Source organism: Peromyscus maniculatus, chromosome 9, assembly GCF_049852395.1.
Source record: "Peromyscus maniculatus bairdii isolate BWxNUB_F1_BW_parent chromosome 9, HU_Pman_BW_mat_3.1, whole genome shotgun sequence".
In the NCBI taxonomy this organism is placed as follows: domain Eukaryota; kingdom Metazoa; phylum Chordata; class Mammalia; order Rodentia; family Cricetidae; genus Peromyscus; species Peromyscus maniculatus.
The window spans coordinates 85,946,293-86,018,381 of NC_134860.1; the positions used below are offsets into that span (position 1 = coordinate 85,946,293).

Consider the following 72,089-nt stretch of genomic DNA (forward strand, 5'->3'; position numbering starts at 1 on the left):
AGAATGTATGGACTCCATAGTTATATAAGGTGTTATATTAATGTCATAGCTAGTCTCAAAAGCAAACTATTAAAATGACTTGTTTTCAAATACTAAAAAAGGTTTTTCTCAGCAGCCATATTTATAGTAATTCCAATATTTATTTATTTATTATTTACTTTTATTAGTGAAAAATGTCATATTCCCAAGGGAGTGTTAAGGAGACTTCTAGGGAAAGGGGCAGTAGCAGAAGGTTCTGGATTTTTCTTGGCTTGACCTATTTTAAGTCTTTCATCTTCGGATTTGGGGGAATAACCCAGTGAGGAAAGTGCTTGTTGTGGATGTATGGGAATCTGAGATCAGATCCCTAGTGTCCAGGTAAAGCCTGGAGTGGTGACTAAGGCCTGTAATACCAGTACTAAGGACAGGAAGGACATTAAGATTGCCAGGAACTGAACAACCAGTGCATCTAGCTGAATCAGTGAGCTTCATGTTCAAACAGTGAGAGGCTCTGTATTAAAAAATATGGTAGAGAGTGATAAAAGAGACTGTCTGCCACCAACCTCTGGTTTTTATATTCAAAGGAATTCCCATACCACACAGACTATAATCAATCCATCAATCATCATTTCCTCTCTAAAATACTACTAGAGTAAATAATACCTGTTCTCATTGCATCCTGTTACTCTGATAGAAGACTGACCAAGTTAGGCAATAGGAGTGCACGTCTTTAATCCCAGTACCCAGGAGGCAGAGACAGGTGGATCTCTATGAGTTCAAGGCCAGCCTGGTCTACAGAGCGAGTTCTAAGACAGCCAGGGAAGTTACACAGAGAAACCCTGTCACAAAGAAGAAAAGAAAACAAACAAACAAACAAAACTGGCCAAAAGCACCTTGGAGAGGAAACTGTTTACTTGACTTGCACTTGTAGGTCACAATACATCCTTAAGGGAAGAAATGGTAGGAACTGATGAGGAAGCCACTACCAGGGAATGAGGTTTACTATTTCACTGTTCTCTGACCTGTTTCCTGGCTCATGCTCAGCTTGCATTCTTACATTGCACAGGTCCACCTGCCTAGGGTTAGTGTCATACACAGTGATCTGGACCTTCCATATCAATCATCACTCAAGGAAACCTTTCTCAGACATTGCCAGGATTCAGTCTAATGGAATTAAGTTTCAGTTGAGGTTCCCTCTTCCCAGATAACTTTATGTCATGTCTAGTTGACAATAAAATTAAGGAGGTTAGTAGATATCTTAGATTACTATCTGAGAATTTTACTAGAATAGTTTTTGAAGTTTGTATGTGTGTGGTTTCAGTGACCACTTTGTACTGAAGAGCCAGTTTGAGGGCTCTTCCTTGAGAGAGGCTGATTTCCCTTTCTCATTAATCACTTTTGCCTATAGATCTTTCTTTGTCTAGAGGACACTATGAGATTTTTCCCTCTCATGTTAACATGTCTCTTGCTATTACCATGGTTCCTACCTTGTTTATGAACATAAATAACAAAAACACATTCAGAGGGTTTTATTTGTATATTTATGGATATATATGTAACAATAACAAAGAAAAAGAGTCAATAAACTTGAGAGTGAAATTATACATGAGTTGAAGGGAGGGGATTTGGGAGGAGCTGTTAGAAGGGAAGGAAAGGGGGGAAGGGGAAAGGATATAGTTATATTTTAATTAAAATGTTTAAAAATTTAAAAAATGAATAAAGTTTCTTTTTTACAAACAAAGAACAGTGATGACACTACAAAGTGTTAAACATTGAATTTTTAATAACTCAAAGTAGTTACTATGCTTGAAGTATCTCATTCTATTTATACAACTATTGGGGAATTGGTTGAGAAGTTGGAAATTGGGTATCATGGTTGAGATTTGTTTGTTTGTTTGTGTCAACTTGACACAAATTAGAGCTATCTGGGCAGATTAATCTCATGTCAGAAAATGTCTCCATTAGTTTGGCCTGTAAGCCAGTCTGTGGGGGCATTTTCTTCCTTAGCGCTTGATACGGGACGGCTAGCTCACTATGGGAAATTCTATCCCTGGGTAGGTGGTACAGCAATGAGCAACAATGTACTGTCCAGTAAGCAGCCAGTCACTCCATTGTTTATGCTTCAGTTCTTGCCTCCAGATTCATTTCTTGAGTTCTGTGCTTGCCTTCACTTGATGGACTGTAGCCCATAAGCCAAATATATGCTTTTCTCCCCCAATCTGCTTTTGGTCATGGTGTGTGGTGATACTTTATTTGTGCTCTAACAAATAAAGCTTGTTTGGGGATCTGAGGAAAAAGCTAGCCACTATATTAAACATAGAAGTCAGGCAGTCATAGCACATGCCTTTAATCCTAGCAATCTGGAGGCAGAAATTCATCTAGATCTCTTCAAGTTCAAGGCCACACTGGGAACAGAGCCAGATGTGGTGGCATGTACCTTTAATTCGCAGAACTAGTTAACAATAGAGTTCTGGAGTTCTGTACAGACAGATAGGAAGTGATAGAGCTGGGCAGAAAGAGGAAGTGATGTAGCTGGGCAGAGAAACGAAGTGAGATGGCAGGGAACAGAAAGGTATATAGGTATGAGTATAGATAGAGGAAGTAGCTCTCTCTTGGGCTGAGGATTTCCTAGCAGTAAGAACTTGTGGATGGCTTGTTTTATCCCTCTGATCTTTCAGCTTTCACCCCAATATCTGGTTCTAAGTTGTTTTTTTTGTTTTTTGTTTTTTTAAAGTGAGACTGTTTAGCAATTCATGTTACAATGTTATTTATCACTGGATAGAAGATAAACTAGGACAAAGAATGAGTTTATCATGTTAAAATAATCTCACTATTCTGTGCTTGTCTTCAAACATGCCTTAGACTTTGAGTAACATGCAAATATGTGGAACTCCATTTTTGCAGTCCCTTCTCTGTTTTTATGACTAGATTAGCTAAGCTTGTTTCCATAGCCAGATGAGCACAGTTGTCCTGCTTTTGTTATTTTCCTGTCAGCATTAACATTATCTTTATAGATGAGCTTCTTGTATATATTTGTTCTCTCAAAATCTGTGCATTCAGGTGAGAACGTAACAATGTATTATGACTCTCTTAGCATTTCCCTGAGTTACTATTGTTTGAGTAATCTTCAGTTTTCATTATATTTATTTATGTACTCTGTGCATGTGTATGAATTACTCCCATGGCTTTCAATAGAACACCAGAGGTCAGTTTTCCTGAGTGACTCTTGACTTCTGCCTTGCTGAGATTGGATCCTCCTTGTTTCTGGTGGGCCATGTACTTTACTCCAGTCTAGCTGGCCTGCCAGCTCCCAGGTTTTTCTCTTATTTTGCCAGTCTTCTCACTATAGAAGTTCTAGGATTATATATATAATTTAACTTCTTTATTGACTCTTTGGGAGTTTCACATCATGTCCCCTAAGGGTCTGTTTTTTCATGTGGGTTAAAAAGGTGAGGATATGAATTGTGTCCTCAGGCTTGCACAACTTGTACTTTTACTGAATAATCCACTTCCCTTGATTTGGATGATCTTTATGTCAATAGGTTCACTGAGAAATAACATTTTATTGTTTAGTAAACATTCAGAAAGAAAGGAAAGGTAGAGGATGTAAAGGAAGAAAAATAATGTAGAAGATGAATAAATATAAAGAAAAATCCTACTCTGTGACTTGCAATGAGGAATGGCATTTTTGAAAGCTATTATGTGATGATCTGGAATTGCCTAACTTTCTATAGGGTCCACATTTTGGGACCCGTGTAGGCTCTGAGGCTGCTCTCTGAACAATGCTTAGTTCACAGTAAGGAAAGCATGTGTCTATGTCCAATGGGTTAACTATTTACTCAAAAGTGACTCATTGCATTGGCCAAAGAAATCTGCAGAGTGAAAAGTTTACACTGTGTCACCCTCAGTCAAATGATCGGTGAGGCTATCAAACAAAACATTTCCTTTTGATCACCCCGCCTCCATTGTCAGTGCTTTGATTGGCTTTGTCAACACACTTCTACTTAACTTTTTTGTTTTCATAATTAGCCTTTTGATCTGTGTGCTATAATTTTATAGTTATTGATTCATTTTCCTCATTTTAACTTCTTAAGATATATTCTTACCCCATTGAGTATCAACATTCTCATTTTTAACATTTCATGTAATGATAGATTTCCACTTATATATGTTTATTTTTAATATAATCTACATATATTAACATATTATTTTCATGAACATTTACAAAACCCTTTTTAAGCTTTTGTGATGATTTTTAATCAGTGATTTATTAATTTTGAAGTACATAAAGATTTTTTCTAAAAAATATGAAGTCTTGCTTAATTTTTATCAAAACATCTTGCATCATTTCCATCCAATAAAATCTTTTGCCAAACATAGGTAAGTGGTAAATGTTTGTGGTTATAATAAGGTGTATTTTACTTAATAGTGGGGACTATGAATTCTTATTGCTTACTATTCAATTTGCTAATCTTTTTGATATTTTTTGCCATATTTAGCAACTCAAACTGTTTTTTCCAGACTTCTTATGTTGACTTTCCCATCTCTGGGCTAATGATATTATGATGGTAACTCAAAGTCAGCCATGTTGGCCAAATTTACATCATAAGTCAGCATATACTAGAACTTGGGATTTTTATCTTCAGGAGCCATCTATATGACATTCTATGGCACAGCCTTGGCTATAAGTTTATGCATATGTCTATATATGGCATCAGACTGAGAGCAGAGTTTATTACTCTTTCATTCACTGTGCAGTCTTTCTAGTTTTCTTTCAGATTCCCCTAATATATGTTTTGAAACTGCATAACTCTGAACTTTAAAGTATACATGCAGAATTGATTGCTTTATGCTTTGCAACCCTTATTCTTCCATTTCTAGTGATATGTTTTGCCTTAATGTCTCCTTTGATAGGGCAACTTTGGAAGGATTTATTTGTTTATGTTAGATCATTTATGGATTAAATGTTTCCATCTGTGCTTTCACCTACTTACACATGCCTCTTGTAAATAAAGTATAATTAAAGATTTATCCAGTCAAACAACTCTGTTTTTATCATTGGGACAATTAGTTTGTTTACATCTGAAATATTACGCACATGTTGGAACTTGGATTTTTATTATCAGTCAATATCTTTGGCTTCATCTTCATTGACATTCCTTATTGGTGTATGATCTTTTGTATCATATTGTTCTGTTTATCTTTTTCTTTTATTCTAAATGTATTCTTTAATATTCATTTTCAAAATTATTAATATAAACACAGTTGTTTACTGACATGAAAAGAATAGAGTGTCTACAAATAAAATCTGGATGATGATGTTTGCATCAGTTCTTGCAGTTTATAGTTTAAAATTATAACTAAGAACTTCAATAGAGTCCTGAGGTCCATTTAAATTTTCTTTTGCTTATCTTGTTTCTAAATTTGACTTTTAATAATATATCGATTGCAAGTTGTATTTCTTTTCTTTTGTTTTTCTGTAACATGGTAAAATTCTGCTAAGGAGAATTTGTATTCTTCTCTGCCTTTCTGACATGGGCAATACTGCCCTGAGTCCCAGTTATTAATGGTAGATTTAAGCTGATTTGAAGCTGAACTAATGTGTTGGTAGCAATCTATCATCTCTTATTCATATTTATTCCTAATATGCATGATTCATAATTCCACTAAAAACAAGAAGTCTATCCAGAGTGTCCTGAGAGGTTAGCCATTCACTGTTGAGATTGGTGCCCTGTGAAGATATCCCTCACTGTTAGAGCATTGCATCTTTTTTTTCTTTTTCTAGTCATTATTTTATTTTTAAAATCCATCAATAGCCATTGACATTACACCAGTAGTTGTAGCAGGAATCTTAGAAAGTTCTTATTAATAAAAATCAAACCTGAGGCCAGTTACTGGGGTGAATGCCAGAAGATCAGAGAAGCAGAACAAGCCACAGCTACCTCACCTCGCCAGTTCCTCAGCTGATCCTGTTTCCTCAGACTGGAATCATCTGTGTCCTCCTCCGAATGGGTCTCAGCTGAACTGTGCTGCTCAAAGCCTAAAAGCTTAGCCAGCTAATTGTTTCTAGTTTCTGGTCTTCACTCCTTATATATCTTTTTGTTTTTGCCATTACTCTCTGGGATTAAAGGCTCACTTCTTGGGATTAAAGGAATATGTTACCATGCCTGGCTGTTTCCAATGTGGCCTTGAACTCACAGAGATCCAGAGGGATTTCTGCCTCTGGAATGCTAGGATTAAAGGTGTGAGTGCCACCATTTTCTAGCCTTTGTATCTAGTGGCTGTTCTGTCTCTGACCCCAGATAAGTTTATTAGTGTGCACAATATTTTGGGGAACACAAAACCACCACAAGTAGTGTGTATGGTATTAATAGAAATGGCAGTAGTGGTATGGTATTTGGTAGGTCCTTAAATCAAGAATCAGTTCTGCCCACTGGCAGTTGTTAATGAGCCCCATGACTTCAAACCATGGTCTATCTGGATATTATTCATAGGCAGAACAATGTTATTTGTGTTCACTTGTAGTAACTTTCTTTTTTTATTTAATTTTTTTTCATTTTACATACCAACCACAGTTCCCCCTTCACCTGCTTTCCCCAACCTCTCCCAAAACCCCATCCATTCATCCGAGGGGATTTGTTCCCAAAACCCCATCCATTCCTCAGAGGGGATTTGATCTCCCTTGTATAGTCAACACAGACGAGCATACCAAGTCGAGGCGAGACCAAGTCCCTTCCTCCTGCATTAAGGCTGAGCAAGGTATCCTGCCATAGGGTAATGGGCTCCAAAAAGCCAGTTCATACACCTGGATAAGTCCTGGTCCCACTGCCAGGGGCTCTACACACAGATCAACTCACACAATTGTCACCCACATTCAGAGGGCCTAGTTCAGTCTCATGCAGGTTCCCCAGCTGTCAGTCCAGAGTCCATAAGTTCCTAATAGCTCAGGTCAGCTGTCTCTGTGGTTTTCCCATCATGATTTTGAACGCCCCTCCCCTCTTGCTCAGATAATCTCTCCTTACTCTCTTCAACTGAACTCCAGGAGCTGGGTTTAGTGCTTGGCTATAGATCTCTGCATTTGCTTCCATCAGTTACTGGATATAGGTTCTATGATGAAAATTAGGGTATTCACCAATCTGATTACAGGAGAAGGCCAGTTCAGGCACCCTCTCCACTATTGCTAGGAGTCTTAGCTTGTTAGAGAGCAAATGTTTCTTTTCTTTGAAAAATCTTTTTGACTATATCCTTTTGAAATAAGTCTTGAGTAGATGATATGAAAGAATCAGTTATTTCCATTTCAGTATGAAATAGTTAAGACATGGGATCTAAAGGATAAAAAGATTTGTTTTTCACATATTCTATTAAGATGGACAACTGCAGAGAAACTTAGCAATTTATCTTCTTTCTGAATTCCATTCATACCGAAGACATGTAAATATTGCAACCTTAAATTACACTGATTTTGTTGTTGTTTTACTTTGATCTTTTAATAATATTTTTAGTATTTATTTTTATATGACCAAGTGTACTGTTATCTCTTGATTAGATATTGAATATGTGTCAATTTATCATATAAATAGTTTCTATCTTCCCAGGACCTGTATTAAGTCATAAAAAGATCCAAATCTTTAACAGCCTTCATTTATTAATGCATTTACAATCTAAATAAAAACACAGCTATGCAACATAAATTGATGTTAATGGACTGCAGGGAGAGTGATGAAGGTGGGCAGAGCCAAATCACGCTTGTGTGTGTTGTAGGGTAAACAGACCACCCTTGTAGCAAAGGTAAGAACACCTCTCAATGCGTGACTTCCCTGTACTCCTTTCTAATAGCATGGATCACAATCCTGGGTGCAAATCAAGTGAGTGAAAAGACCTTTCCTTCTATCCACCAGATGGTGGACTTTCACAATATTAAGTGGGCTGTCAGATTGCTTAGTTGGTAAGGTTCTAGCTGCTCATGCACAAGGACCTGAGTCAGGATCACCAGGACCCACGTGTGACTCTGCAAGCGGGAAATCACTGCACTGAGAGACTAAGACAGGAGGGGGATCTTGGAGTTCCATGTCCACAGAGTTATCTTGTCTCAACTCATAAAGTGGGAGCAATAAAAAAAAATAATTGGTGACAATGTCTGACCTCCAAATATTAGTGCCCAATCTGCATACTTGCACACACAAATGTCCACAAAAATAAAAATTTCAATAGGAAAGCAGTATGTAGTCTCAAGAGGCCTGTCTCATTTAAGGGAAAAGTGCTTACTATATAACATATACTTGACAAATTTTTACCAAAATAAATGTGACTGAGTTGCAGTGAACTTTGTTAATAAACAATGCCCAGTCCTCTTCATACCTTTTCTATGATAACTGAAATTCTTTAATATATGATTGAATATTAATAATGTTTTATCCAAAATTCTATGTATAAAAATAACTTACATTATTCTTATACAAAGTGCCTAGATATCTGCTTATATACAATACAATGTTAATATATATTTATATTTATTAATGAAAACATATTTCCTTAGAAAGTATGAGACAAAGATTGACATTTTAATGTAACTGAGATTAAAATGCACTTTCCATCAGTAAGAGAAAGGTATTTTACAATTGTATCAACTTTTGGATTCAATTTGGCGCAAGTTGCCTGCGATAGATCCTTTCTTAGTCCTCACAGTATGTTTTCTCATAAGTCTGGAGTAGGTCCCTGCTTATCTTTATACATGATGTTTATCTGTATTAAATCAAGAAATAAATGTGTTCTTTTTCTGAAAATCAACCAAAACAAACAAACAAACAAAAGTGAAACATAAAAAAAAAAAAAAAAAAAAAACCTATGTGGTGACTAAACTTAATCTGGGTGAACTCAAAAGTCTGTGCATACAACCAACTTACAAGGTCTGGAAAAGGAGATTGAAGCCTGTAATGATGGAGTCAATATAGTATGATTACACACACCTCAAACTAGTCATTGAAAGTAAACTATAAAGGAAAATCATGCATGGTCTAACTCTCTGGGGAGGTCATTCATCTTCTCGAACATGACACATTCCTGCTGATAATATGAATGGTTATACCACTTCATATGAACTTAACCTGTCATACTTTATTTGAGAAAATTCTCTAATAAAACAGTTTAGAAAAGACATCTCCGATAGGAGAAATAAGAAGTCATCTTGACATTCGTTTCTCTCACTCTGTGATCTGTCCTCCTCTTTCTAACAGGGAACCTGACAAGGTTGTCAAACTGATATTACAAAGATTACAAGGAGTGGTCTCTTGGGGTGGGGAAATATAACCACATACTAGTTACGTAATGTGAGGGAAGCAAGGGGAACTGCTACCTCTGATCCAATTCCAGAAAGGAAGGTAATTGCCAGTTGCCTGTTTTGTACCGTTATAGAAATGTCAGTACAGTGTTAAGGTTTTATACATCCCATGGGTTTTATACTTAAATTGGATCCTGCAAGAATGGAAAAGATTTAAAGTCAACCCAGGAAACAGTCATTTAGTGTGGTAATCAAGCAGAATTTTTCTAAAACCAGCAGTATGAAAAACACTTCTGTCATTTCCACTTTAGTGACTAACCAATAACTCACAAAAGGAATCTACTAAAATTAGATATTTTACACACTTTATGGAATTTTTTTTCCTGAATAACCTGATGGATGGAGGTTTTTCCTCTTCTTGCTGAATTTTACATTCTCAACATAGTGTATCTGAGATTTTTATGGAATCAAGGTAGGAATTACAAGTGGTAAGATTGCTCTGTGGTTGACCTAAACATATATTAACCTATTTTTCCTTTCTAATGAGAAAACTCATACATAACTCAGACTACATATATAAGAACTGTGTCAAGAAGAAGCAATAATTATGAATTATTTGGCAATTAAACCTCAGTACTTGGGCTGAAAAAGTAGCTCAGTGGAATCCTGACATAACACAAGGCTCTGGGTTTTATCCCCAGAATCACAAAATAAAATCAAAGAGTAAATCAAAATGTTGTTTAATTACCGCACCTAAGCTCTGTGTGTATGCAGCATGTTAGAATCTGAGGAGAGAAGTTCATTCAATACAGTTTATTATTTATTTTATTATACCTTTTCTTAATCAAGGTGCATGGATTTGAGGTGATTTATAAATATATGGACCTGAGAAATCCTAAGCACAATTTCCTTAAGTCATAGCTTGTTGGCTGCTTCAGGAGATACTATCCCCTATGTGGCCAGCTAATAATCTTGAGGGTGATGTTATCCTTGAATCGTTACACAGCAGTTTCCAAAGAAAAGTGTGTGAAAAGGTATCTTTGTCTAGGGTCACTTGTGGTAATATTTTACTTGTGCTGAAATGTGGTCATGTTTTATTTGTATGTTAATAAATAAAGTTTGCCTGGAGATTAGAGGAAATAGCAAGCCATTTTAAGTAAACACGAAAGTCAGGCAGTGGTAGCACACCTCCTTAATCTGATCATGTGGCAGGCAGGGTCTCTGTGTGTTCAAGGAACAGAGCCAGCATGGTGACACAGGCCTTTAATCCCAGTACCAACCATAGAGACCTGGAGGTCTGTACAGACAGGCAGTGACAAGGAAGTAAGGTAGCTGGGCTAAGAGCCAATGAGAGGGCAGAACAGCAAGGCAACAAAAGTCTAGGTGGACAGGAAGTTGTGGCATTTTGGAAGCTGCAGAGCTGGTATAGCAAAAGCATAATGACTATCACAATAAAAATAATTTCTAATTTTAACATTATGTATACTTCAGTGAAGACCCTGAGAGTAAAGATCAGTGCACATTTTACAACAAACTATAATTATGAAACTTTGAAAATTCTACGGAACTCAAGTCCCCAAATGACAAGCCCCAGAGGAGGCCTGAACACTGATCTTTCTCATATTCTCAGCTGACTTTTTTACAGACCGTTGGGAATCACTCTGTAACTATTTAAATGAACAATACTTAATTACATCATTCAAGTAGTGACTGCATTCAAGTGCAATTTTACTTAATTTATTCTGACAGACTCACAATTCATTCACTCATTATTCATTAAATATGCATTTATAGAGGGCCTGCTGACAGGTGAGTGCTATGTATAATGTTGACAATTTGTAATAAATGTTTGGGTTTTATACTCCAAGACCTTAGAGATACAAAAGTAAAATGATTGTTCTATTTGGTCTTCAATTATTCACAGATTGATGCATAAGTAGTTATGAGAGAAAAGCAATCCCCTTTTAATTCTTTGTGGTTTGATATATTTGATTTTTTTCTCTTTCAACAAATCTGAACTTTTTTTCTTATAATTTTCTTTGTTTATTTCATCCAGCTGTCAAACATTTAGCACACTTTTGTAATGCTCTCCAATCAACTAAATTCAAGTGAAGTGGAATCTTTGCTTTGGTAATTCTATTCTCTTCAATTACCTAACCCTAAAATCTATTTAAGTACTTGGTAGACTTCAGAAACCCTACTGTAACTATCTGAACTACTGTAAGCAGCCTTTGAATTGTATCGCAGATTCAAAATTATAAAAGAGCTTAACTGTATTCAGAAGATCAATATACAAAATTCAAATTGGTTTCTCTTTGTGGGCAATGAAAAATATAACAGAGAAATTAATAAAGCAATCCACATTAAATAATATAAAAGGAATGAAATATACCAGTCTTAATTTAAAAATAAAGTTTGAAAATTATATACATCCTAAAATAAATATTTTGGAATAAAGGAAAATAAAAGTAAATGAAAGGACACATATATACAAAAATCCAAATGTGATTTAAAGACTGCATTTTATTTAGAGCCAACTGAATTCTTTGCAGAAATTAACTTTTTTTCTATAAACAGTATGAAAAATTTAAAGGATCTCAAATAGCCAATCTTTAAAAAGAACATGGTTCTACAAATCATACTTCTGTATTTGAAATCATACTCTAAATCATAGTTGTTCAATCAATAATTCATGAGACTCAGGCATCCCAGGTTAACTGTGTATGCATGCAACCAGATATGGAAATTTTTATTTGTGAAGCTTTTATTTTTATCAATTAAATTGCCTAGTTCTAGCTGTAGATCATAATGGTATATCATAATGTATCATAAAATAAATGTATGTGCTCTCTCTATTTGTACCACATCAGTTTTGTGGTGGTCTGTGGCCAGTCACAGATAGTCAAATTGATACCATCAGATGTTAAAAAATACCTTGACCAAAGAAATACAGCAATTATCAGTAGTTTTTTAACCCACCACTGCAAACATAGGCCTTTAAAGTTCTTTAGAAGACAACTAAGTGTACAATATATGTACCCTCTTTTGCTTACACATTCACACATATATAGATTAATATACTCTAGATTTGTAGCTGAATTTCTAAGCAATCTTACTAAATAAAAAACATGGAGTCAAATATAGGGGTTAAAGCAATAGAGATCAGGGAAAGCGTGAGAACCACCAAACAACCTTACCTCACTAGCTCACTAGCTCTGCAGCTTCCAAAATGCCACAACTTCCTGTCTACCTAGGTTTTTATTGCCTTGCTGCTCTGACCTCTCATTGGCTCTTAGCCCAGCTACCTCACTTCTTTGTCACTGCCTGTCTGTACAGACCTCCAGGTCTCTATGGTTGGTACTGGGATTAAAGGCCTGTGTCACCACATTTGGTTCTGTTCCCTAGTGTGGCATTGAACACAAAAAGACCTTGCCTGTCATGTGATCGGTTTAAGGGTGTGTGCTACCACTGCCTGACTTTTGTGTTTACTTAAAATGGCTTGCTATTTCCTCTGATCTCAAGGCAAACTTTATTTATTAACATACAAATAAAATATGACCACATTTCAGCACAAATAAAATATCACCACATTTCCCCTTTTTTGTCTAATAAAAATAAAAATAAATATAAAAGTTATAACTAATATAAGAAAAACTATATACAATAAGTACAATAACTATATACATTATATATAAGCAATAAATACATCAACAATGTCTAGTCCATTTGCATTGACATATTCAGAAAAATTGTAGTGTATAGTTGAGAAATACAGATTAATAGTTAATCATCTATGATGATTAAACTTGTAGTCATGTTAAGTTTTTTAGGTATACTTAGATATAATTCCATTAGGTAGGTAATCTTCAAATACTTCAAAGACCTACAGAATATGGTATTTAAAATGTTTTAAGAACTTTAACTTTTATGGACAATGAGACACATCTGCTCTTGACAGCACCAATTGCTTCAAAGAGAAGGATGGGCATCAAAGACACTCCATGTGGAGTTTATGTTCTTCTTGGCAAAAAATAGCCTTTGGGCAAGAAACTGGTCTTGCCTGGAGTGTTTGAGAAAATTTTGTACTGACTGGACATGCAGGGGCCATGGAAAAATGACCACTGAACTTTACATGGTGAGATGGTCATTCAAGTTCCTGCTTTGCAGAAGAAACTGCTAGACATTCCACATGACACAGAAAAATGTGACTAAAAAATCTAGGCCTTTAGGCTGAAGATGGATGCCCAAACAATGCAGAGGAACTTGGGGTGACTGTCCAGGCAGTCAGATGTCTCTGTCATTCTAGATTTTTGGAAGTTGCTTACAATGAACTTCCTGTTTACTTAGGTAATATTATATCCTTCTGGGGTCTTTGATGTATTTGAAGACTAGGTAGTTTTAATTTTCCTTGGTTATGATAAAAGAGAAATTAGATATGAAACTTTAGACTCACAAATATAAGATAGATAAAATATTTTCTTTAATTTAGCCAAATACAAATAGACTAGATATTATAACTGTAATTCTTGCTTGATAACTATTTTGTTATATGTAATTTTATTATGTTAAAGTTAAAACCTTCCTTTCTAATTAAACAGAAAAGGAGAAATGGTGTGAGATAATGCCCTTGTATACTGGTTTAATAAAATGCTGATTGGCCAGTAGCCAGGAAGGAAGTACATTGGGGCCCCTAGAAGACGAGAATTCTGGGAAAAGGAAGGCTGAGTCAGGAGATGCCAGCCTGCTATCCAGGGAGCAGCATGTAATGGCACACCGTTAAAGCCACAGAACATGTGGTGACATATAGATGAACAGAAATGGGCTGAGTTTAAGAGTAAGAGCTAATCAGCAGTAAGCTTGAGCTAATGGCTGAGCAGTTTTAATTAACATAAGCATCTGTGTGTTTACTTGGGGGAAGTGATTGGGAAAGATTTGTCCCAACCACAGGCCAGGTGGGACACAGCAAAACTTCAGTTACATAGATTAGGTGTGAAAGGATAATAGTATTTAATGATAAATAAAAATATACCTAATAACATTATTTTATTATAAAATTTGCAACTTGGGCTCTGTCTTAATTTTGTTTCTTGTTGCTGTGATAAAACATACTGACCAAAACAGCTTAAAGGGGAAAACAGATTGATTAGCTTACAATTCCATTCCAAGTTACAGTCTATTATTATAGGAATGAAAAGGCAGTGGGGACTTAAAACTGCCAATCATACCCACAGTCCATATTAGTACTAATACATGTGTGTTCATGCTTATGTTACTTTCTCCACTTTTATGAAGTTCAGATTCATTCTTCTAGGAAACGATGCTACTCACAGTGGTGGCTCTTCCCTCTTCAATTAGCGTAATCAGGATATTCTGCTATCGATGTGTCTACAGGTGAACCTGATATAGACAATCTCTCTTTTTAAGACTCTTTCCCTGGGTGAGCCACTTTGTCAGAGGTGGGAAAAGTGCTTAATCCACGGAGCCAACGTGGCTGGACCTCCAGTGCTTCATGCAATTAAAAAAAAAAAAATAAAACAACAACAACAACAAAAAACCCAAACACCATGATGGTGTTTGTGAGAATAATTCCATTCCTGGGGAGAAATGGGGCCACACGAATGTAAAGACACGCAATAAAACAAAATCCATGCCTGGGGCTGAAGAGATGGCTGGGTGGTAAAGCATTCTTGCTATTCTTTCAGAGCACCCAAGAGCAATTCCCTGCACTCATGGTGGGCAGCTCCCATTGCCTGCAACTACAGTTCCAGATCAGAGGCCCACACCTTCTGCATATACATACACATAATAAAATAAAATAAAATCAATAAAAGTTGCCTCATAGTGACAGTCTCTCTGGAAAGGGAGAAGGGAGAGGAGTGAGCTGGGAAGGAGGGAGCTCTCTGCCACATCAGGTAAGGCAGGAGCAGAATATCAGGTTTAAAATTAAAACTCAAGAGCACAAGGCCATTATTAAATAAAATAATGGTCATTTGTAATGAGCACCGTAATACAGGGACCTGTTAACAAACTAAGCAACTTATTAGACTGATGCCTATAAAATGTGGATACACAAAACAAATGAAATTTTTTTTCACTCCAATAGAATATCATGCAGTTTGGACTTACTGCTTATTTCTGGAGTTTCCCACTTCATGTCCTCAGATTGCGTTTTGACTGTATATGACACAGTACAGATAGCAAAACTGCAAGGAGGAGCTGCTGTAAAGCCATACATCTTCATTCTTCAAATGTTCTTCATGCTCCCATTTCCTTGTGAGTGTAATGGCAGCTCATGCTAATAATTTTCATATTAATTCCTATCAATATTGCTTCAAACCATGCTTATCATAAAGACTAAAATCTTACCATGGCTTGTATTGCTCTGGTTCCACTGTGAGTCTCAAAAGTTATAATTTTCTTTTGTCCTCACAGCCATCATTACTTCAGGACACTGGGTTTAGATGCAGTAAGTTTCTAAGGCCTTAGAGCCTTCCTAGCTTTTTAACGTGTTTATTATATTTTTTATTCTTAGACAATTTGATTAGTGTATTCACTAAAACATGGTAATATTCACCTCCTTTTCCCATCCAACTCCTACTGAAAGTCTTCAACACCTCTCACTCCCAACTTCACGTCTTCATCTTCTCTACCTTTTCATTGACTTTGTAAAATTCAACCTGGTAAATTCAATTAATGTTCCCAATTTGTGCATGGGTATGGGGTCATTCTTGGAACACGAACATCGAAGAAAATCTGCCAGTGGCCGCACCCTCAAATTAGAATGATTATCTCTTTCCCAGCAGTTCTCAACTGCCTGTGGCAAGGAGTAAGTCTAGTAAGGAGTGATATAGTAAGTGGTGGTGCCTGGAGAGCACTTCTCCATCTATGGTGGAAAGCTGTTAGCTCAAATGACTTGGTCTTATGAAAGTAATGGGAGATAGTGTGAGCTTATGAGGTCAATGACCACAACATGTTCAAAAGACAACTCTTCACAGCTCTCCTCCCCATCCTCCATTGTGTCCATAATCTCCTCCCATAATGATCCCTGAACCCTGGTGGTTGGGGTGGAAAAGTAGGTAGTAAAAATGTCTCATTTATGGATAAGCACTCACAGTCTCTTATTCCCAGTACTTAAAACTGTTACATGGATCTACATTGACAATTAGCTGCTGGGCAAAGAAGCTTCTCTGACAACGTTTGAGAGCAGGCTAAGTCTGTGGGTATAAAGGCACATATTTAGAAAGCAATTTGACAATGTAATCATTTAAGCAAACAGTAATAATAGGTTTTATCCAAAAGCCTAAAGCAATGGACTTTTGACAAAATTAGGCTATCAGGCATGGTTTTTCCTTTTGTAGAGCAGGCTGTAAACAAAAATAATGTAGTTAATTACCCCATAACAATTATGCCACTATTATACCAGTGGACATAGCTTACAAGGTGGGTTGGTATTGCAGTGTATAAGATCAAGTACTCACAATTACCTGTAAATTCAGTTTTAGGAGATCCATTGCCTTCTTATGACCTCACAAGCATGCAGCATGCATGTGGTACACATATATACATGTATGCAATATATTCAAAGACATTTAAAAAAGGTAAATCTTTTTCAAAGCCAAGTATATCAAAGGTAGCTCTCACAAAACTCTAATTCTTATTCATGTTAAGTAAACTCACTTCCTTTCAGGACACAGATATGCATGCCAGATTCTTAAGTGTTTATCAACTTAAATATTTTTTGTCATATTTCTTTAAGAAATACATTCAGTATCCACAAACATTCTCAGTTTAATAATCCATAATGAATTCATTTTACTGCCTATTTTAGTTTTCTCTTGAGATATTTTCACAACTATTTAGGTGAGATGAAACTGTTAATGCCATAATTTGGGACCTAACAAACACAAAATGGAATACATTCCACCTTACAGTATAAGGTCATTACAGATGCCTTACTTTTAAAGCAATAGCCAATATTGGCTTGACAGTCGATTCACATAAACCATTTGCATAAATTCCTGAATATGATTTAATTTTATTGTCAACAGAGCTGTGCTTCCTCTTATGAGACTTTTTTTTAATATGGCATATGTTGCTTTTTATGTTCATTCTCAGAATACATGGATAAGCCTCTAACTTAATTGTATTTACCAAATACCAGATGCCCAGTAAATGCAATTTCTTTGTTATTTAACTATTTTAATTAATTTCTATTTCAATCATTATGATTCATATTTACTTTCTATGTTACTTAGTAGTCCAGAAAAATTAGCTAGGCATAAATCTTTAATGTATAGACTTATTGCTCAGAAAATAATAATAAAATTTATCCTTTAAGGAGAGAACAGAATTTAAAATTCATTTTATTTTGGATGTCAGTCTCGGTGAGTAGGAGCAGCTAACCTCAAAATTCATAGGTTAAATACCATGTGTTCCTGGCCTCACCTGCACATTTTTTTTAGGAAGTTATAAAAATAAGGAAAAAGGCTTCAAATCTGTTAAGTCATAGTATTAGGAAGACAGGAAAAAACTGAAATCTAAATATCAGAAATTATCAAAAAATAGAGTGGTTCAAACAATGATAGGAAGCAGATTTTTAAAGGTAATTATAAAAATGTAGGTTATTAAAGGATCCTTATTTTATTACATGCAGTTATCTAACTCAAGTAATACTAGGAGGCACTGTTTGAAATGTGTTTTATACCACTTACTGAACCTCAGTACTGATACCAAGAATTACAAAGTGCTTCCAAAAACAAACACTCCAGATCATGAAGATATTCTCTGCCATCGAGATACTCTATTGCTTTTCCTCTTGTGGACACAATGTACTAAAGAGGCTCAGAGGAAATGAATGATTTTTACCTTCAACAAAAGCTGCTAGTTCTTTGAAAATGTTGTTTGTGTCTTTTCCAGGAAAATACCTCCACAATTTAAACTAAAATGAAAGTTCCTGAGATATTTATTTATTATCTAAATCTTTTATAATGTGCCTCCTTTCCTAACACGAGTAACAAGTCCTTTTATTAAAGATTAAAGTAAATGAGTAGTTACTTGAAGATTAATGAAATACATGGTGCTAGAGTAATTAAAATATACATTTCTGAAGTGATCAAGTTAAAATTAAACTTTAAGTATGATTATAATAATAGTTTATTATTATACAAAGCCAGGATTCTAATTGTATAAACTCGAAACAATTTCTTTTGTTATAATCTAGGCTTCCTGTCATTTCATTTAGACAAATTATACAATCATTAGAAAATATTTCCAGCAATATATTGTAGAGAAAATATAATCCTAATGTAAAAACAAATTCGAATGATCTCACTGAATGCACAATCTATGATGTTTGGGAGACAGGTAAGGAAATGCACATTGACCTCAGTGTGGTCTAAATTGAGTTTCAGTGTGTGGAAAGGTCTGTCTAGACGTTGTTAGCAGTGCAAAGAAATGTCGAGTCTGCCTGTGGACCTAGGTCTGGGGCACCTTTATTTTAGAAAGTCATTAGGCCCCTAAATATGCAGAAGCAAAATCTTTCTGTGTTCACAGCCCAGATTGATGATAGAAATCCTACTTGGTCATCTGCCTGCATAGCATGCACATCTGTGTGAAGAGTGTAAAGGAGAATGTTTATATAAAACCTTTGATAATCCAGACGGGGAGCCTACTGAGAAATTTGTTATAGAGAATCAAATTGGTCCTTCCCAATCCAACCACAACGCTGTGATACTGAACAAGCATAGATTTCCTTCAGAGACCATGAATAGCAGCAAGTATGTCTCTCTAAAAAACACGTGGTTGTTAGAACATGTGTGGCAACCGATTCTCTGGAGATTCAACAGCATTCTTCATCTCAAAATAAAAATCACAGCGTCAAATGGGAAACACTGTGAGTTCTCACAGCCGTGTAAACAGAGAAAGCAAGTAATTCATGCTAGGAGTTTCCCTGGGACAATCTGCACAGTTTTATTTCATTTCATTTTAAACTTTTTATGTGGCTTACTTGATGCCAGGTACTTTGGGTAAGCAAGGGATGCTCAGTGAGCTCTGAGAATAAGCGTTGGAAGTAATGACTGTCTTTACTCCATCTTCCAGGTAAGGAAATTGAGACACGGAGCAATTTCAAAATTGTGGCGATTGGGATGATTCAGATTGCTTGTGAAGTCGTCAGGACCTAGAGTTACCAAGAGAAATCTCTGGGCATAGCTGTGAAGGATTGTTTAGATTGGTTTCCTTAGGGCAAGAAGGTGTACCAAACCTACTAATACACCATGTCATCGGCTAGGGTCGTGGGCTGAATGAAAAGCAGAAGTGAGCTGAGCACTAGCATTCATTTCCTGCTCTCACCGACTACAGATGCAGTGTGACCAGCAGCTTCCAGCTCTTCATCTGTCACTCCCCTGCAATGATGGCTGAGTCCTGGGACTGTGAGCCGTAATATGTCCTTCCTTGAGTCGCTTTTGGCAGAGTATTTAGTGGAAGCAACAATACAAATAACAAATACAGGGATTTGGCACCAGAAAGTGGGCTGCTATTATGACAAATCTGACCGTGTAGTTAGTCTTTGGAAGACATTTTCTGAAGGGATGTATAAAAATTTAGAACTTGGGGTTAGAAAAAATTCTTGAATACTGTAAACAGAACTTAGTGAGTCACTGTCTGGTGCTGCCAGTAAGCCACGAGCCATGTGGCAAGGTATATATTTATGGAAATGGGTTAATTTAAGATATAGAACAGTTAGCAAGAAGCCTACCATGGCCATACAGTTTATAAGCAGTATAAATCTCTGTGTTTACTTGGTTGGGTCTGAGAGGCTGTGGGACTGGCGGGTGAGAGAGATTTGTCCTGACTATGGGCCAGGCAGGAAAACTCTAGCTACAGTCTGGCAACTTTGAAGACAAAGTGGAAACTTGGAAGACAAAAGCACTAAAAAGATAAAATAAAAAATACAGAAAATGGATTCTCAGTTCATAAAGGTTAAGAGGATTCAAAAACTTCACTGGGAATTGGACTGGAAGCCATTCACATGAAATTCTGGCAAAAAAAAAATCTTATTGCTTTCTGCTTCTCTCCTGAGAACTGAGTGAACTCAAGTCTAAGGGTAATGGACTAATTTGTTCTAGAAATTTCAAGACAGGATACCTTTTAGGCTGTGTTATATCTACTGCTCATGCTTTCATCCAGACCTAAAGTAAGACAGATAAACAGATGGCATAGACATGTACAGAAAATGTGTATGTTTGTGGAGAATAAAGAGGTTGATGAACCTCAAAGACACAGTAAAATGCTGAAAAATGGATGCAATTGTTAGAGCAAAACCTCCTGCTTTTCGTTGAGGCAATATGAAAAGGGCTCTGAGAGCAAGGCCCTGCCTATCAAAGGCTCCAACTTGTGAGATGCCAACTTACCTGTAGTAATGAGAGAGCCTGAAGGTAGGTAGAGTGCTACTGAAGAGGGTTCCCTGGCCCTCAAATGTTATAGCCAAGGGCTCAGCATAGAGAGGTTGCTGCAAGTATTGCCCAAGGGGGACAAGGTCCATGCCAAACTCTGAGTAGAAATTAGCATCATCATCCACAACGTGCTAGTTTTAGACAAATGTAAGTCTGATGGAGTCATGGAATATTGAACTGAAGGGCCACCAAGGTCAAACAGTGTGTTCAAATCCCTTGAAAGAGGGTAAATTTTGATATTGTTTAAAACTCTAGGTGATTTCAACTAAAATTATAATGCTTGTATTAAAATGTTAGGTTTGAGGTATATGATGCTTTATTTACTATAGACAAGATTTTAACACAGTGAAAGTCTTGTATGAGTTGATTAACAAGAATTTGCATCTACCTTTTAAAACTAAATGTTTGCATACAGAGTTTTGCAAGCATGTCAATTTTCATTGACCTATGTGTATCTTTATCTATGAGACCTGGGATCTGAGGACCTGAAAGAATGGGACAGACTGTGGTGATATTTTATTTGTGCTTTAATAAATAAAGCTTGCCTGGAGATCAGAGGAAAAAAGCCAGCCATTTTAAGCAAACAAGAAGTCAGGCAGTGGTAACACACACCCTTAATACTATCACTTAGCAGGCAGGACTCTGTGTGTTCAAGGCCACACTGGAAACAGAACCAGGTGTGGTGGCACTTGCCTTAATTCTAATGCTAGTTAACCATGGAGGTCTCGAGGTCTGTACAGACAGACAGAAAGCGACAGAGCTGTGTAGGAAGAGGGAGTGAAGTAGCTGGACAGAGAGCAAATCAGGTGGCAGAAGAGCAAGGCATATGTGCATGGGTAGACAGGAAGTAACTCACATTTGGAAACTGCAGAGTTAGTGAGGTAAGGTTGGCTGGTGGCTTTCCCAATTTCCCTGATAGCTCTAAGGCTTTCACCCCTCTATTTGGCTCCGTGTTTTTTATTTAATAAGACCATTTAGAAATTCATCTACAACAGACAACAGTCTAAGTCTATAGACAACCTTACTTCACTTTCAGTGTACTTTTATAACAAATGTAACAAAAAAGCAATGCTCCAAAGAGGGTTGAGTTCAGAAAAATGTGATCAGAAAAATATGTAAATAAATATCAATAAGTACCTACTAAATATTAACAGAGCAGCCCTTTCTCAGAACTTTCTAAGGACAGACAAATTTAAACATCATTGCCTGGCAGGTCCTATAGATTTATACGTGGGAAAGCACTAAATCAAGGCAGAGGCCTCATCCAAATTCAGGGTACATTGACCAGACTGGGTACGATAGCTGTGTTCTGATATCCATCAAAAATAAACATGTCTTATACATTTAATGTAAATGTTTGTCATAGGAGGCACAAAATCATGTCCTAGAACAACCTAGGGAATAAAATACACCTGAGGTAAAAGGCCCTCTGCCTTTTTTTCCTGGAGCTTCTCTCACAAATCTCTAAGGCGTTGTTCATCATCTATCATATTTTTGACCATGTTCTGACAAAAACACATTCTGATCAATGTGGTTTCTACAGGAAAGATTACAGATGATTTGAATAAAAGAGCAAAAGGTTTTTCACTTTTGCATTTGAAAATAAAGGAAACATGATAGAGAACTGTGACTTAATCAATGAAAATCTTTGTACTGCTTATATTGCATTTCATTGAAATTTGAGTGTCAGGGATTATACACCTACAACTAAGATAGCAAAATAAATATCAATTATAAAAAGATAATCATCCATCTTTTATAGATGATACATATACAAATGCTTATATCAAGGATTTGATGAAATGTCAACCCCCGGGCCCTTCAATAATATTCAAAATTTAGAGCTTGGGTATAGAACCTTTGGTTTCTTAAACTCTTGAATGTCAGTAAGCAAAAGTAAGTACATTTCAGGAGATTGGAGAAATAGCAGTCTTCACAGATTTTAATTCCTTGAGGAATTTAACTCATAGCTGAACTCAGAGTGACTTCAGCTTCTCCTCTACAGTTCCCACTGTTTCTTCATTATGGGCACTCAAGGGTTATTATTTTCTTTTAAGTCCACTATTTATTATTGTTTTTTTTTTCCCCCGAGACAGGGTTTCTCTGTGTAGCTTTGTGCCTTTCCTGGGACTCACGTGGTAGCCCAGGCTGGCCTCGAACTCACAGAGATCCACCTGGCTCTGCCTTCCAAGTGCTGGGATTAAAGGCGTGCACCACCACTGCCCGGCTTGTTATTGTTGTTTTAAGACAGGGTTGGTTACTTTGTGTATCCTTGGCTGTCCTGGATTTCGCACTGGAGACCATACTGGCCTCAAATTTAGAGATCTGCCTGCCTCTGCATACAGAGTGCTGGATTTAAGATCTATGCCACAACCACCCAGCTAATTCCACATTTCCCTGGTTTACACTTAATGCATATGTCTGTTGAGTTATTGTTTCTCATCTTGATCATTTTCCTTGAGATAATTTTTTCCTATTTATTCTTCTCCTGGCATTATCTAGCCTGATATTATATCTGTTCATTTTTAGATATTGCTCACATGCTTCTGTGTGCAAAAATATTACTTTAGCTTTGTATTATTCAATTTAACTTTTATTTTAAGCTTCATTCCATCCTTTAGTGAAAATTTTAATCCGGACTATTCAAAGTAAATTTAGTCAATTTTGTTGTTTCTGTCTAATATGGTCTCAGAATTTTATAATGTCAAGATTAGAACATAATTCTGATGGAAAGAGTGTTAAATAAGAAGATAGGAATCTCTTGGCAATATAAAGTCTATCTGAAGTCCTTCACATGGACATAAGAATGACATGATACATAGTATAAAAATATAAAATCCCCTTTTATGGTATCTAGTATATAACGTGTATTCACAAAGACTCCAGAAGTAGTGATCCACACTGCCTCAGACAAATAGTGTCCTGTCAGCCCTAGTAGGTATTGCCAATTAACTGCTAAACACCATCACTTGGAAATAAGGAATTTCACATACCGTTGCCCTATAAAACTTAGTGTAGACACTTGTAGACATCACCAGCCTTGAAATGTGATTCATCTTTGAAATGACATTCCTAATCCCAGGACGAGGCATTTTTCCTGGCTCAGGTGAACACTGGAACAGAAGCACAGACAGGCTCTACTCACTGAGTCTAAATCTGAAGGAGGACACCAGACTGGTACTCCTGAGTCCTGCTCTGTGAAATTCAGTGGTCAGTGGAGAACAGAAGAAAGTTCTAACATCGGTATTTGAGATGTTTGTCCCAAGATGAACTGTTAACATCTTCATGTTCTTTTGGGGCTTATTATTTCACTTCCTTTATGCAAAAGAACAAGGTTTTTGGCAGAGAGTCTTGCTGCTCTACAGCCCACTTATTTCTGTATTTTCTTCCATCACTTGTGGTTCAGAGTCAAGAGATGCAAAGTGCATTATTATTACTGTGAGGGTAGGACCAGCAAGCATCCTTGTAACATCTTGAAACATCTGACACTTTAAAATCCACAGTGCTTGGGCCATAGAATAATAAAGCAGACAGTGACTTAATGAAACGCAATTCATACCATTTTTCAATTGTGATACCAAATATAATAGCTTTCAATGTTAATAAAACCACTTATATAAATTTAAATGTCCACTCAATTTAAGGATAAATATAAACACCATAAAAGAAAGAAGAATTTTAGTATAAAAGAGTGTTAGTGTGTAGCACAGACAAACTTTGACTGGAATAAAATTAATTTTAATAGAATTAATATAAAATCAGATTATTCATGAAGCCAGTATTATTTATTTTTCATTTTGGAAATATGATGAATTTTATACTAACTTATTAGAGAATAGTAAAAAGCATAAAATTTCATACTTTTAAATCACAAGAAGGGTTTTAGGATAAAAAAAATGCTTTCTCTTATAGATTTCTCTCACTATCCCTCTCAAATTTCCTTGTCCTTCCAATTCATTCTCTGAAGACATGACACAACCCTCAATCATCTCCGACCTGGAATCCTGTACTATCTCTGATTATTCACCTCCCCGTAGGAAATGTATTCAGTTTTCTGGCATTTCATTCCACTTTCTGCTGATATTCCACCATCTAAATTCTCCTTCTCCATAAAATGAGCCAAAATTAAATGTCTTTCAAAAAGTAGTTGGTTTTATTCATACCATAAACTTCTAATCTCTTTTAATTTAATAAAAATAACTCACATTACAATGTATATGTTTTACTCCACATGATACTTTAAATATTTCATAGAAACTTTCTTGTCACTATTAATATTTTTTTACTTTCTGTTATAATTTTTTATTACTTCAGACATCCTCTTTTATGTTTCTTCGTTTTATTTTCCATCTTTTTATCATCTTTCTTTCTTCATTTTTATCTCATACAATACATCCCAACTGCGGCCTCTCTTCCTTCCCCCTCTACCAGTCCCTCACTCTACCTCCCAGATTCATTGCTCCTCCATTTCCCTCCAGAAGAGAACAGGACTCTGAGTGATATCAACCAAACATGGTATAACAAGATACAATAAGACTAGGCATAAACCCTAAAATGAAGGTTGGATACACAGTAGAAGGAAAAGCATCCTAGGAATATGCAAAAATGTCAGAGACATCCCTGCTGTGAGATAATGCTCTTGTACACTGGGTTAATAAAATGCTGATTGGCCAGTAGTCTGACAGGAAGTATGGGCAGACAGAGCAGAGAGGAGAATTCTGGGAAGAGGAAGGCTGAGTCAGGAGTCTCCAGTCAGACACAGAGGAGTCAAGATGACAAAACAGAACTGAAAAAAGGTACCAAGCCACATGGCCAAATATAGATAAGAATTATGGGTTAATTTAAGTGCAAGAGCTAGTCAGTAATAAGTCTGAACTAATGGCCCAGCAGTTATAATTAATATATGCTTCTGAGTGATTATTTTTATAAGCAGACCATGGGACTGCAGGGGCCTGGTGGGACCAGAGAAACTTCCAACTACCCATGCACACTCCCTGTGTTTGGAATCCAACAAAAATCTCAAGCTAAGCAACCACAGCACATATATAGAGGATTTTTTTTTTTTTTTTTTTTTTGGTTTTTCGAGACAGGGTTTCTCTGTGTAGCTTTGCGCCTTTCCTGGAGCTCACTTGGTAGCCCAGGCTGGCCTCGAACTCACAGAGATCCGCCTGGCTCTGCCTCCCGAGTGCTGGGATTAAAGGCGTGCGCCACCAACGCCCGGCTCATATATAGAGGATTTAACATAGACTCATCTGGCAAACTATCAGCCTTAATTGGCATTCACATGCCCACATTCTCCATTCAGAATGTGTGCATGATCTGTACCCCAAGATCAGACAAATGCGTGGTCAAGTCCTCTTTTGTTCACTTCCCCCTACACAAATAAAAATACATACAAAGTATTTTTATTGATTTTTGATAATTTCCTATACAATATTTTGATCATATTTGTACTCTAACTTTAGCTCCTCCTAGATCCTTCCTCTCTTTCCTATCCACACTTTTCCCTTACTTAAAAGCTGTTATTTCAAATATCCCCCATGCCCCAAAAACTTCTAAAGGCCTTCATTTCCACCTAATTTTCCATAGATGATATCATGTTCCTGCTTCACAAAGAGATTAGTTAATTGTGTTTTCAAGCAAAAAATAGAACTGTCACATTAAGGAGAATAAAGGATAGTTTATTCTTTAGCCAAAGGGGAGTGACCATGACCCAAGAACCTTGATTTAATTTACACAAAACTCTATATTATCATCTGATAACCATTGCATTAAGGTTTTGTGGCACAGGACAACAGAAGTTATTAGGCAAGCCACTTTTAAAATTAATTCTTTGATAACTTTATGCAATACATTTTGATCATACTTGCATCACTGAACAAATAAAATACCTGTCCCTGCTCCCCATTATAGCGAACTTTGTGTCATTTCTTTTAATGTGTACTGCCCATGTGCTCTTGGCTATATATAGATCCAGTGGAGCATGGCCAACCTACCATGGGACACACCATTAGAGAAAACTGATTCATTCTCTCCCAGAAGATATGAATTGCCAGCAGTTCCTCAACTGGAGATCAGAATTTGTGTCTACCTCCCTCTCTATGTTAGAATTGTATCCTGCTTGAAATTGAACAGATCTTCTGCATGCTGCCACACCCACTGTGAGTGTATATGTACAACTGTCCTGGTGTGTGCAGAAAACACTATTTACTTGAACTCATCTACCACTCCTCTCTTGATCCCTGAGCCCTGGGGGGAGCAGGTCATGTGATATAGATGTTCTAATAAGGAGTGATCATTCTATAGTTTCTTATTTTCTGCAATGTTCTAATAAGGAGTGATCATTCTATAGTTTCTTATTTTCTGCAATGTAGCCAGCTGTGTGTGGTTCTGTGTTGCTCACCATTTGCTGCAAAAAGAAGCTTCTCTGATGAGGGTTGAGAAATATATTAATATATGTGTATAATCATAAGTTCTTAAGAGTCAGTTTGATATTATGCCCATTTAGCAGAATAATATTATATTCTTTCTTAGAGCCTATCTAACCACAGGTTCTTAAACATGATAAAGGTGTCAAGAATGGATTTCATCGTAGAATGGGCCACTGAGAAAATGGTTGATTACTCTCATGGCATTCACACCACTATTGATCAGTGAACATATCTTGTCAGGCCTGTCATCATTGTATTTCACAGGGATCACAGCTAGGTAAGATTGATGATCACTTGTCTCTTGCAGTGTAGTGTGAAGACCACCTTCCAGTACTCTGAAATATATCCAGCACAGTTAAAGCTTCCAAGTGGGTACCAGCTTGATTTCTTCACTTTCTACCATTCAAATATGTGATGTCTTTAACAATAAAGTTTTACTGTCAAGTTCTGGGGGTTAACCAAGAGTATTTGCAATAGTCTGTAATATTTTTAGATCTACTGAACTTCACAAGCAAATAACTTCAAAAGAGATGACCCATTCTTGGCACTGGGCTGTTAGTTTGTCAGGCTGTGGTATCTAACAGGGGCATCGTTGCCCCATTATAGTGCAACTTTATTTCAGTTGTACTATATGTAAAATATATGTGTATATTTTAGGAAACGTCTACAGAGGTAGGTTTCTGTATAACTTTTTGAAATGTATATCATTGGTGAAATTATTAAGGCCACTCCACATAGTTAAAAGGAAGATTTATTTAGTGGGCAACTTACAAATGAAGGGATAGGTAGGTTGTGGGATCTGGGGAAGGTGTATCGCTACTTATCACACTTATATTCACTTATATCCCAACCTACAACCCATTTAATCCTTTCTATTTCATTATTTTTTCCCCTTCATGTCACTGAATTCTATCTCAACTCTTTTGGAAACCACTAAGACCCTTTAATGATTTCTTTACCTCTATGGACATTTCAAATGAAATATGTGTATCTAAGGATTCTAAGATAACATCTATGCATAAGAGAAACATTTACTCTGTGTCTTTTTTTTTGTTTTTTTTTAGATATGTAGGTGTTTTATTCAGCAATAAGTCCTACGATCAGTTTTTGGAAAGCAGTCAATAGCCTTGGCAATAGCCTCAATTGTTTGGGGGTTTACATGGAGCTCCTTTTGACCAACAACCCAGTTAGATGAAACACATTTCTGGCACAGGGGTTTTACTTCATGGCAAGAAATGTCATGTTGGGGTTCTGTCTCCCCTGTTGATTGGTGATTCCATTTACATTTATTTCACATGTGCATACATATTCAGAGGCTTCCACTGTTAGTATTCTGTATGATTTCTCACATGGCCCTTATTGTTATCTGTCCTTCCCCACACCCGCTCCCTTATACCCCTTGGCCATCGCCCTCTCCATTTGATCCTAATTTCATTTTCTTAACAGCTGAGGAGTAGTCCATTGATTAAATGTAATACATTTTAATTATCCATTCACCAGCTGAGGGACATCTAGACTTTTTCCATTTCTTGGACATTATAATTACCACTGCAAATGTGATACCAGAAGATGGGCGCATGAATGCTGTGAAAATGGCATCCCTACCAAAAGTAATCTCCAGATTCATTACAATACTCACTAAAATTCCCATTCATTTATTCACAGTAATTGAAAAAAAATCTTAAAGTTTATAAGGAAAAACAAAGATCCTAGATAGTCAAAATAATCCTAAAGAATAATATATGTCTGGAATTATCTTATCACTATTACAGTTTTCAAGTTGTGCTAAAGAGATATAGTAATAAAACAGCATAATATTTGCATAAAATCAAATATTTTAACCAACGGAAAAGAACCGAGAACCCACACGTTAGCCCTCAGACCTATGGAGACCTTAGTTTTGACAAAGATGTCAAAAATACTTAGTGGAGAAAGCATCTTCAATGGTGCTGGTCAAACTGAATTGTTGCAAGTAGAAGAATGAGACTAGATCCCTATATTTCACTCTGTACATAACTAACTCTAAATAAATCAAGGACCTCTACTTGAGGCCTGGTACTCTGAATCTGATAGAGAAAGTATGTGGTATGTTTGAACTTACTAGCACAGGAAATAACTTTCTGAGAAGGACCCCAATAGTGCAGACATTACACAACAATTCATCAATGAGACCTCATGAAATTGTAATATACCAAAGGACAATAACATTTGATAGAAGAGGAAGCATATAGGATGGGAAAAAAATTTTATAAGCTATATGCATAACAGTGAGTTACTATCTAGAATATACAAAGAACTAAGAAAAACCCAACATATTAATAAAAAGCTCAATAAAAAGCATCATAAAATTAACAGAGATTTTTTTAAAGATGAAATGCAAGAGGCTGATTTTTTTTATTTTAATGTTCAGTATCCTTATACTCCCAGGATATACAACTTAAAAGTGCTTTAAAATTTTATCTTACCCCAGTCAGAATGACTAAGGTTTTTAAAAAAATAAATAATGATGATGACAAATGCTGGCATAGATGTGGGGAAAAGGGAGCATTTACTTACTGCTTAGAGGAGTGTAAACAAGTACAGCCAATTTAGAAATCAGTGTGGAGGTTCTTCAAAAAGCTAGAAATAGATCTACCACCTGATCCAGCTATACCACTTTTGGGTATATACCCCAAAGACTCTAAACCCAACTCAAGACACTTCAAACATGTTGGCAGACACTTTAGGTAGGCTGTTTATTGAAAGGGTTTTCTAGGCCTTGGATCCTATCTGTTGACATTCTTAATTTTTATAAGGGTACATTTTGGGTCTGTGGTTGTACTAAGAATCTGAAAGAAGAAGCTGAACAATAAATGGCTCTCAAAGGTGCTACATTTGTTCAAGGTGATTTGGCTTTGTTATTTAAATTGTACCTAGTCACCAATTTCCATAATTTGGCCTTGTGCAGCCCTTTACACTGGTGCAGCTCTCTCTTTGCTTCCTCTGGGAACTTTACTTCACACAAGTACTAACTTCCTCATCAAATTCTCCAATTCAAATGGACCCTTCTTGTGCTTCTTCCTCTTTATGAAGCATTTTTCATGCTGCCCATAGCCACTGACCTGGCCTCTTTTCTGAATGTCAAGCAATCTCGAACAACTGTAGAGGAGTGATTCTTCTCTGTTTCTTTAAATCTTTAAGTCTTCCTCCTTATTGTTTCACATATTCTCTCTCTCTCTCTCTCTCTCTCTCTCTCTCTCTCTCTCTCTCTCTCTCTCTCTCTCTCTCTCTCCCTTTGAGGAAGTAAAGGTAAAAGAAAACTTTCACCCATCCCTCCCTTCCAATTTTTCTTTTTACTTTTTCTCATAAAACTCCAAAGTCCTTCAATTATTGGTCTGCCCTTATTCATTTTCTATTAACTTCAAATTCTGCATTGCTGCATGTCCTCTGCTTCACTAGAACTCCTTTTTTTTTCTGGTTCACCAGTCAGGCACTTTGAATATACAAATGATCTCACTATATTTCACTTCCTTTTTAGTATTATTTTAGCTTTTTGTGTTTGAAACAAGCAATTGATTCTGAAACATAATGTATTCAAAACTGCAAAATTATAATCTTCGGAAGTAACTATTGATCTGGAATGAATGGCTTCTGACTCAGGATCCTACACCAAAGTGCAATAGTCCTTTTATTTTTCTGTGCATGTATGTGTGAGGGTTGGGGGTTCTTGCTGGCACAACAAGTAACAATTCTACTGGAAGCTGGAGTTACAAGTGGTTGTAAGCCACCTGAATCAGTGCTAGAACCTGAGTTTCAATCTTTTTTTTTTTGGTTTTTCGAGACAGGGTTTCTCTGTGTAGCTTTGCGCCTTTCCTGGAACTCACTTGGTAGCCCAGGCTGGCCTCGAACTCACAGAGATCCGCCTGGCTCTGCCTCCCGAGTGCTGGGATTAAAGGCGTGCGCCACCACCGCCCGGCTGAGTTTCAATCTTTTACAAGAGCAGCATATGCTCTTAACAGCTAAGGCACCTCTAAAGCCCCTGCATATATATATATATATATATATATATATATATATATATATATATATATATAAATTCATTATTCCATGCCTACTTGAAACATAATTTTTACTTGAGGTCAAATATTTTATTAACTATATTGAGGATAAAAGCACAATTGTTTAAAATTATTAATAACCTGTACTCAGAAATATATGAATATCACTAGAAGCTAGGGATTGAAGTTTATCTTGTTGATATCCAAGTAATGACAAAAAGAATAAACATATCATAAAAAATTGTGTTAAGTTCTGTAAATCAACTCATGTATAAGGGGAAATACTACAAAGATAAAATTTCATCTGTTCTTAAACAGTGGTTTTATTAGTTTAAAAAGTCAAATTCTGATCTCTAATATATCTCTGAACTCATTAGAAGAAATAATTATTTTTCTTCAACTATACAGCTCCCTTTCCATTGATGAATGTATTTTTGATACGATAAGAAAAGCTTGAATCTATAATAATTTCCCATTAATTGCTTCAGTGCTGAAATATATCATTATTCACTAGAAGAAAAGGAGTTCTCAGGGACAAGCTTCCCAGAAAAGGTGGACACCAAAGCTAAGAATTTAAGGAATGCAAATGCTTTTCAGATAAATAAAAAAGAAACCGGGGCTAACTGGACAAGTAAGTGATCACAAGCTGCAGAGACTGGGGTGCTATGGAGTGTGTGGGGACCCAGAACCAGTTCTAGTGAAGCACAAACTGAGACTTCTAAGAATACAGTCAAGAGGGAAACCATTATTAAATTCTTGGGAGGCAATAAAGTAGTTTGGAGGAATAAGGACATGAGGGTATGTTCACTATTCCAGTAGTGGAACATGCCCGGGAGGCAGCCCTCAGCACAGATGGAGCTGGTGGTTTCAAAGATGTTATGAGTTCTGGTTTTTTATCTATCTCCTTCCTATTTCTCTCTCCCCTTTCCTTTTTCCTCTTTGTTTTTCCTTTTTTTCCCCCAGATTTTCTTTGTGGTTAGTGTGATACACAGACAGGTGCTAGAACAGTGATAGAATGCAACAGACCTAGGCTAAGTGCAACTAGCATTGCCGGACTCTAATATCTGTTTATATTTTAGGACAACTTCTTCATAATATTCAAAATGTTTGGTTATATGCGCTTTACTCTCCTATTTGATGCTAGCTCTGTTTTCTATACATATTCCTGTTGAATATACACCAGCTTAAGGACTCTTTGTTCTAGATTGATGGGACATATTTCTCAAAGGTATAATAAATTAATGTGAGAAAAATAAGATCACTTATTATTACAGAAGTAATACGGAATAGTGGGAAGTTGTTAGGTGGCTTGTGATTTGGATTTTTATAAAATCAGAGAAGTTTTTTATGGTTTTATTTTGGGTACACACACTAATTTACTCAACCTGAATAAGCTTTTTTCATTACTCATCATTCTGCAGTAAGTAAGCTTATATAGAGAAGCCAGATTTTTGTTAGAATTTAATTCTTAGGGGCTTTGTCTGTTACTTTAGAAGTGGAAGTGCAAAAGCAAAGGAGTGTGTCCACTTTTAAGTGTAAACACACTGACTAATAACCCTCCAGAGAAAGTAAATCCATTTTTTACTTATCTGCTCTTATATCAATTTTGTAGCAGGTTGGATTCCCTGAAATTATGGAACTATATAATGTTTAAGGTAGTCATCAACTTCTATTAGAAGAAGATATCTTTACTTATATTTTCACAAAGTAGGATCTATCCATATTTGATTTTTGTGTCTATTCATATTTTTTCACTATCTTAAACTTATTTTTTCTTCATAATAAATTCTCATGTGTCTACCTGAAGTAGTGCAGCAGGTGTAAGACATAAGTGCTAAGTCCTATGGTTTTGCAAATCTCCATAGGTTAGCAGTGCAAATAAGGAAGGGAGAAGCCGGAACGAGATGGCATGGATTGCTGGCAGTATGCCTCAGATGGAATGGCCAGGAAAACAAATGAGGGAGCCATTTGGATGTAATTAGAGAGCAGGAGGCAGAGAAAAGAAAAGAAAAGTCTGGGAAATAAGGCACAGATGATGCTTCTGTCCTCCCATGTCCCCAGACCTTTCAGTCTGCATTTCCTGCCTGTTCTTCTGTGACAATACATGTGGACACCCACTGAAATGTACTCAGCCTTGAGATTATTAATAATTTCAAAATTGAAACCAGCTGCACACAAAATATTGTAAACCAAATGCTCGAATCAATTCTCTTAGTTTTATTTATCTCCCATTAAGACATTTATCTCATTAAGTTGAAGTTTCATTGCAGTGTCCTTAACTCAACTCTGGTCTCCAAGAAATGGTTTCACATGGGTATTTTAAAAGTCACTCTCTGCGGAGGAGTTGAAAATTAATTAAATTATGAATTGATTTCATATCTTGATACAGTGTCTCCATGTTCACTAAAAACAATTGACATCTGAAATAAAATAATACTCATTATCTGTGTTTATTCACTCAATAAGAATTCGGTGATAAACTTCTGACACGAAACATATGGCCCTGGAATGTCTACGTGCCTGAGTACAGGATCGAGCAGACAGAAGAGAAATTAGAAGAGGACTGATATTTGAATGATATGAACATGGATTACTGCTCTTCTTTTTGCAGCATTTTCTGTAGTGCTAGCTATTTTCCCAGGTTCACTCTGGGTGGACATTTGGGATAAATGAGGTTAATAGATAATTGTGAAAAATTCTTCAACTTTTAATACAAGTGGTTATAAGACTTACCTTGTGAACACAGACTTTTTTTCCTTGATGGATATGCTCAATCATTTCCTTTTAATTTTAATTATTATTAATGTAGTGTTTGTGTGTGTGTGTGTGTGTGTGCATGCGTGTGTATGTGTGTGTGTGTGTGTGTGTGTGTGTGTGTGCCTGTGTGTCTGTGTGTGTGTGTGTCTATGTGTGTGCCTGTGTGTGTAGGTCGTGTATGTAGAGAGGTCAGAGATCAGCTCTGTGGAGTCAATTCTCTCCTCCCATTTTGCCTGGGTAGCAAGAATCAAACTAAGGCCACCTGGTTGTGTAACAGGTACCCTTAATCCAAAAACCATCTCACTGAACCAATGTTTTGAGTCCTCATCAAATTGTGCAATAATTTTCATTTCAGTTATGTAAAATAAATCATATAATTAGTGAAATTCTTAACAGTTATGAGGTTCTTTGGTAGTAATTCTATTATAGTTTATTTCAGGGTTATGCCTAGGATTCACTTTTGCATTTCTTTATTTTTATTTATTATTATTATTATCTAAAAGAAAAATAAGAGAAAAGTTATTTATTTACTTATTATTTTATTTTTCCTTCTTTTTTATTGTTTATGTCTTTCATCTCATGTATCTCTATTCCATTCATTTCTCCATCCCTTCATATTCACCCCCTGCCTTGCAACCTCCCCCCAAAAATAAAATAGAATTTATGGAAAGAAAGAAAAAATAGAGAAGGAAAAAAATCAATCTTGTCATAGAATCTGTAGTGTGACATAGTGAGTCATGCAATAAAACCTTTTGTCCATATATCTTTGCTTGCAAGGGATCATTGCAAAGAGTCATTGGTCTGATTTAAGGCCTCTGGTTTCTATTACACTATCTGTGCTACACCCTCACTGGAACTCCTCTTGGTTATTCAGCTGTTGCCCTGTGTTGTGGATATCCTGTAACTTTGGGTCTGCAGGGAGGTCCTTTCCTGTGCTACAGCAGATCCTAGATGGGGTGGATGTTGGGATAGGCCAACACATAACTCTGGTTCTGGGCTTGTGTGGTTGCAGGGTTGGTCAGCTTGCCAGCTCTCCCTTGTCCCTACTTACCACCAGGGTGAGCTCCCTGCATTGGCCTAGAGAGTTGACCCCTTGCAGCAGTGAGCAAGACCCAGGGCCAGTTCTTCTGTTTTCATGTCCTTAGAGTTGAATCTCTCACACTTACACCTTCAGAGTCAACTCTACTGTGTTGGCCAGGCATTTCAGAGAGGCCACTCTCCCAAGTGCTGCAGCTCTCTCATGTTCACAACTTTGGGGCTGGCTCACTCACATCTCTGCCAATGTGGTTTGCTCTACTGTGCTGCCCAAGTGAGGTGCAGGGCCTGTTCTCCTGAGTGTTGCAGCTCATGAGGGACAGGAGCAGCTCTCCCAACTTTATGACCTCAGGGCCAGCTCACCTACCTGCTTCAGGCATTGATTGGTGGGGAGGCATCTCTCCCCCACCCATACCACTACATGATAGATGAGTAATGGAGACAGTTCTCTCATGCTCACAACTTTGGAGCTGGCTCACCCACACCTCTGCCAATGGGCTTGGCTCTGTTGTGCTGCCCACATGATACACAGGGTTTGCTCTCCTAAGGGCTGCAGGTGATGGTGGGCAGGAGCATCTCTCCTGCCTTTCAGACCCCATGGTCAGCTTTCTTCCCTGTTTCTGGTGTTGATGGGAGGAGGGAGGGAATCTTTCCCCAACCCATGCTTCAGGTTTATGTCTAGAATTAAGTTTTACATTGTTTTAAAATTATACTTTCTTCTTAGTTCATTTTATATTTTATATTCTTCTTTGCCAGACACTTCTTTTGGTAACTGAAATAGTTTCCAACTATGGAAATGAAAGCCTCCTAAAGGTTATATATATATATTTGCTTCTGGAGCTACAAGTGAGACCTCTATGTCTGTCCCCCACTTGTACCCTCTGGCCTATGTCTTGCTCTCTACTCAAATACTAAATATGTATAAAGTGACATCACAGGTCTGATCTATTCTCATTGCAGATCTTCTTCATAATAGCACCAGCAGATTCAGCTCCCAAACTGCTGTGACATTGCCTTCAAAGGTCAGGACAGGAGAGTTCTAAAGGACACAATCACTCTAGTTTATGTGTTAGAACTACCTGCCACTTAGTATTAACTCATTTATTCCACACATATTACTCTTGTATTTACTTTGTGTGTCAGTCACTATACTAGGTATGAGATTGGTGCCATAATTAGAAGAAAGAAAGGAGCCAGTTGGGGTTGCAAGTAGACAATAGAATTGCTATGCTTACTAGGCTTATATATCAGCAAATAATCCATCCTAGAAGAAAATATTCAGATTGCAGGAGCAGACATTCTAGTTAATATACTTACTCTTGGTGAGGATTACACCAATATTGTGGTAATGATGATAGTGATTGTAGCGGTGGTGATGTGAAAGAAAAATACTTTTTTTAGTGTTGATTTAAGTCTCTACATAGTCTTTTTTGGTGTTCTGTTTTATAACTGATTTGATGTTCACATTACCATACTGAGGGAAAGTGGCCAAGTATGAGAACAAGACTATAAACTACTGAGTCTCAAAGTTTTCTATGTATTGAATCGTCTTGGGAACTTTCTAAAAACTCTGTTGAATGGGCTGGAGAGATTTCTCAGCGGTTAAGAGCAACTGTTGCTCTTTCAGAGGATCTCAGTTCAGTTTCAGAACTGAGATACAATGGCTCAGTGCTGTAACTCCAGTTCCAGAGAATTTGATGCCCTCTTTGGCTTCCACTAGCATTGTATGAACATGGCGCACCCCTTCCTGTAGTGCTGGGTTTCTCTGGGTCCCATTTGCAGAGCACTGGCCATCAAAAGTAGCTACCACAGTTAATTAATCTTTTATTTTATTGGGCAGGATTAAATTTAATTCAATAGTTATATAAATTTTGATTGGCTTTGAAAATTATAAATTTATAAACTCAAGTTCCATTTGCTTTTGGGATACCATCTTACAAGGACTCCAATTTGCAGTAAGGCTCATTAAGGAAGGGAATGGCTCAGTTGCCTTTAGCCTACTGGCTATGGGTGGGTTAGGACTTCTGTTGGTCTTTTCTGTGTCGAACACACAGATTGCAAGCCCAGTGCCACTTTGAGGTCTTTGGCAGCAGTTAACTCTGCAGCTCACACATGATTGATCCTGTATGATAATAAGTATTCAAAGATGGGTAATGTCTGGGGGGCGCTCACCAACCTAAGACAGAGCACCTGTGTGGCCTGGGCAGGTGTCTCCATGATGGGTAAGGTGACCTGCTGACCTCCCATGCAACCTAAGTCAGAAGCTCATTTATTAGTTAAAGGCGGACCTGTAGGGTCCTAGTCCCCGTTTTGGGTAACTGTTGCCTTGCTTGCTGACCTTGACCTTGATATCATCCCTATGCTAATTCCCTCCCAGGTTCCACCCTCCTGAATGCTTAAGGGAAGTTCCTTGTCTGTGTACTGCATAATGTGCATTAACAGTTTAGATGCAAGATTGTAAAACATTGGTAGTGAACTTCTGTCCTCTGTGGTTCTCCCATTGTGCTGTAAGCCTGTATTTAAGACCTCCTCCCTCCTTCAATAAACAGCATTGGGGGTGGGGGAAGAGTACAAGTGAAGCTCAGAAGGTGGCAGCAGAAATAAAGAAGTGCCCCTAAGCTGTGTGGTTGGTGACAGTCCTTTTTCTCCCCCAAATGGCCAGTGCTCTGGAGAAAACTTTTGACTGCAGCTCTGTGGTATTTCAATGTACAAACATTGAGAGGCAGTGTTACCACCATGTTTATTTTTTTAACCTGAGTTAAAAAAATTTCTGGAGAAATCATCCAAGAATATTGCTAAGTTCCTGATTTGAAAGGTCTGGGAATGACTGTGGATTGTTTATGTCAAAAAATGCTTTTGGGTGCTCTATCTGCTTATATGTATGTCACACATTGTGGAGTAATGTGCTAACCAACACTTATCTCCCTGTCAAGATGCTAAAAGCTCCAGTCTTTTCCAAGTAGTGGTTCACTGTCACACCAATTCAGAATTGTGAAAACTCATCAGTGCTCCAAGTCCAGGGAAGCTTGAAAACATTCAGAGAAGATTCTAATGTCCTTGATTGCTTAGTTTTCAAACACTCCATTCTTTATCATAAAGATCTCTTTCCCCCAAACCCACATGGGGCATTCTTTTAGGTCCTGAGAACTTTGGCAAAGTAATTCTGTCTGGAAAAACAGAACTGTAATAAATGAGGCTAGTATTCATTCTTACATAAGAGAACACAGCTGGACGGGATCATGTATGAGAAAGCAGACCCCAGCATTTTGAAACTATGAGCATGTGCTCTTCCACTTCTGGCTTTCACATCTGTGAGAAGCAATTTTGCTTGTTCTTTAACCACCTAATTAATGGCATAGCCGAGACTCATTCCTATCCCAATATGACTTGCAGAGCATATACATCTAGGAAAACTGGTCTTCACATTCATCAGGAGGCAGTATCAGCACATCCTCATTCATACTCAATCAACAATTAAACCTCACAGGAGAGAAAAAGATAGAGTTAGCAGAGTTTTATGCTAAAATGTAGCATCTTCATAGTCTAAATTCTTTTTTATAAAAAGTATTCTCACCAGAGCTTGTTCCTCGGTCTAGTGATAACAACACAGATTATGAGAAAGACATGTTATCCTTGTCTCTATATCTCTCTGTATCTGTGTTTGTTCTGTCCCTCTGTCTCTCTGTGTCTGTGTATCTGTATATCCGTGTGTGTGTGTGTGTGTGTGTGTGTGTGTGTGTGTGTGTGTGAGAGAGAGAGAGAGAGAGAGAGAGAGAGAGAGAGAGAGAGAGAGAGCATTATTTAGAATTCAAATATTTAGCCCCACAGGTAATCATCCAATTTCTTTCTGAAATATGTCATGGACTATTTCTTAGGTCCTATCTGTCTCCCTTTCCCAATTCTTTATGTATTCACTGTGTAGAAATTTTATCCTTTAGGTGTATTTTCTTCTGTTTGCATTTTACATTTATCTGAACCAGTGTCCCCATTTTTGCTCCATATCAAAATTTATGAAAAAACACCTTTTAGTTATCAAAAATGACAAAGAAATGTGCATGTTTAAAAAGAGATTCTGCCTTCCTCTAAAATGAGGAGAGACTATTGCTTTGTGCTTTAGCTTATCAGAGGGAAGAGACCTCATATCAATCCGAATGCATTGGACTACATTTGTAGGGTGATATCATTTATTATTACAGAATGTGTTCTCTAACACGTGTTAGGTTTAGGGAGTGTGGTAGTAAATGTCTTGTATGCACTTAGTGCCATCTAAAACAATGATTCTAATGAACTTATCTTCTGCTATACATGTATTGTATATAATGTGCAATATTTGAATTGGAAATAGGACAGATAAAAAGGTGGAATAAAAAGGCTTTGGGAGAAAAAAAAATTTCAAGATGATTGCTTACTTTTTTTTAAAATTAGAGATTATAAATAATTTTAGAGAATCCATTAATTAAGGAGACTCATCTGCTAGAGACACAGGTATTTTTCTGTAATGGTATAAAAAGACATACATTAACATATAGCTTTTTCTTAATTCCAGCAACCTTTTACAAATGCAATCTCTTCTTGCTCATCCAACTTATCTCAATTACAAATATTAGTCACTGAGTTTATCTCATCCTAAATTGTGTCTGAGTTGGATTCTCAAATCCAGTGTTATTCATGTCAGTACTAATCAACTAGCAAAAGCTTTCACAGAAATAAAAACAACTACAGTTCTCTATGTAACACTGTGACTTCATTAACTAATGTGAATATGTTTATCCAGCAGTGTTACAAGTCTCTCACTTTATTTTCCATTTCTATTTGTGTTACTTATTCTAAGATTTGTTTACTTTCCTTCACTTAGCAAATAATTAGGCATCTATTTAACACTTTTATTTTAGAGAGAACAGTTCAAATATCTATTGTAATGTTTATTCACAGGCAGTGTTGGGTTTTTTTCTATATGAGTAAGCTAAACCTTTTCATTTATGGACTCTTCTTGTACATTTTTGGGGATAGTGTAATATTTTTGGTGAACACTGCCTCTACCACTGGCCATGGTGTTTTATCACAGCAACAGAAAAGAATAACTAGAACAGTTGTTATATCTGCTAGGGAATTTTCTGGGATACATATACCAGGAAAACCTTTCTCTGTCAAGTGTATTGTGATGTAAATGTACTTTTTCCTTTGTCAAATAATAGAGTATATTCACAGGTTCCATGGCTTAAGGCATTGGCAACTTTGTGAATAGTTATGAATAGTCTGCCTATTGGTTAGAACAATAAATATTTTGCTTACTATGTGGAATAACAGCATGACAACCAAGTATTCACAAAGAAACTCAAAGGGGAAGAACAAAATACAAAATATTTTAGAATTCTTCCTGGCTCTAAGAGACAGTTTGCATACCTTCTGAGACTTTACCCTTTCCATTATATATATTCATTAGTACAGTCTTTTAGAAATCCTCTTCAAATGGCCTGATGAATTTCCCCCAGATAGTTTTAGTGGAAACTTTGATATGCCATAGAAACTTAAAGAGCATTTCCTGAGTCAAAGAATGTGAAAACAAAGAAAAATGAAGTTTACTTCCCCCAAGTTCTATTAGACTAATATCCAAAGGTCTCATACAGGCCAATTTATTCAGCTATTCTTGACAGAAATGTATGCACTCAGATGCTGAATATACTAATAAAAAGAGATGGAATACACTACAGTTCATTTTGTTGGGAAATAGTCTTTTAAAGGGTCAGTTTGAGACATCAAGCACATACAGAATACTTGTTTTTGCTCAATTTGAGCTCATCATTCAATGTAAGTATTGTAGAAAGAGGCCAAATACAGGCTACAGGAGTTCTTGCACTGAATATGTCAACTGCTACTTGAAAGAAAAAAATCTACCAAATAGAAATTTTTACTTCATCTTTTTCATATATTTTGAAGTTATCGCTCCCTGTACTCCTCCCTACCTCTCTACCCATCCCACTTCTTTTCTTCATCGATCAAACAAAAACTGCAAACACAAAACAAGCAAACTGAAGAAAATTACAAGCAAAAAAATACCAAAGCAAGCAAGCAAACAAACAAACAAAAAACAAAATGAAAAGTGCAGAGAAATATGGAGTTCATTTTGTGTTGGTCAACTACTCCTTGGCAAATAGTCTGCCCTGAAAAGCTGTTGATGTGCCCAGTGACACTCAATTGGATAAAACTGATTTTCTTTTTCCTAACATGCATCAACTATACATAGCTTCTTGGTTAGGGTTGAGACTTCACTGGATAATTTGCAGAGAGTGAGAGACTTTGGAGCACTCAGTCTTCAGTGGGATATATTCACTCCCAGGGATCTATGGAAAAGAGGAAGAGGGAAGTTTTCTTTTAAAGCCAGAGGTGGACTATGAGTCCAAGGAAACAGTGTCTTCCACACACAACAGTATGGATGCTGACAGATGCATATATGAACTCATAGAGACCGTGGCAACATGCAAAAAACCTGCACAGGTTCAAGCCAAACAAAAATCCCAACACTAAGAAGGGAAAGTGGACATAAAACAGAACTTTAAACTGTTGAAAACAACTGACTCAAAGTATCATGAATGGAAAGCTGTTTGAGACAGTGTCTTTTATATTACAATGCCTAGTCTGTGCCTATATACATTGAGCTGGCCTTGAATCTGTAGTACTTGTGTTGTCTCTGCCTCCAGAGTACTGGGTTATAAGGCCTCCACCACCATATCCAGCCTTAAGAAGAGTTGCTTTCAACACATGGCTTAGAATCAGCACTGTCTTTAATTTAAATACACAATTCCATGAAGTAAATGAATTCCTCATTTATAAAGCAGTAGATTAAGGAAAGAAAGTGGAGAGATGATTTTTCGAAGAGGAAAATATCATTAGAGAAATTGTATCTATTTTCAGAATTTAGTTTTTTGCATTCATGATGGTTAAACCCAAGGTCTCAGACATACTAGGCAAATGCTATACCATGAATTATAGCCACCACCCTTCCATTCATAATTTTAAAAGCTGTGTTCAATTGATTGTCTTCCTTGGCTTAACTTATTTTACTCTTTATCTAGTTGTAGTACTTTTTTTCACTTTTTTGTTGTGGGGAGGACAGGGTTTCTCTGTGTAGTTTTGGTGCCTATCCTGGGTCCTGCACTGTAGTGCAGGCTGGCCTCGAATTCACAGAGATCCACCTGGCTCTGCCTGCCAAGTGCTGGAATTAAAATCATGCACCACCACTGCCCAACGGTACCTTTTTTCTATGACTGGTCTACAGTTGTTTTCTCTGGAGGAAATTTTGTCTATAATGAACACACATGCAATCATTGTATTAATATTAGCATTGTATTATTATCCCTCATCATATTTCACCAGATACCTTTTGTTTTGTTTTGTTTTTTTGAGACAGGGTTTCTCTGTGTAGCTTTGCGCCTTTCCTGGAACTCATTCTGTAGCCAGGCTGGCCTCGAACTCATAGAGATCCACCTGGCTCTGCCTCCCAAGTTCTGGGATTAAAGGCACGCACCACCCCCACCCGGCTTTCACTAAATATCTTAGCATTAAAATAATACTATATAGTATTATTTCAAAGACTCTGCACAACTGTTTCCAAAGTCTGTTTTATACTACAGTAAATTAAAAACTCACATTGCCAGGAAAACACATTAAGAAAACACAAAGCCTAGTTTGAAATGAAAGAAAGTATATTTGCAAAATGAAAATCAGTGCTATTCTTGGAGCATAGTTTCAGGGTTATTTTTACATAGTCAAGGTTAATTAACATAATAATTGTATTTTACTTGTGCTGACAAGTAAATTTAAATCTTTCTCAGGAGACTGTCTGAGTGTCCAGAGTGTCCGGTACATACATTTCTTGCTTCTTTAAGAAACATTGGTCTTAGGAGTTATAAAGAATTCAGTTTTCCTAAAGAATACCAGAAATAAATGTTATCAAATATTTAAATTTGTTCATCATTTGTAAAGAAAGTAATCATCCTTTATTTTGTAATTTATATGTTATAAATATTGTACTATTAAACAGCTTTTTAATTTGTAGCACTTACCTCTGGAGAGCATCTGATCTGCCAGAAGGTCCTTACTTGTTTGGAGTACAGGTGTTTATGGAGAGTCACAGTGGAAAGTTGATGGGAGAGTTGCAAATCCCACCTTATGTATGAAGAGTTTTATTGGTTCTTTCAAACTAAAGAATAATTCTTAAGAAAATTAAAGGGAATTTATTTCTATTCCCAGCATAATAATCAATTTTTAAAGGCACAGACTGAACACATTGGCTACATTAATGACTCGTGTGCATTGTACGTTGTGTTTAGCTTTGCTAAAGTTTGATAGTATTATACTCTAAACATTAAAGGAAAAATTGTAACTCCATACTCCTTTGGAGTTGACAAACTGAGTTTGTGTGCTCCTGAGAGAAGCCATCCAGGATTTTCCTCCATATTTGTCTCTCCACCTGTAATCCTCAAAGCCTGATCTTCTGTGTGCTTCTTAAAATTATTATGGATAGGTGATTTTTATTTCTTATGTAATTTCAAGTTGACTAATAACAAAACCACTTAATTTTTTCTTTCTACTTTCTTGCTTTTGCTTTTATTCCTTTGGCTAAAATGTCAACCTCTTCATTTTAAAATTAATTACTCCCAATGTCACCACATTCTAACCACACTTTTATAAACCTAATATGCAATATTTTAAGTACAATATTTAACCCTTATTACAAATCAGTTTTAGTACTTCTCATTTCCTTCAGGGCTTACTAAAGCTTTGCTTGATTATTCATACTTGTTCTTTATTTGAACTTTTTGCTGTTGTTTTCTGACAATAAGTTTGCTAAATGCTTAATTTCATATTTCCTGTATATTTACTTCTATTTATAAAGTGTAAGGAGTTTCATTTTTAAAATTATGTTATCTCCCTTGTAAATATGGGGAAATATATAACTATTCACTTAATAATTCATGTTCATTGACTAATTAGATGACATTTTATCTTTGAGAATTTGACACCTGGTCTATTGTCTCTGTAAGCATCATAATGGTTACCTTTCCAATGAAGGTAAAATTGGAGAAATTGTCTTACAACAGCTCTGATGGATGAGCAGCTGTGTTAATCTTTTTTTTTCAATTTTTTTTATAAATGTTTTGACAGTTTTATACAGTTGCATAATGGCTTTCAGTCATTTGCCAATAATGCCAATATTCAGTCAACTGCCAATAATTCCTCAGGGAGGAGTGGAGTCTCATATGCCTCTCTTGCACCCATGAGGAAAATTCACAGGCCCAGTTGTGCAGATAAGCACATCTACTGTGAGGTCATGAATATTCCATTTATGTCATCTACTGAAGAAATAGTTTTTGCTATACATCCCCATGTCGACTTTTGCATTTCACTCCCTCTCCAGCTTATGAAGTATTTCCCCAAGCTTTGTATCAGGTGATGATGTATCTGTTCTGTGTAGAGTATTGCACCACACCATCACTTATTCTTTGCACTTTGGCTAGTGGTGAGTTTCTGCATTAACTGTTTGCTGTCTACTACAATAATAAGCTCCTCTGGTGATGCCTAGATGCAACACTAGTCTATGAACATAAACATGAGTATTTGGATGGCAGTTTGACAACAGAGCATTTAGCAAAACAACAGTATTTTCCTCCCTAGGATCCATGACCTTTCTAGCAAGGAGTTCTTGGCCAGATTTTTGGAACCAAGCATGGATTCTATAATGTTCTATAGTGTTTGCCTATAGTCCGATCCAAAAGTGTTTGGCGATTGTGGTTGTTTGGATGAGAATGGCCTATAGGCTTATACTTTTGAATGCTTGGGTCTCCAGTTAGTCGAACTGTTTGGGAAAGAATAGGATGTGTGGCCTTACTGGAGGTGGTATGTCACTAGGGGCAGGCTTTGAAGTTTCAAAAGCTAATGTTCTTCCGAGGTAGTGTTCTCTCTGTCTCTGACTCTCTCTGTCTCTGCTGCCTTCTTGTGGATCATAATGTAAGCTCTCAGTTACTACTCCAGTGCCATGCCTGCCTGCCTTCTGCCATGCTCCACCAAAATGATCACAGATGCTAACCATCTTGAACTTGAAAGTCCAAATAAACTCTATTATAAGTTGCCTTGCTCATGGTATTCTTTAGAGTAATACAAAAGTAACTAAGACAGTTACCCATAATAAGCATGCCACTATCACACTAGAGGGCACAATTTGACTGGCAGATTTATTATTGACTACAGGACTCAAAACTGGCTAAGTTTTGATGACTCCCCCTCCCCCCATCAGAAACTTCTGTCACTATGAACGTTATCCAATTATGGAGGACACTTCTAAATAATCTTCAGCTTGATCTCTATATATCCTATGAAGAAACTATGTGTTTTCTCCAACAGTATTCCTAGATTTGTTTACTTGTTTCTCTTCTCACCTCTTCTCTCCCATTGACTCTATTTCTGCTTAGACTCTTCTTCCACCATTAGTCTCTGCCTTCAATTTCCAGTCCATTGTGTTTTACTATTTATCTTCCTTCTTCTAATGGCCCCTTTCTGTCTGGCCTTCACCAGCAGCCAGTATTTCGCACAATTTTCTAAAGATGCTTAGCTAGAATGTTCAAATAATAGAAAGCATGGGACATTTGTGTTTCTGAGCCTGAGTTACTTCACTCAGTATTCTAGATCCATCCATTTTCCTCAACGTTCCCTAATTTTTAACCCTGAACAAAATTTCAGTATATATATATGTGTGTGTGTGTGTGTGTGTGTGTGTGTGTGTGTGTGTGTATACATAAATATCTCACATTTAAACTATTCATTCATGTTGTTGATTGATTTCTAGGCTGGTTCTATTTCCCTGGGACTATGAATAGAGCCGCAATGCTATGGAAATGCAGTTTTATAGGGCATAGAGTCATTTGGGTATATGCTGGGTTTTCTTTAACCTTTTAAACATTTTTAAATTCAGGATTGCTGTCCTCTCACTTACATCCTTAGCTATTGTCCTTCCTATTATCCCAACAAAACATCATGACCAAGGCGACCTATAAGAGAAAGAGATTAATTTGATGCTCACAGTTCATCTGATTCCAGGAATATCAAAGTGGGGAAGATGGCAGTCAGATGTCAGGCTGAGTTACCAGCTGAGAGCTTCCATCTCGATTCACAACAGGAAACAGAAAAACATTGAGACTTGTGTGGACATTTAAAACCTTAAAGCCCACCCCCAGTGACACATCCAATCCAAAAAGCCACACCTAATCCTTCTCAATCAGTCTCACTTATGTGGGACCAAGCATTCAAACATATATGCCTCTTGGGGCCATTCTCATTAAAATTACCAGATTTCACTCTCTAATACCCATAGGCTCCTGGCCTTATCATAATGCAAAGTAAATTGAGTTCAACTTCAAAAATCTTCACAGTCTTTCAGTCTCAATTCAGTGTAAAAGTCAGATCTTCTGAGAATCAAGACAATCTCTTAATTATAACCCATGTAAAAGTAAAAAGCAAAATTATATACATACAATGTAGACAGTATATACATTACCAACATCCAATAGAACAGAATATACCTCACTCTTCCAAAACACAAAAGGTTTAATGAGGAAATATGGCACCAAAGCAAAACTGAAAACCAGCAAAGAAATTTCCAAATCCTATGACTCCATGTCTGATGTCGAAGGGCTCAGAAGGCTCTGTCCTGGCTTTGCTGACTAAAACACACTTCTATCTCAGTCTGGTTCTACTTCCTGTATACAATTCTTCCTGGAAGATATTCCACAGACTATCATTTCTAACATCTTGGGGACTCCAACACAATCCAAGCTTTGCTTTCAAAGCTTCATTCAATGGCATCTCAGGTCCTCACTGAAGGAATCCCTGGGTCACAGGCTTGGCCTTAGTGGCTTGCCTTAACCAGACAGGAGGTTTCCACAGACTCTTTAGTCCAGCATCCTTCATTACTCTAAAGCTGGAGCCAAGTTTCTACCAGGTTTGGCTGCCTGCTAGGGCTGGTATTTGGCCCCCCTTTTAATAAAACCTTCACAACCTTTGACTGTTTGTTGCTCTTTAGGGCAAATTATTTGTAGGCATTTTCTTTTTACAAGATGCAGTGTTAGCTGGGTAGATTCTTAGTCTGAGTGCATCACTCCCTTTATTCCATTTCATTTCAGCCCTATATTTCCTCTTTAAGCAAAAGTCCCAACTTAAATTTCCTGCTGCTCATTTTTCTCCTTAAACTGTACATTTTGCTTTTGGTTTTGCCTTGCTTGCTCTTGTTCACTGAGACCTGCAGAAAAATGATTGCTAATAACAATGTGACAGACTCAATAATAGGCTCTCTTGAAATGCTCTCTGCCAATGAAATTATTCTAAAACTCTTTGATTAGCTTCAGGCAGATTCTTAAGACTAGTGCAAAAAGCAGCCACATTCTTCACCAAAATATCCCAAGAATGGTTTCTAGTCCAGTTTCTAATATTGTTAACCTCCCAAATCTCATGAGCTGAGTCTCTATAATCCACATTGATCTCAGTACCACTGTCTTCCAAGTTCTTACCTGATTTGCCCATCAAGCCCCACTTACAGCATTCAACTGCTTTTCAAGTCCAAAGTCACAAAGTCTTCCACATACCGTGACCATGCCTTTCATGGCAATAGACTACTCACTGGTGTCCACTTCTGTCTTAAACACTTTTCTATTGCTTTGATGAAATACCATGGCCAAGGCAACTTATAAAATAAAGAGTTTAATTTTGGTCTTATGTTTCCAGAAGACTGGAGTATTATGACCTCATGACAGGGAACATGGCAGCTAGTAGTCAGACACATCATAGAAATAGTAGCTGAGAGTTTACATCCAGAAAGCAAAGAGAGAGACCCTAGATATGGTTATACCTGTGAAACCTCAAAGCCCACCTCCAGTGACACACCTCCTCTAACAAAACCATACCTACTTCAAAAGTGAAATAAATCCTAATCCTTTTTCAACAGTTCCACTAACTGGGGACCAAGTATTAAAACATATGTGCCTAAGAGGGCCATTCTTATTCAAACAACCACAGATATATTACTTTTCTTTATTTCATTCCTTTGTGTCTCTTTTTCTTCCTTTAGGGATTGAATCCATGTCCTTAAACATGCTAGACTACCACCTATTTCACTCTGCAATCCTTTGTGTAATATCAAAAGTCTTAGTTACTTCCAGTGTAGAATCAGTGGTTTGGTCTCTCTATTATCACAGCTTGAAAATAGAAATCATATTCCAGGCCCCTGTGACGTTTCTAAGAGAAAAGGAATGTATGAACTCATTGTCAGAGAAAAAGGAAACTGTGAACCTTATGATATATAAAAGGGGCATAACTATGTTGGAGCATGGATTCTGTAACAGCTTTTTATCTAAAATATTGTTAAACTCATGGACTTTTGTTATATAATAAAGAATATTGTTTGGATACATTTTTATGGAAGAATGGGAGAATAAACTGTTATGACCACTTCATGGGATACTTTTAATTTCAATAACAACAAAAATTAATATCATAGAACACTCAATTTGTGGAAAATATTAATTACAAATTATCTCTTTAAATTTTCAAAGTTCTACTTAATAAAAGTTATGTTAATAATTTTCACATAAGAGGATATTAGAAGGGGGAAGTATATGAAAGGAGTCCAAGACTGCCTATGATGCTGCTTTGTAACAAATGCATGCTTGTTCAGCTGTGATTGGAGACTTTCCTGCTGACTGTTAAGTACAGATAAGTTCTTCAAAATAAAACACCAAAACAGTGCAGAGAATAGGATTGCTAAATTATGTATGCTATTGAAAACTGATGTTGAAGCTCAGAGACCGTAGTGCTTAGGCTCTTATTTGCCAGTTCTTGAGGTCATGTTTTCTAGAGTATCCCCCGAATCACTAAATTCATCATAATCTCATTTTGTTTTCAGATAACATTGGCAATTATATTTATCCTGAACATCATACATTAACATCCTACTATATTTTCCCAATTTTTCAGCATGAAAGTTTTGTGCATGTGCATTTTTATTGTGCCTACAAAGGAAATACAGTAGCTTACATTACACTCATAATGAAATATCTACCACATGGACACACAGTAATGTTTACTAAATTGAATAGAATTGACAGACATAAAGATGAAATAAACTGGGTAAATTAGTGCCTTTGTAATTCCATCTGTCATAAAACCAAACATTAGAGATGGGAGTTATTGCCTCAAATCACTCATTGCTGATTTACTGTGAATATGATCACTTATGTTTTTCAAAAATTTTTTAAAAGGCTCAAAACAAATTACAGAAACTATTTACTTGCTGGTTTTCATATGCAAATTTTATAGTATCTCTAGTTTTATCTATTATATTGTATTTATACCCTATATAAAAATCCTGTATATTTCATATACTCTAGTATAAAGCTCTTATTAAGTCAAATTATCAGTAAAGGTTTTGTTCAATATGTATTTACTTTTCAACAAAATTTATACATATCGTCAAAGTGGTCTTTTAAATACAGAAATTTCTTGATTGGAAAATTAAGAAAATACTATCTTTCCTCTCCAAACTCTTTTTTGATTTCTTTCATTGCTTATCCCTGAAGCCAGGAAGACCTGGAAGGCTGGCCGCTCTGGAAACACACATGCACACAGTTTTCTGCCTTGCATACAATCCTCTCACTTTCAGATTCCCTTGTCCCCTCCTATATCCCCTTGCCTAACGTTTCCCTTTGAGAGGAACACAGAATAGAAATCACTTCCATTCTGAGGCCTTCTGGAAACTTCTAAAATTAGGGTAGGTCCTGTTGCCATGACATCCATAATATAGGTGTTTCTATCAGGCAGAACATTTTGAAATTTTGTTTTCTTATTGGCCTCCCACACCATAATACAAGTTTGTAAGAAACCCTGCCATCTTGATGGTTAATTCCTTCTTAATTTTGTGTAGAAAATACATATAAAACGAGAAACCAGATGTTTTTAATTAGCACAGTGTTCTTTCTTTGCACATTATTAGGTTTGTGTGGTGTTCATTTACTTTGTGTGGTGTCCTTAAAGGATGGCAATCCGGGGACCAGTGAGATGGCTCAAAGAATAAAGGAGCTTGCTGCTAAGTATCACAACCTGAGTTTGATCCCTGGAACTGACGGCTGGAAGTTGTTCTCTGACCTCCACATACAGCTGTACCATGGCCCCACTAAAAATTAAATGAAATAAATATAAAGGAAAACATTTCAAGTTTAGGAGTTTATCATACAAAGAAAAGGAATAATTTAAGAAATATTATGCATAAATAAGTGATGTGAAAATCATTAAAGATCGTAATTATGTGTATTCTCTCTGAAAGTTTACATGATAATTTCTTACCTAAAATTAAAATAACTAGGGAAAAGATGATGGATCTCCATTGCACAGTAATTAGGAATGAACTTAATTAATATTTTTTTTTATGATTTCTTGCACCACTGTTGACTCTCCTGTCAATATTATTTACTAGTTACATGTAAACACACCATGATAAGTAGATTATGTAAGTCGGGTATATGGAATTTTGTGATGGTAAACTACTTTACCTTTGAGTGCACAAATCCAGCTTAGAGTGAAGACAGCCTCCCATATGTGTGTTCCATGTCTCCATGAACAGAGGCTCCCCAAGGAGCTGAAGAACACCCCTTTTGCACTGCTACATTTTGATTGCATTTTCCTGTTTCTGTCAAAGATAGTTATTTTGAAATTTGTCCTCATGGAGAATTGCTTGATTTCTCCATTTATACTTGTCAATTGGGGAATCTCCTAGTAGTGCAAATTAGACTCTTTGTGAGACTTCTTACTGCAATCAAGTCAACTTCATACACCATCTTTAATGCTTCTTTTACTGATGTTATTTCATAGTACAATCAAGCCTGCTATTTTCTAAAACACTAGTACAGCATCCAAAACATTAAAGATTTAAGTTTTTCTAATGCACCAACTCTTCAGGATTAAAAGAAGTATGTGGTGTGTGTGTGTGTGTGTGTGTGTGTGTGTGTGTGTGTGTGTGTTATTTTTGAACTTTTTATGATAAAAGTTTATCTGCCAGTAAAAAAAAATAGCTTTAAAAACTGTACGGTCAATAGTCAGATAATGCAAAAATAATGTAATTATTTCCACCCCCCCCAGCTTAAATTACTATATTGGTATTGTATTTCTCAGTTCAAATTAATGAACCCTTTCCTCCATAATGTAGGATGTATTTGACACGACAAATATCAGAGCCCTCCCTTCATCATTAAATTGGGCAAGTGTAACTCACTGGTTCTCAAACTGTTAAATGGATATTAGGGCTTTTAATGAATGGAACAGTTATCTTTGTGCCAGCTTAACTAACAACACTGACATGATTAGCATACATTTTGGCAACTGTTCTAGCACAGAGTCTTAGGAAAAAGAAGCTTTTATCTTTAAGCTTAATCGACTTTAGCTTTCCCTGATATTTCTGTTTTTAATGTGAATAAAATTATGTGTAAAGGAAATCCTACAACAAAATTATTTTAAAATACATAATTTTATTAAGGTTATAGATATTTCTCATGCAAGAAACAAGTCCAGTAGCCACCCCCTTTAACACACGAATCATGTTCGAATTTTGAAATGAATAGAATATTTATTTTTCTCTTTATAATGTTGGCAAAAGTCATGGAGCTCGTGGATGACTTGTTTTTTATTAATGGTGCTACATATCTTTTATGTAGTTCCTCCTTTGATAAAAGAAACTAAATAAAACATGACTAGAAAGGATGTTTTCCTATTTTGTTACATAAGAGCTGTGAATGAACAATTTATGGGCTTACATGGCCTTATAAGTCTCCTAGTTCAAGTACCTATCATACAAAAGGAACTTTCATGAAAATATATTGATTTTTTGTCTCAAACTCTGCTGCCTTATATATTTATTTATCCAGATATCCAAGTTGAAGAAAACAAAAATATGTAATTAATATAAATCTAATAAATCCTGTGTTTGTGTTTAAGTTTTTTTTCTTCATGGTGTGTTATTAACTTAAAAATTATTGCAAGCTAGTGAAACACAGCAAACAAAAGTTTTGCTGGAATGTGAGAGAAAAGTTACACTGATATTAAATTTATAATTAGTTAATATGAATATACACGTGCATGGGTGTAAGTTTTCATAAGAACTTATACATACCAGCATACTCTCTTCCATATATGCTACAATTATACACACCCTTAATAATTTACCCAATGCTTAAGTAAGTCATGAATTAGTTTAATATAAACTTTAGCATAGCAGAATACTACAATTTAATCCTAAAAACAAACAGACACCAATAGCAGGCACTTCAGTGAAAGAACAAGCCCATGTTCAAATATAAAATGGTAGAAACAATCAAGAAATTATGAAAATATATACCTTTAATTTGCAGACATATAAACAATTTTGGTACGGTACAGACACATGATGATGATAAGTAAAGTGACGCATTTGAAGCTAACACATTTCTCGTTTACACTGACAGCTTCTCTATAGTTCTTACATAAAATAAAATCTCCATCTCATGCAAAGAAGGACAAGTTAGAAATCACTGACAAACCAGTTTTCTTCATTGCAAAAGAGTCAGTAAAAACTAAATTATCAAAGGAATCTGCTTACAAATAAACCATTGGATGTTTTCCAGAACCAAAGAAAGGAGCCAGAATGGTAGCCAATGGAGCTAAACAACTACAGAGAAAGTATCACGTTCGCATAAAATGCCTAACTAAAACAACCAATAGTGAACACTAGCTTTCAGAGGAATTTAACTTGAATGCAACTTTTATTTTTTCTCACGTGGTGGATGAATACAATCATACACAACCTGACATATAATCCAAGAACAAACTGTTGCTGACAAGCTGAGGATGCACTGACGTCGTCGTCAACACCGAGCCAGCAAGCGGGGATTGATAGCCCGGTGTGCTTCTTGTGTAACGTCTAGTTTACTTTTCACAAAAAGAGTCCACAAATGATGCCCACCTCCTGTAACTCTAGCAAGTAAGTGCAGTGGTAAAGCCGACCGGCAGCAGGGGGACATATGCAAAAGAGTGCGCTTTTCAGCAGGTCAAATCTGTAACACATGGCAATGTTTTGATGCTTGCCCAACATGAATTGCACTTCTTTTAAATGTCCTCTCTTTCAAACCATAATTGATGTCCTTAAGAGGTAATGAATCCTGTTTCCAAGTGGATTTCTTTTCATTCTTATCATATATTTAAGTAGGGAAATTCGATTTACTTTAATTTTATATTTAATGTGAAAAACAACATATTTTAAAATATACTCTCTCGTTAATGTACAACAACCATCATGTACAATACTGCAGTTCCCTGCAAAGGGTCATCTGGTGCCCTCTTGTGGTGAAAAGACATTTTAGAACAACAAAAACGTACTTTTCTTACCTTAGTCTTGAGTTTTGTCAGTCATCTGCTTGGTGTATGGGAGCTGCCAGTTATGTCCAGCGTTTTATATATTTATATATAAATAACAATGATATAGCTGTTAGTACTAATTTTCATTTAAAAATTCTGTACACATTTTATAACCTCTGAATTTGAATTAAAAACCTGTAAACAGCTATTTACAATATGTTACAAGTTATAAATTAGTTGTCCTCCAGTGGAACTGCATTAGCACATCCTTGTTTGCGTTGACAAAGACTACTCATGGCAGTTAAAACATCCCTCTCTGTTATTCCACAATGAAACATCAAATATTAGAAATATCCATTGGTTTCCTCTCTCTCATACACAAGTCAATTTTTCCTTTCAGGGGAATTTGTACTTCCAAATTTTCGTCTTCCCTGTGATGCTTTTTACCTTTCCGTAAGCAGATATAGATGCCCATCCCTGTTACTAGTGTGATGGAACCCAGGCTGATGACAGACAGAGCTACTAATGTGGGCATACAGGACACAGACTCTGCCTTCCTATGAGTTGGTTCTATTGAGATTTGTGGTTCTTTCTCTTCTATATTAATTTCTGGTTCTTTTCTTAAAAGACTCTCAATATAGCTTTCGTTACTGACAGTGTCATTGACAAATAGGTTCACCATGACAGTGGAATGCAGAGGCTCGGGGTAGCCATGGTCACTCACTTTCACCAGTAAGCGATGCAGTCCATAATCTGTCTGCAGCAAAGCTTCTTCCAGAGTTATGTTGCCAGTTTTAGGGTCAATTCTGAAGGACTCAGGCCTGGGACCTCTTCTCCCTATGATACTGTAAGCTATGACAGCATTCATGCCTGTATCTTTATCAACAGCATAGACCTCTGTAACTGGTGAGCCAGGGAGAGTGGAAGGTAGGACCAACAGATAAGACATATTAGACTGAGGAAATAAGACAAGAGGAGGGTTATCATTGATGTCCAGAAGGAGAATTGTGATTTTTGTGGTGGAAGAAAGGGCAGGCTCACCCCCATCGACAGCTTCCACCCACAGAGTGTAAGAGCTTTGCTGCTCTCTGTCTAAAGAGACTTTAGCTCTCAGCATGCCCTTTCCTGTATCTATGACAAAAATGTCACTCTGGTTTACCACTGAAAGGGCTACCCATCCATTCCTCCCAGCATCGGCATCTGTTACACTAATGACTCCAATTTCACCATATCCTGGAAAGTTTTCTGGCACAAAAAAGCTGAAGTCCTTGTTGATGAACCTGGGACTGTTGTCGTTTTTATCCAACACAGTGAGAGCCACTGTAGCCACAGATTCTCTGGGTGGCTTCCCACAGTCCACAGCACGGACAGTGTACCTATACTTTTCTTTCTCTTCTCTGTCTAGCTGGGTAGAAACGGTCAGAATCCCTGTGACACTGTCTAAGGAAAAATATGATGGTGCGTCTGGCCCCAGGAAATAGGAAACTTGCCCCCTCTCACCGCTGTCAGCATCCGTAGCATAGAGCTTCGTTAGAAAGGCATTGGGCGCGTTGTTTTCTTCAATGGTCAGTTCTATCAAAGGTTGAAGGAAAACAGGAGCATTGTCATTGTCATCTAAAAGTTGTACTTTAACGACTCTCTTGACATGAAACCCTTCCGAGTTCCAGGCCACTACAGCTATTTCATAGAATTGCTGCTGCTCATAGTCCATAGGTTTCGTGGTCTCCAACAGATATTCATTGTTGTACGGCTTGTAGGGTGCTAGCCTAAATGGCCCTTCACCATCGAGGTAGCAGTTAATCTTGGATTTACCTTCTGGATCTCTTATGGTGAAAAACGCAATTGGGGTGTTAACAGGCTCCAGTTCTTTTAGATACACAACCCCATCCATCTCATTTGCAATATAACGTGGGACGATTTCTGGGGGTCTGAAAATGACTTTGATGATGGACACAAGAGCAGTGATTACTGCAGGGATACAGCCTGGTCCATTAGCAAGGATGGTGAGCTTATGTGTCTGTAGAACACTCCCACCAATCGTACTGAAAAGTTTAATGACTCCAGTCGTCTCATCCAGGTGGAACAAATCCTTGGATTCCTGTGGAACTTTCTGGCTGTAACTGTAAGTGATCTGTGCGTTGGTCCCTAAGTCTCTATCGACAGCCTGGACAGCTGCAATGGGGGTGCCCACTGTAGCATTTCCATAGACGGTGACATTAATTTGCGAGTCTATAAAGAGAGGACAATTGTCATTAATGTCACTTATGCCAATGGTGAGGGTGGCACTGCCCAGCAGTGGTGGGGAACCACCATCCTCAGCTATGATGATGCTTACATACTGGTCCTGGGTTTCTCTGTCCAAAGCACCCATGACAATCAAGTAGGGGGTTCGTTCCCCATTCTCATTCTCCTCCACATCCAGGGTAAACATGCCATGGTAGTCCAGTAAGCGATAGGTTTGCACTCCATTGATGCCTACATCGGGGTCCACGGCTGGGTGCTCTATCGCCAATCGGGTGTTTACAGGTGAATTTTCCGGGACCCAAACAGAGATTTCAGAAATTGGGAACTGTGGAGCATTGTCGTTGATATCCCTGATGGCAATTTTCACCTTTACAAACCTAAAATATTCCTGAGGCAGGACCAGCACATCCAGAAGCAAAAGGCAAGAGTCAGAGGAAGGAGAGGAGGCAATGGAGGTGCTGCCGCCCCAGGCAGTCCCTCCGCCCCCATCGAGACACAGCGCTTCTCTGTCGATCTCCTGGGCAGAAGTGTGCAGCTCCCCGGAGCGGTTGTCTAGGGTCACATACTGGCCACTCAGCCCTCCAGAGGCCAAGCTGAAAGAGAGAGGGGGGTTCCCCTCAGTGGCAGTGCGCTCTGGATGCAGCAGTTGCTGACTCTGCCTCCCAGAGGCCCGGGGCAGCAGCCTTAGGTCTTCGGCCAGGCTGCCTATGAGCACCCCCGCGGGCAGTCCCTCGTTTAGGCTGTACAGAAGCTCGGTGGCACGGCTGTAACTCGCGAGGCAGTTGAAGGGTCCCACGAAGAGGAAAAGCAGAAAAACATGCTGGAGTGAAGGGAGGGGAGAAGGTGATTACACACTCCCGGAAGCAGAGAGGGGAGTTAGGACGGAGTGACCCCCGCCCGGGACAACGCTAAATCCTCATTCCCCTTTCCACAAACAAAACCTCTCATTGCAAGCGCAAGCAATGAGAGGAAACTTGCTGCCACAGAGGGAGGTCTGTGGAGCAAAGCTGTCATGAAACTTACTCCTTTTTCCTCATCTTATATTCTCCCCACTCCCACCCGGTAGGATCACTAGCCTCGTCTAGCTAACATTTACAATCACAAATCGTATGGCATTGGGTCCCTGGAAACACACAGCAGAGAAGACTTGGACTCAAGGGCTGCGCAACGCGACAGGCAACCTCTTTAGGTTATGGGGAAAGAAGGAGATGGTGGCAGAAAGCGCTGAGCGGTGAATGATTTACTTCTCATTGAAATGATTCTGCCATTAAGGTCCCCAAACACCTAACGTGTTACACTCATTTTCTATGAAGCCACCATAAGCAACAGCATCAACACCAATAATAATAACAACAACAATATGGAAAATTGAGACATAATCCCTACCTGCTCCCCCCCCCCTTAGATGGGGGGGGGTTCATTTTAGTTTGCACATAAAAATCAAACCAAATGATCTGAGTCCCTATCTCTTATCATGCCTTCTACCTCCTGCCAAGCTTAGGACCCAGCAATGTAAACCCGGAAAATTATTATGCAAAAGCATTTGTCAGTTGCAGCAGACAGTTAGAAGCTTACATCGGCCACAGGAATCAATTCTTACACCCCTGAATATAAAGAGAATTGAGGGCACCCTCGGCCCTCCGCCTCATGCAACATTTCTGCTTCAGAAACTTCCTTTCTCAACCCGAGGGACGAAGCTATTTGCTAAAATACCATAGGCGCTGTATCCAAAACTCCGTTCTCCCCCTCCCATCTTCTCCTGAAGTTTGCATTATGGGAAAACGTTTGAAAACACCGTCAAGGAGTAGGAACAGCTGGAGAGCATTGCAACTTCTGGGGGACCCAGGGTTTCTGCATCCTTACCGTCAGGTTCCTGTGGCTGGTACTGCTCCTGGGACGATGTAGATGCCCCATATCCAGGCACGGGTGCCAGGTCGCCGGGCGCAAGCTCACTGCCTGGACCAGCGAGCTGCGCGCGTTCCCTTGGCCGCGCATTCCCTGGGAGGCTGCAGTCAGCGCGCTCCAGAAGGGAGGGTGGCGGAGGACACTCCCTCCCCGTTCATGCAAATCGCTAGGGAACTTCAGCCAATAGTCACTGGCCTGTCAATTAAGACCAGGAACTCGGATGCACCGGAAAGCCCAGGGCCAGAAGGGGACATTTACAGTGTCCACTCCTGGACATGATATGTCCACAGCCCGCCAAAGAAGCTGGAACAAGGACTGGCTCTTCAAGGCTGCTAGGAGATGCCACTAGGTCTGGCACCAAAGCGCCTGTCAACCAGCCTTGCTCTTTATTGCGCCAGTTAAATCCCAAGTCCACATGTTGCTCGCAAAAGAGGGAGAATTAAAATAAATCAAGACCACATTGGTATCCGAAGGCACAAAAGCGGTTCCACAAAATCCTGCTTTGCCAACCAGTTCCTCCCAGTCATGCGGGTCCAGCAGATCTTTGCACAGAGCAAGAAAACACACTTTTCTCAAAGAACAGCAGCCTCAACTTCTTTGTGCCAGGATGAGAGAGAGCCAGAAAAGCCAATCTATGAAATCCATAAAGGTTCCTCATGTCTTCATTTTAAGCTGCACTGTTGGTGATGGCAAGATGATAGTTTCCAGGGTGCAAGCATTGTTGGGTGTCTGCCTGGAGGTTTGATTTTAGAGACAGCCGCAGTTTGTACCTGAAAGGCTAGAAGGAAGTGGCGTGTGTGTGTGTGTGTGTGTGTGTGTGTGTGTGTGTGTGTGTGTGTGTGTGTGTGTGTGTGTGTACGCACTGCAAGCAATCAGCTGTCTTTCTGGAAGGGAAATACTGAAAGGAGAGAGGGCAGTCACCAAAGCTTAAATAAAATACTGGTTACTTTTAAAATTTTTGTTTCTCTTCTCTCCTCTCCTAAATGCCTATTGGAGAAGTTACCCCTTAGAAACAGATCTTGGAGCAGGCTCTAAAATGCTTTGCTAGCTTTTCTGACTCTGATCCTCAACAGTTTGTGACCTGTAATATTTCATGAAATCAGAGCTGGTGGGAAAATCTAGTGCATTCAGTCTGTGAGACTGCCTTATCAGCAGGGTGCTGTATAAGGGATGCCCAAGGCCACTCAGCCTCTCTTCAAGTTTAGATTCTCTTCACTAGGTTTCCAAAATTCCCCTTTACTGACCTAAACAAACTTCTTATCTGCTGAGTGGTAAGTGACTGAGTCTAGACCAGAAAAATCTTTTCCTCTGGCATCAGAAATAGCAATTTTCTGTGTTGTCCAGAGGAAAGTTAATTTAATTTCCTTCTACCTTGTACTAACAAAAATAGAAATTGTTTGTCTAAGCTAATTGTTCAGCATATGCTCATATTTTCTCCTTGTATTCACTAATCCTAGGTCCAGAGTCCTAAACATTGACAAAGTACCCCATTAGAATACCTGGTGTGTAACAGCTTGTTATTACAGAAATGGTGTTGTACATGCAACAGACCAAACACTCTATATTGCATTATAATATGAACATACTCTTTACAGTGCTATGGGAAAGTAGGTGAAGTGGCAAATGCATGTGTACACATCTGGCGGTGGTCTTCTGGGTAGAAGGCCATTATGCATCTGGTAAACCAACCCCATCTACAGGTAGGCATGTTTGCTTCCTCTGCCTCACTACTTCGTCTGCTGGTTCTACCCTACAGCTGAACTTTTACCATCATGGGTAAATATTTACCTTTGAGTCTCTAGTGAAAACATTATCAGATTCTAAAATATCTGTCCCACATTCCATCTAAATTGTGTTTATGCCTTAATGCAATACCCTTAGCCTCTGGAAGTCAGGAGCCATGCCTAGAGTGAGAACATCTTTCAGTGGTCATAAAACCCACAGTATGCAATAATTCAGTTGCTGCATAGACAGCAAATGCATTGGATTGTATATGCTCACACACTTCATGTCCTCTTTAACTCCACAAGGTCTCCTCCATCTCTGACTCGGGTGCTGTTTCTCTCTCTGTCTTTCTGTGTAGGTGTGTATGTTTTTCCTAGGTTTTCATTTGTTTATAAGAACATTGCAGTGGAACTGTTGTTTGTAAAGACAATCTAGCTGGAAAACATCTTTTCATGATGATATACACAATTGGCTTTTCTTTTCTCTGGCATCCTTCCCTTCTTTTTTTACAAATCTACTTTTTAAAAAGTATCCCTTACCACCCCCACCCCACCACAGTGGACTTTTTTCTTTCTTTTTTTTTTTCTTTTTGCCATATTATCCAGCTGTCTTTATGGAAAACTACATTACTGTTCCACATCTTTGTTAAGTTGATTAGAAATTAAATCTCCCTTCTAGACTATAATTTGTCTACAGTGTTTCTAAAAAGATCGGATATAAGAACTGTAGCAAAAGCTATTCAAGTGAGTTGAAAGGCAGGTACGGAATAGGTTCTGAAAGTACTATTTGTGATGACAAGATGAGACAGTTTCTCTTTAAATCATTCTGCCAGTTTTTGAGTCCCTCCCTGAATGGTTGTTTGTCACATAAACTAGGAGCCTTGGGACAACACTAGGTGACACCTTATGTGTCACACACACAGTGTTAAATGAACTACTTGTTATCATCTCCCTTCTTTGAGGAGCCAAGCAGAGACATCACACAGTGTTCTGTTTTTTAATTGGGTTAAAAAAAAGAAGGCAAACCAAATGAGCTTCTGTGGTTCTATGCACAATTTTCCTGGGCATTGTAAATGCATCCCCAGACTCTTGCTCCTTCTGGACATAGCCTTGTGACCTACCATCTGGTGCCACAGATTTCTTTTTAAAGATGATTTAGAGAGCTTCCATGCTATTAGTCCCTTGAAAGTAATACTCATGAGCTTCTCGGATGTCTCAATCGCTCTGGGCCTGCTTCCCAGGTGTTTTGTAAAAATTGATCTAGAAGAATAGTTAGATTATGTGCCTCCCAAGCCTATTTCTGCTGTAGACAAAGAAACAGCATGAAATAATGGCTGGTATTTTGAACAGAGCTGGGGATTTGGACTCTACTCTCCCGTTTGTTGCTTAAGTCCTGTGTGACTTTAGACAGATTGTTACACCTCTGCTTTAATTTCCTACTGAACATCCCCACACACCACAAGTACATACATGCGTGAACTGGCTTAATTGATTTCTGTCATTAACAGATGCTGCTTGATAATACACAGATGAGTTTGATTATAATTCACTAAGTTATATAACTAAATGGTAGTAATGCTTTTCAGTGGCTGCAAGCCTTCTTTCCCTAATATTTTTCCTTGTATAATGGAATGAGCATGTTTCTATGTGTCCATAAAGAATCAAGCTTCAAAACTGTACTTTAATAAACATACATTAAAATACTTGAATTCATAAAATACTGTTTATGTTATTATGTCTGTAATTAAATTTCATTTTACCTTTTAAACTTATTTTAATAATAGCATGGTATTCACAAAAGTCACTTAATTAACCCTTTAACACTAATATGTTTAATGTATTGTGAAACACAACCCAATGTATGTTCCATCTGGTTCAAAATTGTAAAATATAAATTGTATTACCTTATTTTAAGATAGTTTGATTATATTATTAATAGCTTCTCAATACCAAGTACGATGATTTAGAATGTATGTTAAGCATGAATGTACATAATATATTAATACATAAGAGTTTTTATCGTATAATCCATATGATATACAATACGAAACCTATTCTGATTGATTAAACAATGTTAATGGTGACTACATTTAAGAGAATAAACAATTTTTGAGAAATGTTAAGATAATAATTTATTAGTATTTATGTTATGAACATGCAGTCAAGTAATTTATTTGTTATTTTTTAATCCTTGTGGCAGTTTTAGAATATAATTATTATGACAAAAATTTTGCAAGGTTACATGATGTCTGGTGTGGTTATTGGACTCTGAACTGTGATGTAGAATATATATGATTTTTGTCTTCTGGTATACCCTTCTTCCACGAATGGATGGATTGACTAATCAATCAGTTAATTAGTCAAGACCTATCATCTAATTGTGCTTAATTCAGCCAACAAACTGATAACCACGGAAACATTGTTAGAGATATGGATTTGTGATATTACTAATTTTTTTTGGTGTTTAAAAAGTTCTTTAACCTGTTAGTACTGTCCATACAAACAAACCCATTTTACCTATGTTTGAATAGCTTAACTATCTCAATTTGTAGACTTAAAATATATTGCATATGTAATTATATATATATATATACCTGAAAACATAAATAATCTTTTAGTATGTGTGTGTGTGTGTGTGTGTGTGTGTGTGTGTGTGTGTGTGTGTGTGTGATCGGTGTGTGGAGGGGGCACATGTGTCATGGATCAAATATGGAGGTTAGAGTACAATTTTGTGGAGTCAAATCTCTCTTTCCACCTTTGCATTGGATTCAGGGTTGAAAGCAAATTGCCTGTTTTATGGGGCAACTATATTGTAGGCTAAGCCATATAAGTAAGTAATCTTGAGGACACCAGGATCACATAGTGTTTTCTTGTTTGTTTGTTTGTCTCTTTTACTTACTAACTGAAAGTAAGAGGGAGAAATCAGTAATCCAAACTCTCAAAATACCCTCATTTCTTAAAAATGGATTAAATTTTGATATCAAAATTTTCTGATATTAGAAGATAACTTAAGAAAAGAGCACCCTTTCTTATGCTCTAATTTTAGGATCAAATCCTGATTTCAAGTATTGCAGTAAGTGTTGACTTCTTTCTTTTCAATTATTTACTAATTTTCAAATATGCGATTTTTAAAAGAAGCTTGTCATTTTGGTAATGTATAAGTATATTACAGCTATATTAGGAAAACTAAAATATGCTGTTTTATTTTCTTCATTACTTTAGAAATTAAATTATGAGGTCAATAGAGAATCAGCATACTGGTTCTTTGTTAAATTGCTAGACATTTAATATAATAAGAAAAATGTACATTTACATGTCCTATATCAAGTAAAATACAGATAAGCTAAGTTATTATAGTAAGAATTTCTATTCTAAAGCATGTTCTGTGTAATTCATAAATAGGAGTTTTGTGAATATTATTCTTAACTAATTAGTATCTTTCATAATTTGGAAAATTTTGTGCAAAAACATTTTACATATCTTTACCTATATATCCATGAAGGAAGGCAATAGGGTCAAATGGTCCTTTTCTTTTCATAATTTAATATTATTTAACAAAGATAATTATAGCTGGGTGAAGTCACTAGAAAAGCCCAGGCTTAATTATAGCTAACATTTTCAACTTTCACTCCTTACACTCAAAATAAATTTTAAAAGCCATTTTCAATTCATTTGAATTCCACATTCTTCCTTCTCACTTCTGGCAGAGGTGATAATGAGCAGAAAAAAGCATCAGAAGAAAGGTGGGGTGACTGAGGAAGAGAGGAAGTGAAGGGCACAAGGCAAATCCACAATGTGGATGGACCAGCAACTGCTGACTGATGAATGGTTTATTGAATGCAGTTTATTGGTGATGCATGTGTCTTAATCCTTGGGATCAGTACCTTGGAGTCTTGAAAGAGGGAGAAATACAGGCTGTGCACAGAATAAAGCAATTGTAAAAGCTATAAATTAGCATAGAAATTGGGTCATGGCCCTAACAAATCTACCGAGGGACAGAAAGAATTATAAGTTCATCTTAAGGCATAGATCCTGCCTTTCTTCTGACATCTATTCTTCATTCTCACAAACTGAAGTGCTTCATGTAGAAAAGATTAATGAAATTTTATGTTAAGGTAGATCTTCACCTAGCTTGATAAAATCTCATTCTATTTTATTGTATAAATCTGAGGTGGGTTGCTAAACACTGCATAGCCTTTCTGACTTGTGTGTGTGGTACATAAAAGCACCAAAGGAGTATTGTGGGGTCAGTGACAATGTTATCCATAAGATGTCAACATTTTCATGTTGGGATGACTGTCAATTATGAGCTACCTCTTTTGGGGGTATCTTTTATGTAGAGTTACAGGCTTTTGATTTTTACTTCATTTACTGCTAAAGCTGTAAATTATTTGGGCTATTCAGAAAGGACATTATCAGTAACTATTTTGAATTTTATATCATTTAAGCATTTACTTGGTTAAAGAAGAGTTCATATTGACGATAATTCTGTATCACATGATTCTAACAATTTTAACTCTAGATAATACTAAAATAAAGATATTAATTTTTACTAATTATATAGCAATAATCATATTTTATGGGTTGTTCACTGCTGTGGATAACAGAATTTTGCACTAAATTGAAAGGGAGTTGATAGCTAGTGGCAAAAAGTTATTAGTAAATTTATTTTAAATATTTTATGCTGTTTCAGAATTTAAAATAAGTCAAATAAACAGCTAAATATTTTAAAGTAACATATGTCACTGATCAGAATATAGACCTTGTATAATTAAACATGTAAACAAACCAGAAAACAAAAAGTATTTCTTGTGCTTTTTCTTCGTTGTTTTATTTTATTTTGCTTTGCTTTTTATTTTGTTCTGGTCTGTTTGCTTTCTTTGTTTCCATATTTGCTGTCTGAAGAAAGTTTAGAGTTGGGTGCATGAGTCAGGGAGGATCTGGGAGGAATTAGGGGAAAGGAGACTGTGACCAGAATATATTGTATGAAAAACTCACCTTTTCAATATAAAAAAAGAGAGAGATTAGTGAATACCTTAACTCATCATCGATCCCTCATCCAGTTACTGATGGAAGCAGATGCAGAGATCTAAGGCTGGGTGCCAGGCCAAGCTCCAGGAGTCCAATCGGTGAGAGAGAGGAGGGACTGATTCTATGAGCAAGGGGCATCGAGATCATGACGGGGAAAAGTACAGAGATGGTCAGCCACACTAGTGGAAATGCATGAACTGTGAACCAATAGCTGAGTAGCCCCCATGGAACTGGACTGGGCCTTCTAGATAGGTGAAACAGTTGTTTAGCGGGCTTTTTGGAGCCCAGTGCCTAAGGTGTGACACCTTGTGCAGCCTTGATGCAAAGGAGAGAGCCTTGGACCTGCCTCAACTGAATGTGCCGGGGCTCTGCTGACTGCCCATGGGAGACCTTGACTTAGAGGAGGTGGGAGTGGGGGGTGAGTTGGGGAGGAACAGCTGGAAAGGGGAGGGAAGAGGGGGAATCTGTGGTTGGTATGTAAGATGAATAGAAAAATTTTAATAACACCACCACCAACAACAATAAAAAGAGAGAGATTTAAAAAAGAAAATTTAAAAAGGAGGTTGGGACGTTTTTCTGTAGGATTTTTTTCATTAAGTGAAAAGGATTAAAATTCCTGGAGTAGCCAGGCTGTAGTGGCACATGCCTTTAATCCCAGCACTCGGGAGGTAGAGGCAGGTGGATCTTTGTGAGTTCGAGGCCAGCCTGGTCTACAGAGCAAGATCCAGGAAATGCGCAAAGCTACACAGAGAAACACTGTCTTGAAAAAAAAAATCCTTGAGTAATATATTTATTTGCTATAGGATGGGGAGGATCTAGGAGGAACTGGAGACAGGAAAAATCATGAAAAAATATTCTTTTCAATAAAAAATTCCAAAGAAAGAAACATATTTTAAAAAACTTAAAATTCAGAATGTAAATACATGGTATATTTTTGATAAAGTGAAAGGGTTAATGGTCTTTTGCTCATTTCTAGATCCCAATACCTCTTGTGAAGAAAGGAGAAAAGAAAATCTCACTCTGTCAGAGGATGGCCAGGGCTTGTTGACCATTTAGCAATGACCATAAAAGGTGTTTTACCCACAACATATGCCATTCATGAAGCGCTGAAGCTTCATGAGTTCTCCCTACCTATTTGCTAGAGCTCTGTGGGATTTCTGGATAAAGTCTGATCGCAGATAAGATCTTCACACACGTAATCTACTATAAGGAATAGGAGCACTTGGAGCCAGTTGAATAAATCTTTCAATTGCTTCATTACCAAAGGCTTTAGGAGATGTGGTGGTTTGAATGAAAAAGGACTTATCTCGGGTGCCTGAAATGGCTTTTTGGAACACATTCTCTAGGGTGGGATACCTTGCTCAGCCTTGACACGGTTGTGGGGGGAGGGGGGAGGGGGAGGAGGGGCTTTGTCCTGCCTCAATTCAGTATGCTCGACTTCATTGACTCTCCAAGGGAGGCCTTACCCTCTCTGAGGAGTAAATGGGGGATGGAGTTGGGGGAGGTGATGGGGCAGAAGAAGGGGAGGGAGGAGTAACTGGAACTGGTATGTAAAATGAAAAAAAAAAGTTTTTAAAAAATAAATAGAGAGAAAGAAAAAAAGAAAAAGAAAATAGCCACAGTGCAATCACAAGAAGTGGCATTATTTGAAACAATTGAGACCTCTGACCTTGTTGGAGTAGATTTGGCCTTACTGAAGGAAATGTGTCACTGGAGGTGGGCTTTGAGGTTTCAAATGCTCAAGCCAGGTCCAGTGTCTTTCTTTCTTCCTGCAAATCCTGAAGTACAACTTTCTGCTATCTCTCATGCACCATGTCTGTCTGCCTGCCAACATGACAATGGACTAAACTTCTGAACCTGTAACGTAGCCCTAAATAAATGCTTTCCTTTATAAGAGTTGCTCTGGTCATGGTGTCTCTTCACAGCAATAGAAACCCTAAGACAGGAGGTGATACCAAACATAGTCAAAACAGCAAGACAATGTTTTAGAATTTACATAAAATATTAGCTAACTGGAATGACATTTATATATTCCTTCCAATTAAATGGGACATTCCTTACTAATTTTTAGAAGATGAAGAAAGCTAGTAACAATAACTGGTCCCAGGTACTTGGTGTCTGTGGCTTTCATTATGAGTCCTTTACCCACACATAATCTACTTTATCTGCCTTCTGTGCATTATACTTAATGGATTCTGTTTTACTTTTTATCTTTTCTCTGTTTTGGCTATGCTGGATTTCTCTTGTTCCTGTTTTCACCTTTTAATTGTAGTTCATTCCAAAGGACTCCTGTTTTCTCTCTGGAGAGCTCTTCTATTATAATCCTAGTTTTCTATTTCTAGACATGGGCCTTCCAAATCCCCTCCCTAGGTCTTCAAATTCTATGTAGCCTCAATTTTTCTGTGATTATGCAATGTCAGCAAGGGTTGAAGAGAACTTTCTTCTCAGGTGACATTTAAAATGAAGGAGGTTGTCTGTTCTAAACTAGACAATCCACACATGGAAATGTGTCTAGCACAAAACAAAATCTCCCATACTCACAAGCAGGTCATTTGTTGAAATGTCATTCATCAGTATTATTCTAACATTCATTCATGAACATAACTACTTGTGCCATCTGTTGGTGGAAGGCTGAACTGAGGTTCGCAGCTTTGCTCTTCTGATATTTATACACAGGACTGGCTGTTCTAGGAACAAATGGAACACTGGTAAAATTCCGATGAAAACACATGGTGGAATAGAGCATTGCAATGTAGGGAAATCAGTTACCCACCTCATAAGAGCCTTGGAGTGTGGCATTGAATAGATTGATCAGAAAATAGCAACAGCTAGCATTTTGTGAGCATTTAATAGACTTACATGTATGCATGTGTGTTGCTGGAGAGCTTCTCTCCAGGTTCCCCTAGCCCCGCAGTCCCACAATCCACTTATAAAATAAACACTCAGACGCTTATATCACTTATAAACTGTATGGCCGTGGTAGGCTTCTTGCTAACTGTTCTTATATCTTAAATTAACCCATTTCTATAAATCTATACCTTGCCACGTGGCTGGTGGCTTACCAGAGTCTTTACATGCTGCTTATCCTGGAGGTAGCTGCAGTGTCTCTCTCCTCAGCCTTCCGCTTCCCAGAATTCTCCTCTCTCCTTGTCCCACCTATTTCCTGCCTGGCAACCTACTTCTTGCCTGGTCACTGGCCATCAGTATTTTATTTATGTAGAGCAATATCCACAGCACTTCCCCTTTTCTTCTTTTTTTAAAAAGGAAGGTTTTAACTTTAACATGGTAAAATTACATATAACAAAACAATTACCGAGGAAGAATTATAGTTACAATATTAAAGAAGATGTCCTATCTATCTTATATTTGTGAATTTAAGGTTTTATATCTAACTTATCTTTTATCATAACTGAGGAAATTACAACTATCTAGTTTTCAACCACATCAAAGACCTGAGAAGGAACATAATGGTACCTGAGAAATGGTAGATGGATGCAAGCAACTTTCAGGAATCTTGCAAGAGTAGACCAAGACAGCTGGCAGCCTGGACGTCACTTAATGTTTCTCAGCATTGTTGGTGCATTAAATTGGCTACAGGCCTAGAGTATCTGACAGACCATTTTCAGAAGCAGGAATTCTGAGAGACCATCTTACCCTGTCTTGGCAGAGTACAGTGGTCGCTTTCCTTGTGTCCCGCTTGTCCAGAAAGGACAGCATTGCATTTGTACTGTCAGCCGTCAAGGCAAGGGCAGTTCTTTGCCCAGTAGGCCATTTTGTGCCAAGAAGACAAACTTCCAAATGGAAATGTCTTAGAAGCCCAACATTCTCTCGGGATCAATTGGTGTAGCCAGGAGCAATTGTGTCTCACGTCAACAGAATTTTAAGTTATTTAAATGCCATATTCTCTAAGTCTATGAAGTGTTTGAAGATTACCTATCTATCTGAAATATATCTATGCATACCTAGAAGACTTAACTAACATGGCTACAAATATGATTATCATAGGTGACTAATTATTAATCTATTTTTAATTATCCATTGCAATTTTAAATGAGTTAAACATAATACCTCAAACAAGAATAGAAATATATATATATATATAGATATATATACAGTATAACAAAATTAACTTGAAGTTTGTATCAATAAACTAAAATTTATAACAATGTAAAACATTTTAAACATAAACTAAAATATATACCAATGTAAAACATTTTAAACAAGTTGTTCTTTAAAAGTAGGTTCATTAATCTACCCTTTTATCTTATCATCTCTATATCCTCCTATATATCTATATCATATCACCTTTTCTTTTTTAGAAAGAGATCATATTTATAATCAACCTGTTTTAAATAAAAATATTGGTTTTTCTCTGTCCCACACCAGAGGGCTCTTCTGATTTGGGACACAAGAATCTCTTAACCATTTTTTTTTTAAAGCAATATGTCTGGGTTTAGAGGGAGAGTGAGCCAATTCCACCTCCAAAGGCAGCTTGGTATATTTGGGAATTTGGGCGTAGCATCTCTTACTACTTCCTGCTGGAGGGGGGCACTGTATCTTATGGGGAAGCAAAGAAAATTTTAGGCCTATGGGGTAGTCCGTGAGGCTGTACTGTGTGAAGCAGTTGCCTTGAAACCGCTCTGGATGTTGGATCATCTGGGCCATGGTGTCATCGGAGACCTTTCAGGGGGTCTTGGCTGGTGAAACCTGATGTATCTTAATCTGGAACAAATCCACAGCCTCTGGCTTTCTGTGGAAACAAAAGCACAACCTTTTTTCCAAAGCAACATATCCTTAAATCCAAATTTTGAAGTCAAGGTACCTTTAAAATATACATTTTGGCACAACTCAACAGCTTTTGCAATCAAATGTTTTTCTTCAGTTTTTCTTTCTGAAGATGGAAATGGAAAGCAAAGGAGGAACTGGGGGAATCAAACTGTCAAGTGAGTGAAACGTTTATTCACACTAGACTGCACCTCTCATCATCTACCTAGTACAATCCCTAGCAGCTATCTGGCTCTCGTTCCTTCTGCCTTTCTCTGTGCTTCCACAAATCGTCTCTCTGAAACGGTCTTTTTGTGTTAACACTGGCCAGTTTTGATGCCTGAGCACATAATTTCCTTAAAAGCAGAGGAACTTCTTCTGGCAATGCCCTGGGACCATTCTCTTTTTATCAAAGCACACTTTCATGATAGTGTATCAAAGGAGGCAGACGATGTGATGTGTCCCCTTACTTCCATTACAACATGTGGCATTTCACTGAAGACTGCAAGAACAGATGGACACAGTAAAGCACCTTGATCGTGAGATTTGACATTTGATTAGAAAACCATCTAGATTCAAGTCCTCATGCTTCAAGTTACTGCTGAGGCTGCCTTAATTATTACTTAGAATCTTGAAAGACTCCATATTTCCATTTCATAGAAGTAGCTGAAATTTTCAGCATTTATTTACTGGACCTTAAACATCACACTTACTTTTGAAATGGAATTTTTATAACAATCAAGTGAGCTAGAAACTGCTATCATCATTATTTTTAATATGAGACCTTAAGGAAGCTATGTAGCTGGCAATAGATGATGAAGCCAGTCATGGGCGAACCAAGGATAGGAAATGTTGCACCCTGCTTTCAGCTCCCTCCCTCATCGATTACCCTGTATTTGTCCTGTAAAACAGGGTTTTGAGAAAGGATGTATCCTGTATGTTGGTGCATATGTAAAAAAGAAAATTTATTTAAGTTGCTTACTACAGTTTTTGAACACAATAAAGTCTGGCAAATGGTACCTAAGATTAAATCACTTCAATTGTTATCCTTCCTTTCCTCCTATCTGTTTATTTCTTTATAATTATTACTATTTCTTCATCCTTGTCAATACTTTTTTCTACAACTGAAATTTCTCTATATTATCTGCTTAGATTCTCCCAAAATATGATCATTATTTCACCATATATTTTTTTCTTTCTTTTTTGTTTTTACTTTTTGTTTTGGCAGGGAGGGGAGAGGGGGGTTAGAGGCAGGGTTTCTCTGTGTAGCTTTGTGCTTTTCCTGGATCTTGCTCTGTAGACCAGGCTGGCCTCAAACGCACAGAGATCGGCCTGCCTCTGCCTCCAGAGTACTGGGATTAAAGACATGTTCCTTCACCATATATTTCTTGTGACTTACTCTAATTTAGTTTGTTCTAGTATTTTCTTTCATATCAATTTTAATTCCTAAAGGTTTTTATTTAGTTTGGTTAGGATATTTCATTTATGTTTTAGTTTTTGCTTATTTTATATACTTTCTATATATCATTTCTGAAATATCTGATCTAGATTAGGTAAACAGATATAAATATTTTACCTGTTTCAATATTTAATCCAAATAGATTTTAAGTCATGCTTCCTTTATTCATATCTTTGTACATATTTATTATTAGTAGTATAAATTGCTAAGTATTCAGCATATGCTTCAATGGGTTGGGGAGTTTAAGATTTTCTGAATGTTTTAAATAAATGAAATTCTAAAATGTTTTAATAATTTGCAATTTTACAGGTTTATTAATGTATTTTATAAAAATGTTAATAACTCATATATTTTAGATTTTATTTTAAAATATGATTATGTATTATTAATTTTGAGATAGAAGTAATTTTGAAAATGAAAACTGTCTTCCATAATTTTATTTTTATTAATTGATGATGTTTCTTATTGCTATGTAAAGTGTATTGCACAATTCAAGAGCCACTTTTTCCCTTTCAAATTTTTGATATTTCTTAGTTATAGCCATATCTTGACATATATTCACAATGTTATTTTATTTTAATTGTCTCAAAATAGCAAACTGTTTATGGATTTATTAAATATAGAGCTTGTGGGGAGTCAGTGTCCTGATAACTTTTAAATTACTAGAAGCAATGGTATCTTTAAATATTTGTGGAATATTTTCAGAATACTTTAAAGTTTCACTAGCAGAATAGATACTAAATCACTAGATGCACAGAACTCTGTAGTTTAGGTAGTATGTGGCAAACTACTACTTGTAATTATCATAGTAATTTGTATTTATATAATAGGCTTTGTTTTTAATGTGTGCTACATAGTACTCAAATCTAGCAATGCATAATTTCACATTGTTGTACCAGAGTTAATCCACAATTTGGTTAATATGAATGTAGCTTATAGAAGAAATATGAAAATATTTTGTTATAAAATAATGGATATTACAAGCATTGTCTTCTCTTTTTCATGCCAGTTCCATGAACAGCCATTGCTGCCCTATAGGATATGTACATTCATTTCTTTTAACATGATACATTCTTCCACAGACTTCAGTAAATGACAATGTTGAAATTTCTTTTTCCTATAAGGAGAAAACATTGCTGCTTTGCTCCTCACAATGCTTGGCTGTAGTTTTAAATTTGAAGCTTTGCAGTGGAGAATCCATGCCAACAATGAGATGCTGTGGTCCAGCTGTACACATGTTCCTTACTCTAAAATGAAAGGAATGATACACACATAGATGTAGTATTTACCACCAGCAAGCAACAGTAACAGACTGTGTCAGGTTATGATTGGTTTTAAAAAGAAGCATAACTAAGCTGTTATTTCTCCTCCTACTTTTAAATGCCATGCTACATCTGTTATATTATGGGATTACTAGCCATTGAAAGGGATAGACAGGCAACCTTTAAAACAAAATTAAAATTTTATTAATTTTAAGTATAAACACACTTTGTGTGATATCTTTGGCAAACTATACAAAAATTTCATATTTTCTACACTGTAATTTATATATAGTCTTAAAAATCTA

The 72,089-nt window shown here is 37.1% G+C and overlaps 1 protein-coding gene across 1 annotated transcript; it reads right to left on the reverse strand.

Moving 5' to 3' along the window:
* Positions 1-51,527: 51,527 nt before the first annotated feature.
* On the reverse strand, positions 51,528-57,680 carry Pcdh20 (protocadherin 20). The gene is made up of 2 exons (XM_006975541.4): positions 57,503-57,680; positions 51,528-56,459 (listed from the first exon to the last, which is right to left on the reverse strand). The coding sequence occupies exons 1-2, from the start codon at positions 57,632-57,634 to the stop codon at positions 53,733-53,735; spliced, it is 2,859 nt and encodes a 952-aa protein (XP_006975603.1). The 5' UTR covers positions 57,635-57,680; the 3' UTR covers positions 51,528-53,732.
* Between the last annotated feature and the right edge of the window lie 14,409 nt (positions 57,681-72,089).

Coding starts and splice junctions, on each gene's coding strand:
- Pcdh20 (XM_006975541.4), bottom strand. CDS start 57,634: ATGCGCGGCCAAGGGAACGCGCGCAGCTCGCTGGTCCAGGCAGTGAGC. Junction 56,460..57,502: donor CCAGCCACAGGAACCTGACG/GTAAGGATGCAG, acceptor CCTTCACTCCAG/CATGTTTTTCTGCTTTTCCT.